A 72,089-nucleotide genomic window follows, 5' to 3' on the forward strand; every position below is an offset into this window, starting at 1 on the left:
GAGATCTGATAGAGAGTGAAAGCAGAGTATTAAAACTAGCATCGCGCAGCATAGCGAATGCGAGGTGGAGAGGAGGAGTGAGGCAGGTGGTAGCAACACCACCTAGACTAGACAAGGCCACTCCAGGGAGAGCGTGATGTCACGCTAGTTTCCCAGCTGCACCCCGGCCACTCCTTTCCGTCGCCACTCGTTCGCGTTATACCTGCTATGGGCACTTAGTGAAAACCAGGTGGGCGTTTTTTTTTTTTTTTTTTTTTTTTTTTTTTTTGCTACGCTGTCTGCGTTAGGCACTTAGGCGACCTGAACAAGCACACCTGTGTATCATATAGTTTTCTGCAGTGTCAAGGCAGGTCCTTAAATATCTACGTCTGCCTTTACACTTTAGACATCATCAAACTGAAACAAGGATCAGAAATGCATTTGTAAAAATGGTTTTGTTAGGAAGAAAGGCTAAAACCAACCCATCTGATTTCTTGCTCAGCGTTTTGATCTTTCTGTCTGCAGCGTTGTTTTTGTGCAGTCCTTTGGATGATGCTATGTTATTTCACAGTCTGCAAAAGTTGTTCAAAGTGACATTTGTTGCAGCACGCACTACATGCCGCACGAGAGTCTCTGACATATGTTCATTTTCGCAAATCTCTAGCTCAACATCTCCCAGCAGTGATGTGGCAATGGAGCTGACAATGCCGCGCTGGTTGTTTGGAGCGAGGAACGGCTTTGCATTTTCTCCCTTGGTAAGTTTTTTGACAACAAGCGTCGTGACGAGCCCCATGTGCACAGTACGTGGCTGCGAAAAGTTTAAGCCTCCTCTTGACAGGTTGGCAATTATTGTGTTAGATTCCACTTCTATATTCCTGTTTTCCAGGACGAGTATGCTGCTGCAAAATATGCACGACAGCTTCAATTCTTCCTTAGAGATGTGAACCGAGAAGTTCTGTTGTGAAACTTCTGTGTCATTCTCTCTGTTGCTGTGTGGCTGCGGAAGCATCAGCAGTTATTGCAGCCAAATTTTCTTTTCAGATTCTAGAAGCTGCCGCACGGAGAGATGATACTGTGCGACAGCAAGCTGACGGTAGCGACCGAAGCGATCTTCAAGAGTGTCTATTTGAAATTTTCCTAGCAAAGCTCTTCTAAGCAGTACCACAACTACTCAACAAGAGAGTAGCAAGTTAGTCTCTACCTATAATGGGTTTCCCTTGTCAAGCAGCCACTGTTCATGCTGACGCTGTCCGAAGCATCCAACCAGTCTACCATACCATTAAGGAAAACCAGCTGTTGATCCAGCGTGCAATTCACTGGAGTTTGCAAGGTGTCGTTCAGTAGGCGACTTTTGGAAGGGGTCTTTACGCTCACGCTTTTCCACCACGTTGTTATAATGTTGATGAAGAGGGCTGTTGTTTTGAGGGCTTCGCCACGCATCTCAAGATCAGTTTGAGACAAACGGATTCATGAAGTTTAACACCAGTTTTACATTCTGTATCTCTATAGGTGTTGGAATGATGGCTTTAGAATTTAGCTAAGCGATGTCTGCTCCAATGAATATAGCTGCCTGCCGTACGGCTTCAAATGATGCAGCTTTCATTCTGGGCGCCCATTGGGCAGTATTCCAGACAGGCTCATTTCAAGAAAGTAGAAGCAGAATCCTTGGTTATTCTGATTCATCCAGTTGTTCCCAATGCATTTCAGTATGTGCACAGGGGTCAGCGACATAAAGGAAGTGGCCGAACTTTTGTCGACTGGATGAGAATAAACAATGCTTACTTCATGGTTCTCTGCGAAAAACGACATCATTTTCCGGTTGAGTGAATTGTTGTCAGTAACAACGCCAATGACCTTAAGGCCCATACATTCGACTTCTAAAATTATCATCTTGCAGAACTCATGTAGGATTTCGGGCGGTCATTTTAGATACGGGAAGAATGTGAAGCACATCTTTGTTGGATAACAGGAGCGACTGAACCATTAAAACATGAGCTGTTGTAGCTGCCTCTCGAGAATTAGCTGCAGATCCTACTATGTTGCCCCCTTTATCATTGAAGTGTGGCTTGATATGGATTTCATCAACCATTAGCGTGACCGTCTTCTCATGTGGCTGCATGCACGTCACCCTATCTCGAACGTAGGAAAGAAAGTTGGCTTCGTTTTTCTCTTTTAGTGGATCGCCTCCATACTTGGAACAAACGCGGCGCAGAGTTGCAGGATGGGGTGACGTCAACGTCGACGCTTATCTAGCAAAGTTATAGGCGTGAGACGAAATGGAGTTCAGGACGCTAGAAAACACCAATGTTTCAGCACTGTAGCGACGAATGAGGGCAGCGAGTACGAGAGCAATTTGCTCATTTAGCAGACGAAACAACGCACAGTGCATGTTCTTCTGTCGTGTCACTGTCTTGAGACAGTTCATTCAGCAAGGAGCCAATATGCGGCAACACTGTGGCTGTTTTCGACGCACTTGCAACTCCTGGCGTCTCTGTCATGGGGTTTTCTAGCTGTCGGAGCAGTAAGGACAACGTCCGGATGGCACGCACTGCGTCTGGAACTGCGCCTCCGCAAGATAATGAAACCAGCTTCACCATACCCGCGGAGACTGCAAGTGCGAGATAAGCGAACACCGTGACAGAAAACCTCACATGCGGTGAAGGATTATCCTCGATGCTGAGAAACATTATCCAATGATAGTTGGCCTTGATGGTCCAGAAACCACTACTGCAGACAGCAGGAAGCTTGCCTCTAAAGTCTGCGAATGAAGAGACAACATTTATCTCCTCTTCGCTTCTTTTTGTGCACATAGTGGCTTTGCTCAAGGCCTCCTCGCCCATTCGAGCTCGTTTCGAGACTGGAGATTCTCGACGAGTGCGATTCGTGCTCAGGTACGAGAGACAGTTCGGAAAAATCGGCGGTATCGCGTCGGGCACCAGGCGCACCCTCTCGCTTCTCACACTCTTCGGAAGTACTATGCGTTTGTTTGTTCTATCTTTTCGTGTATTCATCGGCACGTAATGCTACAAAGCGCAGCCAGGGCCCGTATTCTGTAACGCTTCGGTTTTCGAAGAATTCGGTTTGTCGGTGGCGTCACACTGGGGCGGTCCGTTGACGTAATGAAAATGAGTGGAAAGACAAAGGCCAATCGGCGCGCAGGTTTTTTTTTTTTTTTTTGTGCAAGTGAACGTCACAAACCGAGTTACAAACCGAGTAGTAATTTACGAGCGCTTCTTGGTAAATAAAAAAGTTGTCGCAGTTTCACCTCAAAGGCGAAGCATCAATTGCGATAGCAAATTTGAAGAGAGCTATACGGAGTAATGATAGCAGCGTTATCAGCTGTATAAACTTGGACATGCAGCAGCACCGGCAACACGCAGAACTGTTGTCGACGCCGCCGGCGTTTTGCCCGCGTTCGCTCAAAATGCGTGCGGCGTTGGTGACTGTTGCCGGAGCCTCTGATATAAATAGGTACTTGATGCCGCAGCTAAACGTCCCCTCCCATCCCTCCCTTCCCCCCCCCCCCCCCACGGCCTTTCGTGCGGCAGAAGAAGGCGCGTTTGCTCTACATATATGGTGATTGTAAAGGAGGAAAGAGACGCCTACTTCTGCAGCCCTTAAGGGAGCACGGCACAGAACGCGCGTTTGTTCTCCGCCGTGCGTTCACTACCCGTGAAAGCGCGCGTCCCTCGCGCCCTTTCACTCGCACATACAGCGTTCGGCGGCGCGCGGCGATGATTTCATCTCCATTGACGTGATACGGAACCTCACGGCGACCATGGAGGAACAACCATGCACCATGGTGGAACAAGAAGCTTTCTTTCTCCATTTACTCCATCCATGAGCTGCGCTCACGACCAATCGTGGCTGCGCTTCAGCTAGAGTGTACTAGAATACGGTTAAGTGGGACGAGTGGTTGGGGCGGCGCATGCTTTGCAGTGAGGCGCCCAACGTGAAAAAAAAACACCGCATATCCACGGGGTGAATGATGATGAGTGGGCGAAGCTCCGGAGGGAATCATGGTAAACCGTGAATCTGCCGTGTAATTCGCCCAGTCTCGCCGCACTAAATCGAACGATTGACTTCCACCAATGACACGCGCCATATGTGACGTCATGCCTATTTTATAACAGCGCCCTTCATTATAATTGCACCCTCTCCCGCTTAAGGGGAGCTAGCACAAACGCGTTAGAAACGTGCAGTACTCTCTAGTAAGGGGGAGAGGCCACAGCTTCTTACGCAGCCGTTTACACATGCCGGAACGTGCACCGCGTTTGCCGACGCCATCACATGACTGCTGAGAGAGTATAACCCCCGTATTCATAAACGCTCCTCGACTTGAACTTGACTTGCCACCGCCTTCAACGCGTTTCGAACGCGCTGCCCAAGGCGGTGGCAAGTCAAGTTTAAGTCGAGGAGCGTTTATGAATACGGGGGGTATACTCTCTCAGCAGTCATGTGATGGCGTCGGCAAACGCGGTGCACGTTCCGGCATGTGTAAATGGCTGCGTAAGACGCTGTGGCCGCTCCCCCTTACTAGAGAGTACTGCACGTTTCTAACGCGTTTGTGCTAGCGTCCCCTTAAGCGGGAGATCCGATGATTCCCTCCGGAGCTTCGCCCACTCATCATCATTCACCCCGTGGATATGCTGTGATTTTATTGCGATAGCAATTATATGGACACTCAAAAGCAGATTTCTGCCGTCGGCGTCGCCGTCGCCGTCGCCGTGAGGTTCCGTATGACGTCAATGGAGATGAAATCGTCGCCGCGCGCCGCCGAACGCTGTATGTGCGAGTGAAAGGGCGCGAGGGACGCGCTATTTCACGGGGAGTGAACGCACGGCGGAGAACAAACGCGCGTTCTGCGCCGTGCTTCCTTAAGGGTGCAGAAGTAGGCGTCTTTTTCCTCCTTTACAATCACCATATATGTAGAACAAACGCGCCTTCTTCCGACGCGCGAAAGGCCGTGGGGGGAGGGAAGGGAGGCGACGTTTAGCTGCGGCACCAAGTGCCTATTTATATCAGAGGCTCCGGCAACAGCCACCAACGCCGCACGCATTTTGTGCGAACGCGGGCAAAACGCCGACGGCGTCGACAACAGTTCTGCGCGTTGCCGGTGCTGCTGCATGTCCAAGTTTATACAGCTGATAAAGCTAATATCATTACTCCGTATAGCTCTCTACAAATTTGCTATCGCAATTGATGCTTCGCCTTTCAGGTGAAACTGCGACAACTTTTTTTTTTTTGCATAAAAGTAGACGTGGCTACCTACTACTACTACATACTACAGTGGAGCTTCGCCCCTAAAAAATGCGACCGCGCCCTGAGGTGACGGAATCACCCAGGCGGCGACCAATCGCTGCATGCAAAGCACATTTGCAGACGGAAGCGTTACAGAATACGGCCGCAGATTTTACCGCCGCAGTCCTACTAACTCCTAGCTGGCCTCCAAAGTAGCCACGGTAAAATGAAATGTCAGAAGCAACAATTATGGATTATCTGCTAAAAAAAATCACGCAGTGCAGTTGTTGCATGTGCTAGGGAATTATGCACACGAACCTTTATTTAATAATCATTAATAATTACGTTGTAAACAAATTCTTAGTGACGGTCCCCATGCAGGCTGCGTTGCAGCATCACGGCGTCAACCCCTTTCACAGCAGCAGCCGTACCAACTCGCAGCTGGCCTCCAATGTGGAGCTGGTACTGGCAACTCCAGAATCCACTACTTGTGCTGGAAACACCGTACAAATAAACAAAGATGGCTGCGACATCCAAGTTCACGGCGGCTCTTTCGCTTGGTGCTGTGGTCAAATTTCTGTTTTGCGGTGTCGAATCGATGTGTTCCGTGGAAGTCGAATGTTTCCTTGCTGCCGATCTTCTTATTATTACGACAGCTATATCTGGACACTCTAGGCGAATTTCTGTCCTCGCCTTCGTCGTCGCCGGGAGGTTGCGTATAAAGTCCAAGGGCGGTAACATCATCGCCGCGCGCTCTACGCTATATGTGCGAGTGAAAGCGTTCGAGGGGAGCCGACGATCGTGGATCAACTCGTCCGCGCAAAAGGGAGAAACGCAGACAGGAAGTGCGACGTCTTTCGCCGTGCTCGAGGCACCTAAACCTGCGAGGCATCCGGGGAGGTTAGGCGGCATTTTACTCCGGCTGCAACTGTGTATGTGGCGGTTGCGCGCGGTCGCGCGGCCGTATCTTGAGAGCGATCTGCTTTGGGGGCACAGTCTAGGTGCGTCGGAGACTCGTAGCTCTGTGCGTGTTGTGCGTTCTCAGCGCTCAGTTTGCGTTGAAGCGATGGACAACAGCATGAAGGTCACTTCGATAGCTGCTGCTGCTGCTGCGTTTCCTCACGCCAGCGTTTTGGCAGCGACTATCCGTGGTCATCGAGTGTGATTTGCTCATGTTTGACGTGCGCGCTGACACTATGCTTGTTAATTTAGTTAGCAAGCGAATGTTTACAAGTCGATACGGCCGATACGGCGAAGCATCGATAGCAATGGATGCTTCGCCTTTCGGACAAAACTACGCTTTTTTTTTTTTTTTTACAGCGAGAGCCGTATATGGCTAGGCAACACGAAAAACCGTTCGTCCCATGTTTCGATAAACGTCTCCATTGGCTGCGCCGTCAGTTACGTCGTTTTCGACGTCGCAACCGAGCGCGCGCGCCATTGACAGCGCCGTTAGTGACGCCGTTCTCTGCGTCGTATCTGCTCTGCCCGCAACGCTGGCTACTCGGCTCGCCGTTGTCGCATGTGTTAAATATCTCGGATTAGCTCGGCGTCGTGGTTAGCAGCATCCGCCCGCCATTGGCGCTTGCGTTCCACTAGAAACATAAACATGTAAGCAATAATTGATAAACGCTTCAATAAAGGGTTTAACCCACTGCTAAACACCGGGGCCGCACGTTTCAGCTTCGCTGGTTAACCATCTGTATGGAGTGCTTGGGCGGTGTTTTAGATGCGAAGCATCTTATGATCGGGGCTATGTCCCTCCCTCCCTCCCTCCCTCCCTCCATCCATCCATCCATCCATCCGCCGTGCGCATGCGCACGGCGGATGGATGGCAAAACAATATATAAAGAAGTCAAAGCGCGCGCTATCATCGTCCAATCGGAGATAAAGGAGAGAGCGAAGCGGCGTTGATCAAAGGATGGCGGTACTTTTCTTATATAGGGACTTTAATGAAACCGAAACTAGCTTTACTTTGCGAGGGCTGGTTACAGCACCGGCTCGCTAGTTTATATCACGTATAGTGTGATGTCGCCAATACTGCCGGCGGGGAGGTGACAGCACATGGGTGACGAAGTTGACGTTATTATCATCATCCTATTTTGTGTGCACCGCAGGATGAATGCTTCTGCTTTGTATCTCCAATTACCCATTTTCTTGCGCCAGCTCGCTCTTAATTGCTTACACCAGCTATAGTTCTCTGCTCTTCTCGTCTAAGCTTCCCCTCTCTTCGCACCTATATTGCAGCTCTAATATACTATCAGTGCGCAATACATCACCTGTTGAACTCCTTTTCTTCCCTTTAATCTCAACTAAATACCGGCTACCCAATAGGCTCTCTACTCTAATCCACTCCGTTGTGTTCCTGTCTATTAATGTTACGTCAATAATTTTTTGTTCAATTGCTCGTTGCGCGGTCCTTATCTGCTCATTTGGCTTATTTGTTAGCCTCCAAGTTCCTGTCTCATATTTAACAACGAGCAGAAGGCAATGATTGTACAGTTTTCTTTTCGGGGATAGCCGTAAGCTGCCGGTCATGACTTGGTAGTGATTGCCGCATGCGCTCCAAGGTACCGCGTCCCTACGACTACGCCTAATGCTATACGGCGTCTACATGTACGGCTACAGGCAAGCAATATTAAGGAACAGCCCACCAGCCCTCGAGAGAAAGGCAAGATGGTGATTCAATACAAAGCCAGCATGGCGGCCAGTCGCCCTGCCAAGCCAGCGTGCAGGTCCGCTGTATTGGTACTGTATTGGTACAGGTGCAGCTCAAACCTGCATTTTGCATTGTTTCCTCGTTATCCAGCTCGGAACCGTGAATGTTCCGCTTGCGCAAAATATGCCATTTTCAAGCTTTTGTTCCCATAACTACTAAAGTAATGGTTCTCTAGTATCAACGCGCAACGCCAATGTCCGTAATGCTGGCGCGAGTAATACAGTCACTGTACTGAACGTGGATGGCCCCATAGTCGGCCTACAGTAATGAGAGTACCTATGAGCATCGGAAATGCCAAAATGCATCTCCTTGTTTACACTGCTGTTACCATGTCGCTCATAAGCTTCGCAGAACATTTAAAAAAAGCTTTTGCGCAGTTCCGACTCATCCAGTCTCACATCATGTTTACTACAAAAATATTCCTAGGAGCCAAATGGCGAATTTTGTCAATTTTATGGCATCATGCATATATATCCGACAAATGTCCGGTTACTGCGTACCCGTTCTCCAGTTATATTTTATGTCCCAGCGATGAACTTTCGCTTCTTGTCTTGGGCACCATTAAGACTCTTCAGATAAGCACCTGCGGTGCTTGCCTCCGCGCCACACGACAAGCAGTGGTCTTTCTTTGGCCTCCGTTAGGTCTCCACGCGGGCTTCGTCGGCGCGACCACCGTTAGTATTATCGGCAAATATCCCAATAAGTCTGTAGCCCGAGTGAACGTACCTTTACGAAAGTGTAAGGGGTAATGGCCACCGGTAAGATGTGTTCACCTCTCACCATTTTCATGCGGTATTTAACCTTCACGTTTATTTATGCCTCTCGCAAAATGCAAGCAATGACGTACCGTTAAGGTCCGTACCATAAAAAATAGGGCACGTGGAGTCTGATTTTCATGGTACTGAATGCAAAGTGCTCAAACACGGAGACAAGTATAACGAAAGAGACAAGGTACGCTTTATTTTCCGTGCTTTTCGATATACTTGTGGCCGCGTTTGCACGCCTGCTAAATTTACGGTAACATGAATTTTTTCCAGCTTGCTCAACTTTCACTTGTTCGTTTTATTGCTATAGCAACTATATCGACACTTCAACCGGATTTCTGCCGTCGGCGTCGCCGTCGCCGTGAGGTTCCGTATAAAGTCCAAAGGCGATAAAATTGTCGCCGCGCGCCGTATGCACGAGCGAAAGCGCGCGAGGGACGCGCGCTATCACGGAGAGCGAACGCACGGCGGAAAGCAAACGCGACCGTCGCGCGAGAGGCCGTAGGGGTATGGGAGGGAGGGAAGCAGGGCGACGCTGTGCTCCGGCACCAAAGGCGTATCTTGCAACCGGGCGTAAGGGGAACTTGCCACTCAATCTCCCACGCGAAAGCAAGAAAGCGGGAAGGCCGCGCGGTAGGGAGGGGGGGTGCACAGCTTCTACTCTGCCACCAACTGCGCTCGTGCTTTGCCCGCGGCTGTGGCGGTCGCCCGCACCGTCTGTTATCTCCACACAGCTCTGACCTTTGTATGCGCTGTGCATTCGCCGCTCAGTTTCCGTTAAAGCGATAGACCGCAAGAACCTTCGCTCGCTGCGGCGGCTGCGCGTTTTGAAAGTCGTTGTCTGCGGTCATTTAGTGTGATCTATTCATGTTAGCTTGTGCGCGCTGACACCACGCTTGTTAATTCAGTTAGTAAGCGAATGTGTCCAAGTTTATGCAGCCGATAAAACTACTATCCCTACTCCGACTAGCTCTCTACTAATTTGCTATCGCAATTGATACTTCGCGTTTCGGGCGAAACAGCGAATTTTTTTTCTGTCAATTTCTTTCTCATGATCAAGGTCCCCTTTGAGTAATTGACCTTGGTAAACGTACTCCGTTACAGACTCTAGAGGCTGACTGGCGATTCTGAATGCGAGAATCTTATGTTTTGTGCATTGACGTGACAGTTTATTTCATAAATAAGTATTCAGAGTGATGGTAATAGGGCACGTTTGCAACAGCTTTCAATAAACTAGAAAACACACAGTCAGGATGATCCAAATGTCAGGCTGGCGAAAAAAGAAAACTGCGTAAAAGAACAAACACAGCGGTAAAGATTTTGCAAAGAATTGAATATAATATTCACAGTTTTTTTTTATTCTGTCGGTAGTTCATTACAGAAATTATAAGGCCTTGTGAAGCTCCACTTTAAAGAAGCGGGTTAACTTTAGGCACTTTATTTTTACGCTCTCTTTTGGCATAAGTACTATACGTTGTGTGGGATTTTACACAAAAAATCGAAGCGTTCATCATGGCAATTCCTGTTTTCCTTGAGGAGTTCTACATTCTTGCAGCAGAAAATGTTAAATGAATCATATTTTCTTGCTTCTTTTAAATGTTACCATTCCTTCATATATATGGCCGGACTTGTCAATTCCATACACTATTGTTTTTTGTTGTTGTTTTTTTTCAGCTTACCTTTCCCAGCTCTTCACTCACTCCTGCAGCGATATGTGCCGACAACCACCCAACTCTAGACCCATGCACTATTGCTGGTACATGCCCCCCCCCCCCCCCCCTGCTTGGTTTGAATGATTATCATCAGCATCATCAATATCATCAAAGGTCTCCAAGGGGGCGCCATCACATAGAATTTAATTGCTATATCGGGTATCAGGATTAGGACTCGATATGAAAAGCCCTAGTTACTTGTTTTAAGAATTGGATGGCATTCAGTGACGCCTCACGGAAAGATCGCTAACCGGGCGCGTCTCCCTATGTTCTGCTTGCAAACTGATGCCGTTGCCAACAGCACGCGTCTGTTGCTCCATGCAATCTTCATGCTCCTTACTGCGCTGGTCCTCTTGCAGTCGTTCAGAAGTTTTGAGGAATTCAGGTGCCTCTTGATTTCGCCCAACGTAATCCAGAGAACCGGAGGGTTGTACGATTTTATGAAAAATACTTTCAAGCATTCTCGTCACTCGAAACGCAACAGCTTTGGTTATTAACTCTTCTCCATAGCCAATCAAAGCACGCAAGTGACTGAATGCAATCGTTTATTGCCGCGCAGCTACATATAGTATAGCTGGGAGTGCACGGCTGTGTACCCCTTGGTCGTGGTGCAACTGGCAGCGCGAACTGTCGGCCACACATGCGCGCAGTCGTGACAACTAGCGGCGGCCTCCATGTGGTCGCACACTGCCAGGTAGCCGCATCACCGAAGACTGTTTCGACTCCGATTACGTGCATTAAACTGCACCATTTCTAGACGTTGGTAGTGCTCTTGAATGGCGCAGCCCTGAGCGCTGTCACGGTGTGCCTCGAATAACGCCCAGCCGTCGGAAATTGTTTCGATGTATAAATTCATCTGCAATAGCATTGGGCGAATGATTAGGCAGGGGAAGCAAACAAAATATCGCACAGTTATATTTGCCATTGCACGGCGCACCGTCAGAAGCCATTTAAGAGCACCATTTTCTTATGGCTAAGGCTCTTTGAAACGAATACTATCAATTATGCTTATAAACCTTTTACGGCAGTCAGTTTGAGGAGGTGCGAGAGGCGGTGCTACCGGTTCCGACGCCATACGACGCCTTCTGAGTGCAGCCGAATGCCTTAATTGCAGAAAAAAGGGAATGGGCTTGTGCTAAATCTGTTGAGTGGATATGATAACATATGGCATATAAGAAGCACAATGTGGCTTGGTACATCTGAATAAGTATCCTCCGACACTATGCGATACCAGGGGAAACGCGAGTTTGCATGTTGTGCGGACAGTGCGTTTCAGCAAATGAATGGTTGTGTGTCATATATGAGTGAGTACGTTTACAAATTAGGCTATAGTAAGCTCTGAAAAATAAAATAAATAAAAAAGGTGTTGAGCACCGATATCCATGCCATATGCATAGTTACAAACGGGAGTGAGCTATGAGCAATGTAGTGTGGTTTCGTGGATGCCCTATTGATCTCGCCGCACTGTCGTGCTCCTTAACGAAGATTTTGCGTCCGCTAATGAGCACTTCATTAACAAAAGGGAATGGCCAGTCAGAGCGGGTATGTAAGTGAAATTGCAGTGGATTGCGAATCTCGTCATGAGAAACCGAAAGCGTCTCCCATGTAAACACATTTTTATGCGTTGTGGCAAGTACATGTATTAAAAAGGTATTCTCTCACCAACATCAGGCTCAAATAACGCCGTGTGTAAGTTATCAGCGCTAACGTTCTATTCGCGCTGCCGGTTGAAAGCGTTGCATCAGTGGTGAATAATAATTCACTCAGAAGGCGAAAACGGCGCTTTTCTGCATCTACTCGGCAAGTTGTCCGCTAAGAGAAGGGGAAGCCAGAACGCGCGCAATGATGACGTCGTCCCGTGTTCAAAGAGGGCAGCGCCCACACAGCGGCGTTGTGAAAGGTATATAAAGATAGAGCAAAAAAAAAAAAACCTGCCATTAGTCTGATAATCGATGAATACCTTTACCGTTGCGCTAGTATATTACTCCTATCTCACCTCTTAAAGTAAGGAATATAATTTCGTAGCATTACCCTTTTGTCAGTAACTTCCATATAGCTATCTGACGTTTTGCTTGAATAGCCTTTCCCCTTGTTTTCACTTGCAGAATAGGTTTGACACCGATGTTTCATGTGTTTTCCCCAATGTGCGTGTTTAGGTAATAAGTCTAAGCGTGGAGTGAGTCCCAATGCTCACAAATGTTAACTTGCCGCCCATTCCCTGGAAGTAAATGTACACCTCTGATGTGGTAAATGTTACAAAATGCTCCGATGATGTTTTGAAGCATGCAGATGCCTTTCTTTCAGCACATACAAATTTTTATAAAGCATACTTTCTAATTGTGATTCAGGGTGATAAAGTAACAAGACATAGGGACAAATGTGCGTGACAAGCATTTCATTCAGCTAGGCGAAACCAACGGAATTTCAAGATAATCTACGATGATATTTGTATTCATGATGGACAGGACAACTGTTTTATGGCATGGGGTGCCGTGTCAAACGATACATTATTCTCGGCGCGCTGCGTATCATACCATAAAATTTGTATCGCACCATCTCTGCTTGACGTCAATTTGGCTCATTAACTGTTCACTCAAGCTAAATATATAACCACCCAATGAACACGAAGCGTTAGCCGTTGTCGGCACAGTTGCGAACGAGCTTGCATGAAGACTGCGAAAACGGGCCAAACAGCTTTTCATCCATTGCAAGGCCCGGCCAGTTACACACGCTCACACCAAACCTAACGATAGGGTTATGTGAGCGTTAGGTTGCTGCTGCAGCCATCCTGCGCAGAGGAGCTTCGATAATTTCGTTTTAAGAGAACTTACATTTGGTCGAGTTGGTGTCCCCGCATCTTAACTAACACAGAGCAAGGCACACACAGATTGGAATGAAAGAAACAACGAGAACCCTGCGCTTGCCCCGCTGCTTCTTTCGTTGTAGTCGGTCTCTGTATCTCCTCTCTGTTACCTAAAATGGGCAAGTCCGATACGCTTCGCATGGTATGTATACTTAAACGAGTACACTTTGCATCGGTGGTTCACTGCAAGCAACAAAGAACTGGATAGCCGTGTTTGCGTTCGTTTTGTTCTCTATTTTCTTGCATGAATGTGAACTGCAACTATGTAATTCGAAAGAATTTCATGCAAATGCTGTCGGGTTCTGTGTCAGCCCGTTCTGTGTCACTCGGCCTGCTCGGGCACGGTTCAATTGAGCGAGCGTCTAGTGAACAGACATTTTTCCCCACTGACACACGCTAATATAATTTCTGCTATAAGCGAGTGAACAAGGGTTTCCGTTATATACTTTGTCGTGTTCATGCAATAAAGGAACACTAAAGAGAAACAACAAATAGGTTTTGACTGATGTAGTATTGTGTATCAGAACTGTATTTTCGTTAACTTCACGGTGACAGGTTTAGTTGATTACGATAAAAGAAAAAATGAATGCCAAACCTCCGGTCTTCAATTTTGCGCCGGAAACAAAGTGACAAAAGGTCAGTGTGACGTCATAGGTTTCACAGTACTTTCTTGCATTTGGGCCGTTGTGGCGCATTAAACGTTATATACACTTGCTTAGTGTAATTTATCTTTACCTACCGAAACATTAACTAGGCCGGCGCAGATGCCGTCAAAATTCATGACATCACGGCTGGCTGTGCGGGAACGTCAAGGTGGCGTCACCACTCTTCTGTAGTTTTGCGTATTTCCCGGGTTCCCATACTTCTTCTCACGGTAAGAGTGGCTTTTTTGTGTGCACGTGTGTTCAAGAAAGGCAATTTACCAATGCAGTTTGACTCATCCTTTTTTTCTTTAATGTCGCTTTAAGCATTTCTAGTTATACGGCACACCGAAGTATATTTTAACGTTAGTACTTCACCCTGTACTTCGTATCGCGAGTGCTATCCGCAGTATAAGCTATGCAAGCCAAGAGTATGGCAGGCAGTTTATGCTCACCTTGTCTAGCAAGGAATTCGTCGTCTCGTAGGTGACAAAGTGCTGGTTGGAGCCATCTTGATAGATAACGTAGGTGTACATTTCGTCCTTGTCGTACATCTCTAATCCCAAGGACGTGGTGCCTCCGCTACACAGGAAGTCCCTGCCAGCCATGTAGGAGCTGTCGCAGGCATCGTAAGGGCCTGATGGCTGCTTTCTAAAGGCCTGGCCAACGTAGACCATGACGCCGAGCGTGGACGAGAATACGATGCGGAACTTGTCGCCTCGTGACCGCAAGAAAGACTCGGCTTGTTGGGCGACCTCCTGCGATTTACGCATGTAAGCAGTTACCGGCTCATCTCGTAAACTCGCAATGTACTTTAGTGGGGGTCCTTCGCCGTTATCATCAATCGCATCACAATAGAAAACGACCATGCAAAGTTATGTGCACACTAGCTTCCTATTGGTATTCATAGTAGGTCTCGAACAAAAAACAATCAGCCACCCGCCTTATGGGAGGCGGATTGCATCATTTTGATTTGTTTTTTTTTTAATTGAAACTATTCAACCAATCCAGACGTATTCGAACGCCAAGATTGGCTAGGGCATGGGTGATATGTCATCACAAGCTTCAGCCAAGTAAGTCACAATGGACCCTTATGGTTATCAAAAGGTCATCGCCGCGTGGGCGGTATGCAAGAAACAGGCAGGCGAGGACAAGATGAAAAAAGTGTGCCACGTACACACTAAGGGAAATGACACCCTCGAAAGTGGATTGGATGTCGAAGCACTCTTCTTGCAGCCTTACTATTTCTGAAGATTTCCACCATGGGTAGATTCGTTAGCAAAACACCCTTAATGCACCTTCTCATTATTTTAGGGTGCTAAAAGTGCATATATATCTTGTGTGAAAGACACACGTTGCAGAATATAAGAGTGCTCAAGAACTTCATTATTTCGAGCAAATAGAATGTCGTGTGTGTTTTCCCACCGGTTTGCGTCAAGTCATTCTTCGAGCACGTAATATGGTCACAATAGGCTTTGCATGTCAACCTGCTACTTCATCTACATAGCGTCCCCGGTGGTGAAGTGGCGGTGAAGACATGGTCTTTTCTTTTATTTCTTTCCATGCATTTCGCCTTTTACTGTTCGCTTCGTTTAAGTTGTTTGAGCTCCGTGTTCTTTCATAGATCAGCTGCCAATCGTCAGCGAATCATAGCGCGTCAGCCAATCATAGTTCTTGAGGCGCATGTTCTTTCTGGTGTAGCATCGGGGTCGGAGCAAGATTATGAGCAGCAATTACTGCACTGTTTCATTCAGTAACGGTTGGAACAAACGTTCGCAGGTGCATGCGGAGCAATCTACTACCGATAAAAACAGCATTTATTGTGAATATGATGCCCCCCGGTCGTTAAGTGGAAAGAGACGACTGCTAGCTTCGCTAGAATTGTTTCACTTGGTGCTAATTTATAGATAAACTGAAGCACTGAAGAGCGTGGCGTTCACCTATGATAGCAGCTACAGGCACTGCTGCACTCTTCAAATGTTTTATTATTCCCTGTGGTTGCGACGGCGGAGTCGTCAAGAGTAAACACTTCTGTCTCGCAATACGTATAGGTCCACAGTTTAAATCCAGATTGCATGGCTTTCCTTTTTTGGGTTGTTTTTTTAAAACGTCTCGAAAAACACTTTTTGATTACTTAGGCGGACGTTCGAAAGACTAGGGTTGTGATAGAATAAACGATAACGTTGTAAATAAAAAAACCTTGTGTGCATTTCGGCAGAAAACACAGCGGGGAAAAGCGTACAACTCCAAATGATCCCCCTTTTGTATTAGTCGCTTGAACACCTTTTTTATGGGTGTAATGAGGTGAGGTATGTACATGAAAAAACATCCTTAAGGTCCAAATGTGGTGTTTTTTAGGAGCCAGCTATTCTACTTAAACGCAGCCAGTACCTTTAAATATACGTGACAATAATATGCAATGCCTTCTTGGCTGCTATATTTATTCTAATAGTATGACTAATAAATTTCCAGTGTAACCAATCAAAGTACTCACAAAGCTGGGGCGTAAATCGCTGGCAGCCATCGCGCATATAGGGCGAGATATACACGTGTGTCCCGCGCGGAACGGCACCGATATATGGGTCTGAATGATGATCGTGTTGATGTGCCTGCAGAATGAAAATAATAAAGTGAGATCATGCGTTAAGCAGCCTTCTCAATGGCGGCTTCGTAGCAGAAAAAGTATTCCAACCAAACATCTGACTACTACAACGAAGCCATTTATGCCGGCAAGATTCTATGTGTGATGAAGACGCCGATCTAAATACTCCTTTCTGTAGAGAAGTAATTAGGTCATTTGTGCCCGCAGTTTTCTATTGGTGGTCGAAGGCGCAGACATTTCTCCGACGGGTTTGAACCTGGAAAAAGCGAAAAAGCCGAGCAGCAGCCCGGGAACACAATTTCCTACTTACGAACTCCCGCAGTGCAGGTTGGAATTGATCCATGACATGAGTCATTAATTGTTCCACCATTTTCTGAAATACGATTCACTACAAGGCAAAGGGCGTCTTAGTCGTGTGAGGACTCATTCTTTCACATTTCCTGTAAGATGTCTTCCATGTATGCCACTTACAGGTCAAATTCAGAACAAGATGCCCATTTCTAAGTTATATTTGAAATATTCATTATACTGTCTCTGAATGGGCAAAGCACACCATGATGTCCATGTTCGATTTGATTAGCACTTGGGCGAGTGACATTTAGTACTCGTAAACCACCCCACGGAAGAGTCGCGCACTGGTGCAGCGGTAGGTTATTGATGCAGCCGGCTATAGGCATGGCGTTACATCGAACCGGAGCTCCAGTGTTGAAGCGGCCGCTCGGATCTGATGCCCAAGAGTGTTCTAGCACAAGCGGTCGTAACGGCACAACGATCTTCGTTTTCGGCCGCTGCTGTGACCGGGTGATAAGCTGCCGGCAGCTCTGGCGCCAAGCGATAGACCTCGGTGCACCGGCACAACAATATTGCGCGCCTCCATCGCATGTTCGTCAAGTCACACGATAAATGCGTTAGAGAGAAGTTGCAAAACGAAGTGACCGTGACATACGAGAGGCTTCGAATGTTCATTAAAAGAGAATGCGCCAAATTCAATGCCGAAAGATAATAATTCAATTCTTTGTTATTTAGATAATTCGCCATTGGGATCTGGCATTCAAATATGGGTTGATCGCCTTGTAACTTAACTGAAAATAAGGACAGGAAGAATAGAAGGGAGATTTAAACGAAATGTTCACATTAAAAAAATGTCCCAGTTTCACCCGAAAGGCGAAGCATAAATTGCGATAGCAACTTAGTAGTGAGCTATACGGAGTAAGGATAGTAGTTTTATTAGCTGTATGAACTTGGACATGCATCAGCACCAGCAACGCGCGGAACTGTTGTCGACGCAGTCGCCGTTTTTCCCGCGTTCGCAACGAACGCGCGCGGCGTTGGTGACTGTTGCCAGGGCCTCTGGGGGCGGCTCGGAGGTTTTCGACTTGACCAGAAGGGGAAACTCGTCGAGCAGCGTCGGAAGTCGTTACCACCTTCTCGCCTCGCAACGTTTTTATATAAATACGCATTTGGTGCCGCCGCTAAACGTCGCATCCCCTCCCTCCCTCCCTCCTTCCAGTCCCCCCACGGCCTTTCGCGCGACGGAAGGAGTCGCGTTTGCTCTCTCTCTCTCTCTCTCTCTCTCTCTCTATATATATATATATATATATATATATATATATATATATATATGGTGACTGTAAAGGGGGAAAGAGACGCTTAATTCTGCAGCCCTTCAGGGAGCAAGCACGGCGCAGAACGCGCGTTTGTTCTCCACCATGCGTTCGCTCCCCGTGAAAGCACGCGTTCCTCGCGCCCTTTCACTCGCACATACAGCGTCCGGTGCGCGGCTACGATTTCATCACCGTTGACGTCATACGAAACCTCACGGTGACGGTGACGCCGACGGCATAAATCCTATTTGAGTGTCCATATAATTGCTATCGCAATAAAAAAGAAGTATTAGGTCCAGAAGTACTGTATTGCAAACTCAAGCTCGACAAACAGGTACAATAACCGATCATTGTGTCTTCTTGAGGCAAAGGGCAGGTTCCCGATGATCGTACTATTCGTATGATCAGCAATTTATCTTGCGGCGCGACTGAATGAGGTCACGTTTCATCAGTGTCTTTATTGGCGGATTAGATATTTGCATATATGTTCCATAATCACAGTGATAGTGAGATCTCGCAGTATATGCACGTCTCTTTTTATGGATGTTCACTTCTAATGGCTGAGGACGTAATTAAACGTCAGAAGAATGAGCGGTTAAACAATGCTCATGCTAACACTTACACATAATCTTCTACAAGCCTTCCGAAAATGGAGGTAATTTTCCACCTAACCTTTGTCTTGAATTACAAGAGGAACACATAGCTTTGTTTACTATATTTTGGAACAAGGCGTTTGTTAAGGATTATTAGCAATTCAAAAGAATGTTTACAAAGTATATTTTATTACCAAGTTGATTACCCATAAAACTACAGGGAGAACTATCTCCCGATATTGACGCATACTTTCAACGCCGTTAGTAAAGCTTTGCCAATATCCCTGAAATGCCTGCACTGCAATTTGTCTTTACAGTGCACACTTTCTGCAATTTCTTGCTCTTTCCATCTGGAGTACACAATGACAGGTAAGCCCATCTTTTACAAGTGTCAAGCAGCCAGCTAGTTCACATCGGATGGATGCTGCAGTTTCTGGGTTCTTACGAGAGTGCTGTCGATACACTGAGGAAATCGGTAAATGAGAGGAGGAGCCAACACCATCTTTCGCATGCTAGCTGCCGCAAGCATCACGTTGTCAAACTCGCCACATAGGTAAATTCGCTCAGCTCAACCGTTGTGTGTTCATTTTAAAGAGCCCGCCCGTATTTCTCAGAGCGTGGCTGCTGGGCGCTGCTTCTCTCTTAACGAACAGCTCATACAAAAGAAATGAAACTCTATTACGTGCCCGATGGTGTGATTGAACTTTGGTCCCCCAGCACAGCCGTCCGATGGTCTAACCATTAGGCCGTAATCGAACGTATACTTCTATTGCGCCAACGCCAACTAACTTATTGAGACGATCGTCGCGTGTGTCACATTCCGTAGCACAGCTGCGCGAGAGCATGTGCGCGCACGTGCCATTTTTCTTTACGGCAGAAACGAAGGAATTAAATGGCCAGCTTAATACCAAATAATTAAGCACTTCACCAAAGCATCGCTTCACATAAGATTCCAAGATGCGCGTTGGATATGCATATATTTCAGTGATTGGCATAGCCGCACATCTCTCTCCACAATTACGGAATGCCTTTGTTCAAAGGTTACGTTGCGACGGCTTAAGACGAACGTATTAGTGATGGGTACACTTCGGATGGGTACTACATTGTTTACTGGCGTATCGCCGCCACATTTGTTTCACGTTTAGGAATCGGCTCCATCAATATTTTCATTTGAATACTAAAGATTTTAAAAATGCGAGTGGCGTTTCTGTCACCCTCGTACTTTTTTTTATTATGCATCGTATTTTTCAATCCAGAGAAGCACTGACTAGACGAAGTCTTGCTCACGTCATGGTGGCCACTTCAGACGCAAACTCCCGAGCCGTAGCTTCCTTGTACAGCCATACGCCCAAGAATGTCATGGGCTCCGTGTGACGCTGCTGTGACACAGCGTTGGCAAAAGCCTGCAATAAAAAAAACAGTCGGCGACCCTGATCTTTGACTTGGGTGTCTCGTAGTGGCACTCGAACCTCGGCGTTGGTGTTCTGTGCTTTGGTGGGCGGTAATCAGTGATTTCTAATTAATTCTAGTTATCCCAGACACTTCAGTGACTCGTAACTAAACTTATTCTCTGATACCATATCTACAATGAAACTCATTTATATTGTACTGTACTACTTTTTAAATATTTTTTCTAATTTATTTTGAATTTCGTCCCCGGTCGTCTGGGCTAATTAATTCTAATTATTCCGGACACTTCAGTAACTCAAGTTGTAACTAAACATATACTATGATATCATATCTATAATGAAACGCATGAATTTTGTACTGTAGAATTTTTTCAATTTTTCTGAATTATTTTAAATTTCGTCCCTGGTCTTCTCAGCTAATTATTTCTAATTATTTCAGGCACTTTAGCAATTCAACTTGAAACTAAACTTATGTTCTGATACCATATCTATAAGGAAACCCGTGAATTTCGTACTGCACTATTTTTTTCTATTTTTTTCTGACTTTCGTCCCCGGTCGTCTCAGGAGGTGAACCGGAAGTGCTGCGCAAGAAACAAGAGTGTCACTTGATGATCGTGCCACTAAATAATCACGCACCTCGCCACGCTACCACCATAGCGCTGCCTTACACGCGCACATTTTCACTGCACATAGATTGTCTATACAGGCGGAACCTGTTTTATCTACATGCTACATCTTTGCCTGTGACCTTGAACCTTCAGACGTCATATATGAAACACAACTCACTGAACATGTAGTACATAGGTCCTTATGTTGTCTATACACAGCATATAAAATAAATATTAGGGGTGGGCGAATACTTGCAAGTGTCAAATATGAATTGAATACTACACACTACCTATTAGTATTCGTATTCTAAAATGAACTGGTCGTTTATCTTCGAATAACTAAACTAACCATATATCTGGCAACAACACACTGTTAAAGTTGCTGCTAAATAAGGTATTGCAGCTTATCAAAAATGAATCAACGACACGAGGTTTCGTAGCATTGCAGAAAGAAAATGACTGATGGAAGCTTTGTTTTCGGTTTCGCGGTGGAAGCTTACATGACAACCTGATTATTGCTTGTAGTCTATCATTTATTGTTTCTTGCAGTCTATTCATTTAGCAGTTTTATCTTTTACGCTGTGGTTTCCCTTGCAGTGGGTTCTTTAACATATGTCTACAGTAGGGCTACACATATCCTTCAGCTTTTTTTCTTTTCTTTTTTCTCAACTTCTGATCTTGTTAAAAAATCAATTTATTCAGCGTTTTTGAAAAGCTAGTCATACAGGAATCAATCACTCTTAGAAAGTTTGCAACAATTAGGCTCAAAAGACGTTTAGATACTATTCGTGCAGTTTTTTTTTTAATAATAGTTACTGATCCTTTGTTTAAATTGATAATAATTGGCCCTGATAATTAGTTGTCCCTTTTTTCACTGGTCAGTACGAGCATGGTACATTCAAAAGAAATATTCTTCCTCTAAATATATGCGTCTACGTTTACCTGTTTGATATTCGATTCCATATCCGATACTTACTATTCGTATTCGATTCATATTCGATTGGTATTTGAAAACGTTGACAATTGCCCACCTCTACAAATTATAACCACATACGAATTGCTTATTCAAAACCTGGTGAAATCCTGCAAACGAAGTGCTGAGCGACATAAGTTCGTCTTTTTTTTTCTTTCCTTTCTCATTTGTTTTCCTAATCGTTTGCTCGTCTTTCAACATCCCAGCAGTGATTTGCGCGACAATGTAATGCATTATGCAACTCGTTCAGCGACTGCGATTGGAACCATCTTTTTTCCACCTTGTCGATACTCTGTTGAAAAGCTTTTATCTCCTTTAGGACTCTGTTATAAGAGTTGTGACACAAATTGCGAAAGCTAGTGACGCTTACGTCGAGCCAAAATTAGATCCTTGAAGCTGAAACAGCACATTGTAACATGACACGCGCGCAGCAGCATTCACAATGCATTCGCCGCAAGCCATCACCACGGGAACTCATATCCGCTCCAAGATAGCGCCTACTAAAGCCTGCTACGATACTCGTCAAGTACGTTTTTCGTTCATAAACACGCTCCCTGTATACGCTGCCAACATCCGACAGCGTCGGATGCCGCTTGTCGCGTTGGCTGCGTTGCCCGAACCGACTTGGTGTCTCACGATCACCCACGCAGCTTCGCTATGAAAGTCCACGAGTGCGAGGTTGTGCTGCGTCACAGCAGTTCTCACCGAACGTATCAAAAGCGATTTTTCTGTTGCTAACCCCCAAATCCCCCCCCCCCCCCCCCTAGGAAGCGTAAGAATACTGGACCAATTGCTTAAAAAGAAAATAAACAGGAACATTAATTCACTCTATACCGATAAAGTATCCTTTGAAATCTCCACTTTTGTTCATTTCATTGTGCTATGTTGACTATCAGAATAGAAAATGAAGGTCCAAATTGAATTTATTGAATTTCACTCCTAAACCCTAGCCGAGGCACGACATTGTGACGGCACGGATTTCAAGCTATTGTCTTCTTTTTTTTAAGCATTTGCGCGGTTATAGCACCCCAAATGTTCTTGAATCGCCCCAAAGTTAGTCTCATGGCTATTCTAGGTTATAATGCAATCGATCTTTCAATATATAAAGTTGACTATGCTCGAGGAGACGCCGTCAGAATTAATGACGTCACAGGGAGGGGGTGCGGGAATTTCTAAGCGGCATCATCACCCGTCTTTCGTTATGCGTCTTTTCTGGCTTACCCAGTCGCTTGAGTGGCATTGTAGAAGGGTTTTTTTTACTAGCACAGCGCAAAGTATTTTTCTCTTTAGTGCCCTTTAAAAAAATGCTGCAGAAGGCAGCAAAGCAGCAAGAAGCCGCAGATGAGAGCATAGCTCTGTTCTAAATTGGCAATAGTAAACGAAGCTGCTTTTAATCATTTAATGACGGCACGTATAGATACCCTAAGAAAATTTTATTTTCGAACTGGGTAAACCGCATCGAGAAAAAGCATAATCAATGAAAATTTTAAAATATATATTGTGGAAACTTTTTGCAGCCGTAGGGAGAAACTCCAGGCAAGAATCTGGAAGTTGGCTTCAACGCAAACCACCTGTGGGTTCTTTTGGAATTTGTACAGGCAGCTTTCATTGTGTGTTAACCATAGGTGTACATTTATCACGGTTACCGGCTTACGAGACATGAATCCGGACAAAGACACGCAAAACACATATTTAATGTACCACATCGATAAGTCCACGTCAAATCTGTATACGACCGCAAAAATCGTTACACTGAGTTTGATCTCTCCCCTTCTCCCTAATATCTTTCCGAAGTTCTTAAATCATTTCATCATCATCATCATCATCAGCAGCATCAGCAGCAGCATCAGCAGCAGCAGCAGCAGCAGCAGCAGCAGCAGCAGCAGCAGCAGCCTATTTTATGTCCACTGCAGGACGAAGGCCTCTCCCTGCGATCTCCAATTACCCCTGTCTTGCGCTAGCGTATTCCAACTTGCGCCCGCAAGTTTCCTAACTTCATCATCCCATCTGGTTTCCTGCCGACCTCGACTGCACTTCCGTTCTCTTGGCATCCATTCTCTAACCCTAATGGTCCACCGGTTATCCATCCTACGTATTACATGGCCTGCCCAGCTCCATTTCTTCCGCTTAATGTCAACTAGAATATCGGCTATCCCCGTTTGTTCTCAGATCCACACCGCTTGCGTCCTGTTTCTTAACCTTAGTCCTAAGATTTTTCGTTCCATCGCTCTTTGTGCGGTTCTTAACTTGTTCTCGAGCTTCTTTATTAACCTCCAAGTTTCTGCCCCATGTGTTAGCACCGGTAATGCAATGATTGTACACTTTTCTTTTCAACGACAGTGGTAAGCTCGCAGTTAGGATTTGGCCATGCCTGCCGTATGCACTCCAACCCAATTTTATTCTTCTGTAAATTTCTTTCTCGTGATCAGGGTCCCCTGTGAGTAATTGACCTAGATAAACGTGGCGTGGAGCAGAGGTAGAACATCCGACTACAAATCAATTCGCAAGTTTTTAAACGTCCGAATAAGTCCCATGCGATGTGGCGCTCACATGTCTCAGTGTAGTTCTTTCGCATTGCCCGGCAGAATACTGGCATCTGTGCTGAGGATTGCCTCCGTAGAATAGGCCTGGTTTGTCGAGCGGTGTCGTCGGTGAGGGCGAGGTTGTCCCCGTAGCATAGGATGGGGCCGTTGTGCTCGGACCAAGCCTTTGATGGCGATCACGGTGCACAGCCACGGGGCGTGGAGGATCAAGCCCAACTGGTGCAGAGCCACTGGTGTCCTCCTCCTACTCAACTCTTCGACCTCGACGCCATTCGTTCACCGCCTTCTTCGCCCAGTCTTCTATCAGACTCCTTCCTTCTTCTGTTCTAGCGGTGTTCTGCCATTTCCCACCACGATCGTTCCTTCCAGGCCACGTCAGCCTTCTTCCTCTTGCTTCTTCTCTTTCTTCTTTTTCTTCTTCCGCTTCAGCTCGTGACAACATTTAATTTGCTTTAAATCACGCGTGCGACACCACTGCCACCGGATATGTTGCATCGGTCTGTCTCTTCTGACCGTGCTTAAGAAAGAAAGCGTGTCACGTGCCAAAGTTCTTTTTCCTCGTCCTACAAATCCTGCTATAAACCAACAAACGACGTTTGCTGCCTCATTCAGTGTTGGCCGAAGACATATAGCCACAAACATCGTACTCAACACCAAAACTCAGCAAGAGAAAAAAAAATGTTTTCTGGTAGGTTGCTTGTAGGCAACACTAGTCAATAGAGGATTAGGGCGGAAACTCTATGCGATATGTCCAAACAAAAGAGGCGCGCAAATTTGAGCGTGGTGCAAGGTATAGATACGATCAGTTGCCGTCTAGGAAGACCGCCCGAACACTCATTGTGAATTATATTAAAAAGAAATCAAACCATGTAAACTGCAGCATTGCTCAAATTCGACATCTGTAAACGGTTAACCAACTTGTTCTCACATAAACGAACTAGCTACGATGCTTCAGTGGCTAAGGCATCATGTGGTTATGCACAAGCTCTGATGTTCAATAGATGATCACAGTGGCAGCTGTATTGTGGTTTGCTTAGCCGTCCCAGTTTTCAGATGTCTATACGAGTTCAGTGCGCGTAAAACAAAGGTCCTGTATTGTCGTCGCTGAAAACCTAGCTCTAAGTCGTAGTGTATATGACAGGGGCAATAATAATAAATCGGTAACGGGTAGAACATTCAGTTGCAGTAAACCTGAGATTGATGTGTGCGTGGGTGTTCGCGAATGCTTTCAACGTTTTTAGTGCAACGTTTTTAGCTAGCGGAGCTTCTTAATTTTCCTGCTAAATTGCCCAATCTCACTAACTTTAATAAATGTGTTCATAGCTTGAATAATTATCGACTTATAAATTAGTCTCTGTGAATTCGTTGCGACTTGGGTGTATTGATAAGATATTGCACTGCAGGTGCGCTAACAGCGCAATAAAGTACGGACCGAGAAAGATAAAATACATGCTCTTAAGTGGGTCGATTCGATAACGTTCGAGTGTCTGTTGTGCTTCTTGCATGCGTTCCCTGATGCGACTTATGATGCGACACTGATGCGATCATTAAGTTTTACACAATATACCGCTACGCAACCGCAGTATAAGGGTATAGAAGATGGCGGGCACATCGAAATGAGGAATAGACAAGAAGAAATGCCTGGAACGCAGGTGCCAGGGTATTGGCCTTTGTGCCTAGGTGGCGCGGGAAGTTGAGGACACCCATGGCTGTCACGTTCATCGTCTGCACGAAGCCAGCAAGCTGGGTGGCCATGCTGGGGAGGGAGTCAAGCGTGCTGCCATGTTGCCCGATTCCGACGGCTGAGAAGCTGAGACCCAGCCCTACGTCCCTATTAACCTTGGCGCCCTGCACATATGAGGCAAAATGTCCTCCATTCTTAACCTCTCGAAACCCAGTGTACATTATAATACACAGTTCTTTTAACACTTTCAATTCTGAAGCGATTACGTACAAAATCAGCCCGGATAAAACGCCAGACGCACGCACAACAGTATGGAATTGATTTAAACATGTTCTTGCCGTCAGCTTTACAGAAAAGTGATGTTTTGATCAAGACCACTGGGTCGTCACGGATGACGAAAAGCAACTGCGAGGTGGGTTTCGGATACAGTGAGATGGCATGAAAGTCCAAGGTGCAGCAACAACATGCCAAGTCTCAACACGATATCACATCATCTCTCACTTTTAGGTAACAAAGTCACTTTCTTTACCATAACAAACATCAGGGGACCGTTACCTAATTTGTCCGCGTTGTGGCAAGTATGAGAAGCGGTGACACGACGACAAAAGCAAATATTCAGGCACACTGCACTGACCGCTTGGAAAACGTTCCAGGAGACTTTTCCGAGCAGGGGAACGAATTCTCCTCCTTGTGCCACAAGGTCGGGATAGACGATGTAGTCGCAGAAATTCTTCCTGAAGAGTTCTGCGGACGCAAGACCATCGCCTACGACGCAGAACATCATGCCACTCCGACGGGTAGCCACGGTTGGTGCTGCGTGAGGAGTGGTACTTGTCGGTATAGTTCTGTTTCACTAGCGGTGTTACGCGCTGTGACTAGCAATAGACGTTCTCGTGATGTCAAACATTATAGCGAGTTCGCTTTACTTGTTTTAAAACAATGTCGCCATTCGATTGCCTGAAAAGAGAGCAGTTATGTTTTCATTGCATTAGAGAGCCTTCTTAACAAGAATCCGCTGCAATATGGAGGGCGTGAAAGATGTCCATGAATATAGTGTTCAAGTTTTATGAAAACTAATTGTGTCGTGTGCACAGGTAGTTGCTCGAGATTTAAGCATATAGGTCGTGCGCAATCAACTGAACTCTTCTTGCTCATTCTTGCTACACTAAGTTTACGCACTTACGTACACATTCTAGCACACGTGCTTATGTGCTTAGGCCCACACATGCGGCGACGGACATAACACATAGGCAGGTAGTCCTTCGAAACTAAGTTTTCACCTTCTGTGATGTCAATGGCCGCTGAACTTTCTGTTCATTGAGCGGTTAATTGAAATTCGCTCAACTCAAAAACGAAAGTGAAACGTGTCTTCACAGAAGTAGTGTAATGTTTATTGCACATTGATAAATATTGTCTATTGGTGTTTTGTGGCTAAAGCGCCCTTAGGCGTTGATGCACCCACGCTGACGCCTGGTGGCACGTCTCCTCCATCACGACTACCAACGTCGATGACCATGAGCAACCGTCGTGCATATGGAAGCTGCACTACGCTGCACACGCTAGCACAACGCGAAAGACGAAGCACGTAACTGACACACTAATACAACGCGCAAGACAAAGCACGTAACTGAATCGTCACCGAGTCAAATCAGCGCGTACAGCGCGTCGTAATTGCAGCCTCCGCGATCAACTTCAGAAACATTTTCAGAGCTAATTGCGGAGGCCACGCTCCGCTGTGCTGAGTACGGTGAACGCCACCTAGTAGTGCTTCTGCGAGAACGCGTTGGTAGTGCTTCTTGATGCCAGCGTCCCTTCGAATGCTGGCATCGAGGCGTCGTAGTGCTGAGACCACCGAAGATTGCTTTCTAGTTTTTTGCGCGAAAAAACGCCGTTACGTCACGTCCGTTAGTTTGCTGGGCAAGGTGGACATTACTCGTATACAAATGTTGCCACATGTAGAGCTGTGACATTAAAGTCGTGATTACAAAAGCCGTCAGAAAAAGCACCAATTTTAAATGCCCACGCGCAATGTTGCCCATGAGATGTATTTTCGTCCCGCGTGTTGATTTCTCCTAATAGCCTTATTAATGTATGATGCGTGGCAAAAAAAAAAAGGAAAGAAGTTTGTAACGCCAATGCGTGTCTGGTGCTTATCGCAGGACTGCGACTGAGCGGACTTCCTTAAGAAACGGATCCATTTTAATTCCGCAATTGCAGCCTATGTCATAACAGATGTAGGGAATGACATAGTGCAATTCGTCGCGCAGGGTACACGAGCATCTTCACGGAATAAACTACCTGGAGTGGCGCAATTGCGAGATCAGCAATGTGACTAACTTAAAAATGTGTTTATAGTATTATAACACCGCAACACGCCATAACTATTTTTTTTTGGGGGGGGGGGGGGCGGTCTGCTGCTAAGGCACCGAAGAGCCGGTGGCCCTTCATCATTATGTTTGGGGAGGTGCGAAGGAATTCAAGCTCAGTAAACCCCGCAGCTAAAGCTTTGAGACTGATAACGGCCAGCCACAGCATAATCGCTACGTTGGCTGACGACATTAATCAGTAGTAATTAGAATGTAATTTACTATCAGATACACTAAATATATTTATGCTGACAATGAACACGCTTTTAATAAACTCTGAATTGGGTGACTAAGTTGCCTCAATTTCTTGGCAGGCTTCTTTGAGATCAGGTAAAGAACGCAAATATTTAGGCCACCGATACATTCATTCAGCACCGCGAGGCGAAGGAAACTGCCTGACACAATCGGTTGAGCTGAACGCGCTAATTGTGCGACCAAAAGAATACCGAATCGCGAAGCAAATCAAATCTGATGCAAATCACAGCCCTAGCCCCGATATGATTATATTGATAACGTCTTCATTACAGAACTGTTTATTCTGTTGCCCCTTGCGTAAAAAGAACCTCTTACTCGGCCAATTTCATAATGTTTTCACGCCATTTAATCAGTTACCGCCCTGAAGTACACTCAACAGGCACGTTTGAATGAAATGATGGCGCAGTGGTTGACTACGGATTAAATTACGCCCTGGGAGGTTCTTTAACGTACACATAAATGTCAGTACGCGAGCCTTGAATTTCGCCCGCACCTAAATGCTGTCGCGGCCACTAGGCATCGATTTCGTGACATCGTGCTCCCCACCAATACGTCATAATTATTGAGCCACCTTGACGGTATCCTAATTATAATTATAGTTCGTTTGTACGTATGTTTTATCCAGGATTTCATTCGCCTGTGAACTGCGCTATTATTCTGGACTATATAAGAAATGCCGCAGTTTCGCCCGAAAAGCGAAGCATCAATTCCGATAGGAAATTAGTAGAGAGTTATGCGGAGTAGGGATTGTAGTTTTATCGGTTCCATAAACTTCGACACATTCGTTTACTAGCCGAAATAACAAGCATGGTGTCAGCGCCAACAAGCAAACATGAATAGATCACACTCGATGACCGCAGACAACCACTGTCACAACGCAGGCGTGAGCAAGCGCGCCCGTAGCAGCGAGCGAAAATTCGTGCTGTCTATCGGTTCAACTTAAAAACTGAGCGGCGAAAGCACAGCGCATACAAAGGTAAGAGCCGTGTGGAGATCGCTTTCAAGATAGGGTGCGCGCGACAGCTCGCAGCGGCGCAAGGTATAAGGATGCAGTTGCTGGAAGAGTAGAAGCCGCAGCTCCTCCCTCCCGCGCTGCCTTCCCGCTTTCCTCCTTTCCGCGTGGGAGATTCAGTCGTCAGTTCCCCTTGCGCCCGGTTGCAAGATACGCATTTGGTGCCGCAGCTAAACGTCGCCTGCCCTCACTCCGTCCCTCCCATCCCCCTACGGGCTTTGGCACGACAGAAGTCGCGTTTGCTCTCCGCCGTGCGTTCGCTCTCCGTGAAAGCGCGCGTCCTTCGCGCGCTTTCACTCGCACATACAACATACGGCGCGCGGCGGCAATTTTAACGCCGTTGGACTTTATAAGGAACCTCACGGCGACGACGACAAAATGCGCTTGGAGTGTCCATATAATTGCTATCACAATAATTTCATCTACCTATTACGTACGCCATGCAAACCACAAATTCTTAGAATGACAAGAAATATGTAAATGTAGCGAACTCACGTGAAATGGGGAGGGCCACAGAAGTCTGTGAATCTTGTGCGGGTACTGGTATCCTGACCTCAGGCGCCATTGGCTCTACATAAGGTTCCTTGACAGTTCTTCCACGGCCCGTCTTGTGGGCTGTGATTTTCGCCCCCAGATCAGTGCCGGGGCGCGCTTCAGCTTCTCCTAGAACTGCCCTCCACAAAGGTTACGAAAAAATAAAAGTTGTAATTACATGCGGGATGTAATGTATATTAGAAAGAGCTATTATTAAGCAATATATTCACAAATGTTCACAAGTGTTCTCTTAACACTTTTGTTTTAGGCCTAAACAGCAAAACTTAATTTTACGTACCAATGGCAGGCCTTTCATATGTGCCTCATAAACTTGAATAGAAGACAGTTTTGAGGTAAAGCGTTCTTTGCCTTTCCGCCCACTTGCGAAAGCTGCTTGTCCTGCCGATCAAACACGAGCCCTTTACTCACAACAACCTACCAGAGACAAGCATTAAAAAAGTCGGCAGCATAGATGCGAAAAAGGAGTCGGCAACAGAAGCAGTCGAGAATGCGATCAATGCGAGCATTGATCGTAAAGTATAGATGGAGGCCCGAAAGAAGCGCGCTGGCTTGGACGACCGAGAAGTTGACCATCTTGTACGCCATGTCTAGTTTGCAGAGCGGTCTGGTAACATTTCTTTTGTTAGCGAAAAAAAACTTTTAGAACAATTGATATTGACAACCAGATACAAGCACCTAACACCGCCAGATAATGTTACAAAATGTTTCGCACGTGACTGAAAGCATTAGATGACGGCGCCGTCATTTAAGTAAATATCAAATATAACGCCTCCTTGTCGTCATCGTGGAATATAGTTGCCGCTATATTGGGGCCCCAGAAATTACGCGTTCAGCGTAATTTCAGGCCGTATTTTGTAACTATTCTTCCCGTTTTCCATTTTTCTTGCCTATCATCATTTGTTCGCATGAAAACACAGTCCCGCTATAGCGAGAATGGCCACTGGGCGGCACGGATTATGAAAAAGTTGTCGCAGTTTCACCCGAAACGCGAAACATCAATTGCGATAGCAAATTTGTAGAGAGCTATACGGAGTAATGATAGTAGCTTTATCAGCTGTATAAACTTGGACATGCAGCAGCACCGGCAACACGCAGAACTGTTGTCGACGCCGTCGGCGTTTTGCCCGCGTTCGCACAAAAAGCGTGCGGCGTTGGTGACTGTTGCCTCTGGAGGCGGCTCAGACGTTTTCGACGACATCAGAACGGGACACTCGTCGAGCAGCGTCGGAAGTCTTTACCACCTTCTTATATAAATAGGCACTTGGTGCCGCAGCTAAACGTCACCTCCCTTCCCTCCCCCCCTCCCCGCGCGTCGGAAGAAGGCGCGTTTGCTCTACATATAGGGTGATTGTAAAGGAGGAAAGAGACGCCTACTTCTGCACCCCTTAAGGGAGCACGGCGCAGAACGCGCGTTTTTTCTCCGCCGTGCGTTCACTCCCCGTGAAAGCGCGCGTCCTTCACGCCCTTTGACTCGCACATACAGCGTTCGGCGCGCGGCGACGATTTCATCTCCATTGACGTCATACGGAAATTCACGGCGACGGCGACGACGACACCGACGCCGACGCCGACGGCAGAAATCTGCTTTGGAGTGTCCATATAATTGCTATCGCAATAGAAATGAATAGAATCGAAAGGAAAGAAATTACGGTAGAAACTCCTCCCTGGTGAATTGTCATATAGTGCGTAGCATTCTTTGTAATCGTTACTTATGAAGCCTACACTATACACTTCAAACCAAGACTGCCGTATTTTATGAGCGAAGCTATCCGAAATAATATCATGCCCACTATGACGATCTTCCCAGTAAACTGGGAAGCACTATATGCCCCATTACCCGAAAATCCGTCAACGGGACCGAAAGATGGTACCAAAAATGGCCGACACCGCAAGGAGTAAAAATGCTCGGATTGACGTCAGATTTCTCAGTGAGGTTCCTGTGAACAAAGTAAATTAATGCCTTTGAAAAGAAAATTTCGTAAATTTCGGTCTATGTGGAAATCGAATACCGGCCTCCGGGGTGCGAGACGCGAACGCTTCCCCGACGCCACGGCGGCTCCACGGTTCTGATTACAGTGGCGAGAATAGTGTACAGTGCGCTGCTGAAAGCTGTCACGCGCACCGTATCTTGAAAGCGATCTCCACACGGCTCTGACCTTTGTATGCGCTGTGCTTGCTCCACTCAGTTTCCGTTGAAGCGATAGACCGCACGAACATTCGGTCGCTGCTCCTGGCGCACTTGCTCACGCCATCGTTTTGACAGTGCCTGTCTGCGGTCATCAAGTGTGATCTATTCATGTTTGTTAGTGCGCGCTGACACCATGCTTGTTGATTCAGTTAGTAAACGAATGTATGAAGCTACTATAATTACTCCGCATACTCTACTGGTAAATTTGCTATTGCAATTGATAGTTTGCTATAAAGGACACAGTTTGCTGTCGCAAACTCTGCCTTCTTTAACACGATAGCGTTGATGGCCTAGTGTTGTTGATTGTTGATTCAGTTACAGTGTTGTTTTGTACTACAGTGTAAGTGGAACAGTGTGTACAGTGTACTTTTGACTGCACAGGTTAAAATGAAACTACCCGCGTCACCAAATTCAGGCAAACGTCGACAAGCAAAACAACACAACATGTGAGGGGGGCGTATTGTAACTGTCTTCTTTAACACGATAGCGTTGATGGCCTAGTGTTGTTGATTGTTGATTCAGTTACAGTGTTGTTGTGTACTACAGTGTAAGTGGAACAGTGTGTACAGTGTACTTTTGACTGCACAGGTTAAAATGAAACTACCCGCGTCACCAAATTCAGGCAAACGTCGACAAGCAAAACAACACAACATGTGAGGGGGGCGTATTGTAACAGGTGAACTTTAGGAGCACGCCTTTCTGCTCACTTCAAAAGCTGCATTACGTTGCAAGTGATGGCGCAGCAACTGCATTACATTGCAACTGACGGCGCAGCCAATGCAGACTTTTATCGAAACATGTGGCGAACGGTTTTACAGCGAAAGCTGTATCTGGCTAGGCGAAACGAAAAACCGTTCGCCACATGTTTCGATAAGAGCTGTATATTCAAATGCCCCGCCATTCGACTTGATCGGCGTTCCGAGCTTTCAGCATGGAAAGTGATGCAGGAAAAGATCAGCCGTACGGGTGTCGAAATGGCATCGCTGCACAGAACATACTTTTTTTGGAGGCCGACAAACGCTTTGGGCATAGATTGCGTAGAGTGATCGTCCTTTCGTCGGATGCCAAGCCCGTCGGCTAGCGCTGTCGCACGGAAACAACTAAAGTAAACAAGTATCTGACTGCCGCAACTCAGTACTTTTGACTGCACAGGTTAAAATGAAACTACCCGCGTCACCAAATTCAGGCAAACGTCGACAAGCAAAACAACACAACATGTGAGGGGGGCGTATTGTAACAGGTGAACTTTAGGAGCACGCCTTTCTGCCCACTTCAAAAGCTGCATTACGTTGCAAGTGATGGTGCAGCAACTGCATTACATTGCAACTGACGGCGCAGCCAATGCAGACTTTTATCGAAACATGTGGCGAACGGTTTTACAGCGAAAGCTGTATCTGGCTAGGCGAAACGAAAAACCGTTCGCCACATGTTTCGATAAAGGTTTCCATTGGCTGCGCCGTCATTACGTCGTTCTCTACGTCGCACTCAAGCGCGCGCGCCATGGCAGCGCCGTTAGTGACGTCGTTCTCAGCGTCATACCCAAGCACGCGCGCCAAGTGCCACTCGAGAAACTCCCGCCAAAAGCGGGCGTTGGGACGGCGAACGCGTTCCCGCCGTTGCCACGTTGACGCTGCTTTGGCTGCAACGCCACCTCCTCGGCTCGCCGTTGTCGCATGCGTTCGGTTTCTCGAGTTAGCTCGGCGTCGTGGTTAGTAGCACCCGCCCGCCATTGGCGCTTGCGTTTCACTAGAAACACAAACATGTAACCAATAATTGAGAAACGCTTCAATACAGCGTCGGGATTAACCCACTGCTAAACACCGGGGCGGCACGTTTCAGCTTTGCTGGTTAACCATCTGTAGGGACTGCTTGGACTGTGTTTTTTTTTTTTTTTCGTTTCGCCTAGCCATATACAGCTTTCGCTGTAAAAATTCGGCTGTGTCACTTAAGGCTGCTTACGTGTGAGAATGTGAAAACAATATAGTTCCTTGGGTGCGATGTTTCTTTCCGCACGTTCCTTGTCCGCGCAAGCTCTCACCTGCGTTCCAAGTGCACCTGGGTAAGGCCAAATGAAAACGCGCCAAGCGTCTCAACGCACTCGCTTGCCCGTGAAGAGTTCATAACTTGAAGTACCGCTCAGCGGCGTTCAATTGTACAATAACGCTTTTATTGCGACAGCAATTATATGGACACTCCAAGCGCATTCCTGCCGTCACCGTCGTCGTCGCCGTCATCTTAGCCGTGAGGTTTGCCTGAATTTGGTGACGCGGGTAGTTTCATTTTAACCTGTGCAGTCAAAAGTACTGAGTTGCGGCAGTCAGATACTTGTTTACTTTAGTGGTTTCCGTGCGACAGCGCTAGCCGACGGGCTTGGCATCCGACGAAAGGACGATCACTCTACGCAATCTATGCCCAAAGCGTTTGTCGGCCTCCAAAATAATACGGAGTAATGATATTAGCTTTATCAGCTGTATAAACTTGGACATGCAGCAGCATCGGCAACACGCAGAACTGGTGTCGACGCCATCGGCGTTTTGCCCGCGTTCGCTCAAAATGCGTGCAGCGTTGGTGACTGTTGCCGGAGCCTCTGATATAAATAGGCACTGCGTGCCGCAGCTAAACGTCGCCTCCCTTCCCTCCCCCTCCCCCACGGCCTCTCGCTCGTCGGAAGAAGGCGCGTTTGCTCTACATACATGGTGATTGTGAAGGAGAACAGAGACGCCTACTTCTGCAGCCCTTAAGCGAGCACGGCGCAGAACGCGCGTTTGTTCTCCGCCGTGCGTTCACTCCGCGTGAAAGACGCGCCCCTCGCGCCCTTTCACTCGCACATGCAGCGTTCGGCGCGCGGCGACGATTTCTTCTCCAAATGACGTCATACGGAACCTCACGGCGACGGCGACGGCGACGCCGACGGCAGAAATCTGCTTTTGAGTGTCCATATAATTGCTATCGCAATAAAAAGTATGTTCTGTGCAGCGATGCCATTTCGACACCCGTACGGCTGATCTTTTCCTGCATCGCTTTCCATGCTGAAAGCTCGGAACGCCGATCAAGTCGAATGGCGGGGCATTTGAATATACAGCTCTTATCGAAACATGTGGCGAACGGTTTTTCGTTTCGCCTAGCCAGATACAGCTTTCGCTGTAAACCCGTACGGCTGATCTTTTCCTGCATCGCTTTCCATGCTGAAAGCTCGGAACGCCGATCAAGTCGAATGGCGGGGCATTTGAATATACAGCTCTTATCGAAACATGTGGCGAACGGTTTTACAGCGAAAGCTGTATCTGGCTAGGCGAAACGAAAAACCGTTCGCCACATGTTTCGATAAGAGCTGTATCGAAACATGCGTTCCAAGTGCACCTGGGTAAGGCCAAATGAAAACGCGCCAAGCGTCTCAACGCACTCGCTTGCCCGTGAAGAGTTCATAACTTGAAGTACCGCTCAGCGGCGTTCAATTGTACAATAACGCTTTTATTGCGACAGCAATTATATGGACACTCCAAGCGCATTCCTGCCGTCACCGTCGTCGTCGCCGTCATCTTAGCCGTGAGGTTCCGTATAAAGTCCAACGGCAATAAAATCGTCGCCATGCGCCGTATGCTGTATTTGCGAGTGAAAGTATTATGCCTAAGGGCAAGCTTTCGAAATAAAAAAAAAGTGCACGAGGGACGCGCGCTTTCATGGAGAGCGCACGCACGGCGGAGCGCAAACGCGATGTCTCCCGTCTTGTGAAACGCCGTGGGGGGATGGGAGGAAGGGAAAGGAGGCGACGTTTAGCTGCGACATTAAATGCGAATTGGCGCTGAGCCGTGCTCCCTCAAGGGCTGCAGAAGATAGCGCCAACCTTTCCCTTTCCCTCAAGAACCACTTATCATCATTAAATGCGTATGTTGCGAGCGGGCGCAAGGGAACTGTCAGAAAGGAGGAGAGCGGGAAGGCAGTTCCGGAAGGAGGGGGCGTAGCTTCTACTCGGCCACCAACTGCGTACTTTGCGCTGCTGAAAGCTGTCACGCGCACCGTATCTTGAAAGCGATCTCCACACGGACACTCCAATGGCGGGGCATTTGAATATACAGCTCTTATCGAAACATGTGGCGAACGGTTTTTCGTTTCGCCTAGCCAGATACAGCTTTCGCTGTATCTGAAACCAGCTTTCACGCCATCGTTTTGACAGTGCCTGTCTGCGGTCATCAAGTGTGATCTATTCATGTTTGTTAGTGCGCGCTGACACCATGCTTGTTGATTCAGTTAGTAAACGAATGTATGAAGCTACTATAATTACTCCGCATACTCTACTGGTAAATTTGCTATTGCAATTGATAGTTTGCTATAAAGGACACAGTTACAGTGTACTAGAATAGCTCTTCTAGTACACTGTAGTTCTGATTGACTAAAGGTGTGCCTATGGCTGACTAATGTGTGGGCTAGTGCGTGCGTTGTTGGGCACGTGATGGTGCAGCCAATGGGAGACGGTGGCGCCGCGTCATGCGTGTGCAAAATGAGTGCATAAAATAAAAATTTGTAGGACGCTTAAGCTTCGCCTTTAAGAGTGGAACGCGATAGCATTCAAAGATCCCTGACTGCTTCGCACGCTTCCCGGCAGCTGCAACCTATGTAAGCCTAATGTTTACCAGGAAATGCTAGCGGGGAACGCTATGCACGAAGGCGCGCTTTCTTGTAGAAACACGGACTTTTGCGAGGGCCGACCTTGTGTTATTGTTTCGCATTTTAATATTTCAGTCTGAGAAGATTTACACATAAAAGGCATGTGCTGTCGGTATTTTGTTCCATGACATTTGTTTGTGGGCTGTCCTTCTCAAAATTCTGAGGAATACCTTTGTCAAGAATGTAATAAAAATATGAGCAACTTCAGTGATAGAATAGTGTGGCAATATAACCCGCATATACGGCATGTCGTATAACAAGGCGTGGCATATACATATACCTAAATATACACGAGAATTGTCGCTCACGGAACGCCGGCGTCGGATACAGACGTCCGAAGATTTTATGCGACACTAGGCCATCAACGCTATCGTGTTAAAGAAGACAGAGTTTGCGACAGCAAACTGTGTCCTTTATAGCAAACTATCAATTGCAATAGCAAATTTACCAGTAGAGTATGCGGAGTAATTATAGTAGCTTCATACATTCGTTTACTAACTGAATCAACAAGCATGGTGTCAGCGCGCACTAACAAACATGAATAGATCACACTTGATGACCGCAGACAGGCACTGTCAAAACGATGGCGTGAGCAAGTGCGCCAGGAGCAGCGACCGAATGTTCGTGCGGTCTATCGCTTCAACGGAAACTGAGTGGAGCAAGCACAGCGCATACAAAGGTCAGAGCCGTGTGGAGATCGCTTTCAAGATACGGTGCGTGTGACAGCTTTCAGCAGCGCAAAGTACGCAGTTGGTGGCCGAGTAGAAGCTACGCCCCCTCCTTCCGGAACTGCCTTCCCGCTCTCCTCCTTTCTGACAGTTCCCTTGCGCCCGCTCGCAACATACGCATTTAATGTCGCAGCTAAACGTCGCCTCCTTTCCCTTCCTCCCATCCCCCCACGGCGTTTCACAAGACGGGAGACATCGCGTTTGCGCTCCGCCGTGCGTGCGCTCTCCATGAAAGCGCGCGTCCCTCGTGCACTTTCACTCGCAAATACAGCATACGGCGCATGGCGACGATTTTATTGCCGTTGGACTTTATACGGAACCTCACGGCTAAGATGACGGCGACGACGACGGTGACGGCAGGAATGCGCTTGGAGTGTCCATATAATTGCTGTCGCAATAAAAGCGTTATTGTACAATTGAACGCCGCTGAGCGGTACTTCAAGTTATGAACTCTTCACGGGCAAGCGAGTGCGTTGAGACGCTTGGCGCGTTTTCATTTGGCCTTACCCAGGTGCACTTGGAACGCAGGTGAGAGCTTGCGCGGACAAGGAACGTGCGGAAAGAAACATCGCACCCAAGGAACTATATTGTTTTCACATTCTCACACGTAAGCAGCCTTAAGTGACACAGCCGAATTTTTACAGCGAAAGCTGTATATGGCTAGGCGAAACGAAAAAAAAAAACACAGTCCAAGCAGTCCCTACAGATGGTTAACCAGCAAAGCTGAAACGTGCCGCCCCGGTGTTTAGCAGTGGGTTAATCCCGACGCTGTATTGAAGCGTTTCTCAATTATTGGTTACATGTTTGTGTTTCTAGTGAAACGCAAGCGCCAATGGCGGGCGGGTGCTACTAACCACGACGCCGAGCTAACTCGAGAAACCGAACGCATGCGACAACGGCGAGCCGAGGAGGTGGCGTTGCAGCCAAAGCAGCGTCAACGTGGCAACGGCGGGAACGCGTTCGCCGTCCCAACGCCCGCTTTTGGCGGGAGTTTCTCGAGTGGCACTTGGCGCGCGTGCTTGGGTACGACGCTGAGAACGACGTCACTAACGGCGCTGCCATGGCGCGCGCGCTTGAGTGCGACGTAGAGAACGACGTAATGACGGCGCAGCCAATGGAAACCTTTATCGAAACATGTGGCGAACGGTTTTTCGTTTCGCCTAGCCAGATACAGCTTTCGCTGTAAAACCGTTCGCCACATGTTTCGATAAAAGTCTGCATTGGCTGCGCCGTCAGTTGCAATGTAATGCAGTTGCTGCGCCATCACTTGCAACGTAATGCAGCTTTTGAAGTGGGCAGAAAGGCGTGCTCCTAAAGTTCACCTGTTACAATACGCCCCCCTCACATGTTGTGTTGTTTTGCTTGTCGACGTTTGCCTGAATTTGGTGACGCGGGTAGTTTCATTTTAACCTGTGCAGTCAAAAGTACTGAGTTGCGGCAGTCAGATACTTGTTTACTTTAGTTGTTTCCGTGCGACAGCGCTAGCCGACGGGCTTGGCATCCGACGAAAGGACGATCACTCTACGCAATCTATGCCCAAAGCGTTTGTCGGCCTCCAAAAAAAGTATGTTCTGTGCAGCGATGCGATTTCGACACCCGTACGGCTGATCTTTTCCTGCATCGCTTTCCACGCTGAAAGCTCGGAACGCCGATCAAGTCGAATGGCGGGGCATTTGAATATACAGCTCTAATGGCAGGCCTCCAATAACAAAATTTCGCGCCTATGATAGCAAAATGACGTCACTTCAGTTTTTAACGAATATACTTCACATTATTTTTTCTTCATCCCTCCTCACACAGATGGCGCTAAGCCCCATGAACCAGGGATGAGCCGCCATGTTTTGAACGTATGGGCTTCTATGGAAGCTTCGCTACCAGGTATATTTACCTTGTATATCTTTTTTACTACCAATCTTGTGTTTGGTAAATGAAATAAATGTTGCTGTAGTGCTTTTATCCAACGCGTCCTCTTCAGAAGCTTCTTCCTGTTGTTGCAGACGCACTTGTGTGGCTGCTTGCGTTATCTGCGCCTCTATTCAAGCCTCCATGTACCTGTGTACCTTTTGTCTTGTTTAGATTTACCATAGAATGCATTATTTGAGATCAAGAAGCTAAGCGAAGTATACCAAAAGCTGCAATTGGATTTTAACTCTTTCAAAGCAAGATCAGTGAGCAATTTTGCCTGTAATATTGTGGCATGTCATGACAGGTCACCAACAAATTACGCGTTCGAACGACATTATAAGTCGTTATTGAATCCGAATTGCAGAAACTGAGCTGTTTGGCCCTCGATCTTTAAGTTAAAAGGTTTAACGAACTCTTCTGTATCTTCCTTTTCGTTTTCACTTCATAAATTAATTAATGGTGTCGGTCATACGCGTACACGTTTTTACGAAATGTCTGATCTTGCCTAGTGGTATATAGGTGGCAACTTTCCCATTAACCCTACTTGCATGCCACAAACCTTTCATAATATGTCACCGTTCTTGACATCTACATCACTTGATGCACACGTTTTTTTTTTCTTTATTTCTGTCCTCAGTTATTTTTCCAAATCCTGTAAGTTCAGACGCCTGTTTTGTAAACCACCTTATTAAGAGTCTCTGGGGAGGCGAGGAAATATACTTAAGCGTGCAAATAACCAAGCACCATCACTTGTACATTTCCCACCAAAGAGAGCAGTGGCGCCACACCAACTCTCATTCGTCGCTAAAGGCCCCCTGCTAGAATTCATTAAGTTAAATATCTTAATCGCGTTGAAAGAAATTTAGACTCGGGAACATTGGCACATTACACCCAATCTCGTTCTCGCATCTACATGTGTTGCAAGAAGAACTAATAATTTTAGGCTCACCTTCCGTAGTGCTAGAGGGCTCCCCTGAAAAAGAGATTTAGAAAAAAAACGCATGTGGGAGAGACATTATTCCACTTATTTCTTCTTGGTTGGTAACGGAACTTTGACTTTGGCGAATTGCCACAATGTAATAATTATGTTTTTAGTATACCTCGAATGATAAGAAAAGCCATGCGTGGGACACAACGTAAAAGACGTGAACAAGGACTGGAAAGACATCCTTTAAAAGTGCTACGGCATTAGGAAAGCATACGCATAAACGGCAATTCGAGGGTGGCTGTGAACAAGTTTCTAAGTTTACGCACCTAGATAGAAGGCCAGCACGACTCCGACGGAAATGACCAACAAGAGGATGAAGAACGTGACCAGCAGCCCTAAACTTATGATGGTGCGATCGCTGTGAGAACAAAGTAATAGAGTAAGCCATCCACGAATCTGACTTATTTGCAACGTGGAAGATTTCAAAGTTCTAAAAGGGGCATTCACAAATAAAGCATTTTTGAAGTATTTTTAGCCTGCCGTCCCACGGCACCTGCGCATTCGTTTTGTGCAAATGTGTTTTAAGTTGGTGCTCACCGAAAACACCGTTCCTTTATGACAGTCATACGCTTGGTTATCGCGCTACGTTTGCACACGGTCCAACTTCGCACACTTTGATTCGTTCTCAACCACGGCATCTGTCCTTGTGGGGCACTACTAGAAAACATTAATTCAAGTCGTTAATGAAGCATCCAGGTTAAGCTCATTGAGTTAACAAGTTTGGAAGGCTAACTTTTCTTACGCACGAAAGAACAAACGCAACTTATGGTGGCGTGGGCTACGCTTTAGGAGCACCCATCTGTACGGCTTCCAATGAATGACGATGCAAAATGGCGTCGCATACATTGCAGTGTACTGTGGTTTCCATTCTATTGTGGAGATATCGAATGCATAAGCGCACTAAACGCGCAGAGATAGTGGATATTGCGCTCGGAATTGTCTGGCTTTTAATAATTCATGAAAAGTGTTTTACTTTTAAAGCGAATGTTGTTTATGTCTGTATAGGAACAAGCATTTGCAATGGCGCTCTAATTTATCTCTTTATAGAGTGCAAAGATGTATTAAATCAAGAAACATCAGTGCCGTTTGAACTGTGGTAATTAGGGGGAACGATTAGACATTCGTTTTCGCGTACTCCATGCAAACTTGAGAGGGATCACTGAAAACTGGCAACATCCTGAGCAACTTCATACTATTTTGAAGCCTTAGAAACATAAAACTTACGATTCTTGTTCTCCTGAAAGAAAAAAAGGCATGGTGCAAGGTTACCTAGGTGTATCAACAGGCATGCCTGTTTACCAGGTCTGAATCATTACCTGCTCGAAATAACCTAGCCTTCGCTGGAACGTTCGCATTAACTAGAAGCGACATTCACCTCTCGTCGCATTATCAAACTGATACGAGTCCCTGTAGTAATTCGATTGCTGTTCCAAAACTTAGATTATTCGAGACAGAGTGCTCCTAACTCTCACGAGCTTTTGAACTGCAAATGTGTTAAGGGAGCTCCCAGCAGCACCCGGCGACATAACTATTCTGTAGAATGCGGCTCCCAATCCTTTGACAAAGATTTGACAAAGCTAATTGCCAAACAAAATCATGGACCACAAAAGTCCCCATTCATCGTTTTAACGTGGAATGAAAACAATTGTTTACTTGAAATGTTTAATTATATCATCTCGAATGTGCATAGATACGTCATGCAAGTAGTTTTAATGCGTAAGCATTCTTTGGCGAGTACCCCAGCTTTGTCACGTGGAAATGCACGTGAAAAGTGTACTGCAAGGGCTCCATAGAAAATGCACAGGGAAACTTATACTAGGGGGGGGGGGGGGGGGGGGGGGCAACTTGAAATTTAGGAATTGGGTTGGACAATTTAAATTTGGGGGTGGGCCCACTTGTAGTTCGGGGGTGGGCCAACTTTATTTGGGGTGAGCCAACTTGAAATTTGGTGGTGGGCCAACTTGAATTTTGGGGTGGGCCAACCTAAATTAGGTGGTGGGTCAATTAAAATTTGGGGGTGGGTCAACCTAAACTTGGGGGTGGGTCAACCTCAATTGGGGATGGGTCAGCTTAAATTTAGGAGCAGCCAACTTGAATTTGGGGTTGGGCCAACATAAATTTGGGGGTGGGTCAGCTTATATTTGGAGGCGGGCAAACTTGAAATCTGGTGGTGGGCCAACATGAAATTTGGGGTGAGACAACTGAAATTTGGGAGTGGATCAACTTGAAAATTTTCTCTTTTATTGGGGGGGGGGGGGGGGTGTATGTGTTAACTTAAATCTGGGGGTAGGTATGCTTACATATACGTAGGCAACTCCAGTGGAGTTCTTGCATTATTTTTGAAATACAGCTGTGAACTTCGGTACCCAATATATCGTGCATATATTTAGTAGTATTCGGTGACATGCCATATTTGTTGTTTCATTGTGAAACTTACCTTGTTCAGTATTAGTGCCCTTTAGTTTCTTGTTGATAGCATCTTTTACTCATTCTTTTGCGAACTGCTTTTTAGAACTGTCAGTGCTGTTGTCAACAAAGTTGATGTTACCCAGAATAAGCTCAAAGTATGCAAGAAAAAATAGAGCATTAAGGTTTAAAACATGAAAACCCCATTATTCTCTATGTGGTATACATTTAACAAGGTAATTTTATAGCAGCATACTCTTATAGTCTTCAATGTAACCGGCTGTCTCGACCCTAATAATTTTAAAAGCCATGAGGGTTTTGGTGTTCTTGATATTTTTCGGAAGGACCCAAGCTATCATCGATAATATTAGTATTCACTGGAGAAATGTAAACCTATTTTAATACCATGAATAATATTACGTAATCAAAGACACGACACCTGCAGCATTGCAATTATATCTCCTGTATATTTTACTTCGATAAATGACAGCTTCGCGCAGTGCAAAAATGTTCCAAGCATTCAAACTCTCGTGGATATTGTCGCTCTTTAAGTAAAAAGCTCCAGTTAAGCTTACTTTAAAATGTTAACATGCAAAGCTTTGTAAAACATGTGTTAACAGCGTAGTTTTGAATTACCTCAAACGTCACGCGTGGGCGCTGGTATATATAGAAGCGAGAACAGCACTTACGACCGGCTTCGGAAGAAGTGGAGTATTGGTTGCCTTCTTGGGAAAAGAAAATAAAGCCAGAAAAAATATAGCAAGTCGAAGTACAGAATCAACTTTTTAAATTTTCTCTAAATTGTTGCACAATTCAATAAAAGTCCATTACCTGAGATATGCATACTGTGCAAACAGAACACCGGGCGGCAGGTCTCCACCGCTACTAATCTGGACCATTGAACGGCATGCTTCATTTGTGTTGATTTTGCCTATGTAACCATCTTGTTTTTAAATTCTGAGACCCTAATTTGTAAAAGAGCCAGTCAGTAGACTTGGGCTTGTTTCTTTTTGAAACACAACAAATTTCATTCAAATCTGTTCAGCTATTAAGTACATAAATAATTTCGGCATTTCAAGTCTATTTTCATTGGAAGCGTAACGTTAAAGCTGCGTCTTAACGTGTCTAGACCTCAAGTAGGCATGTGGAAAGTGTGGCAGATCAATTTTTTGCCAGAGTGTCCCATTTGATGGGAGGTACTTAAGGAGCATATTTATCGGCATGAAAAGACTCATTTACCTTAAAGGATTGGCTGGAGGAGGGGAGCGGGAACAAAGCTCTTCACTTCAGCTATGTTGAGGTATACAAAAATTATATGAAGTCGACGCTAAAGCGATAGCTGTCTAAATTGCCTCAAACTGGGTAGCAGGGAAGTGGAGCCCAGATTTTTCTATTTCAATCATGCGTATTTCAGTCTGCGTATTTACTGGTTTTCATGAATTCCTCTAGCAACTCTGCAGCTTCATTCAGCATCCACTTCCGAATTTGTCCTTGGCAGAACGCAGAAGGGCTCCCCTTTGATCCCTTCTGAAGGTATCAAGTTACATAAGCGTCGGTGACAACAGAAAACGGATAGAAGTCTCGTTAACGTTCGAGAAACTTCCGATACATATGCCGAGCGATAAGGTTTAACATTTGTTAGCCGGTGAAAAGCGGTCACCGGTGAAAGATAAACAAGTACACGTGTAAATATGAAAGAAACAATTTAGATTGCCCTTTTACTAGAGGTGAGGTGCGTGTAAGACTGCCCTGGAATCGCGCAAGAAATAAGAAGCCTGTACGCATTCTATTTTATAAAAAAATCATTTTGTTTTCGCTTGTTTTTTTTTCTGTAGGGGCTCTGTCAGTGTACTGACAGCGTTCTAATGTTTAATATTTCTCATACTTGCCGTGGCTCTATTGCGATGAAAAAGAAGGAAGCTAATGGTACAACTAAAGTTAAGACCACTAAACAAATGAGAGTAGTTGAAACTCCTGTTGCCCGCAAAGTTCTGTTCTCTCGCATCTACAGCCAACAATAAATGTTCACGAGCACATCATAATTCGCGACAAAACAAATTCTGTACTCAATCTGCAATTCAGGTAAGCGATGTGGTCGTCACCGAGTTTCATTTCGAGGAAGTCGTCATAAACTATCGGCTGGGAGCATTTTCATTTTTCTATTTGACATTTCTCTGGTACACTTTCTGAGTTAAGCCGCCACTCATCCTCAGAACTGGTACACGACTATTTCGCATGCTTGCACTACGGATGACACTATTCCCACCTTCTATGCAAACCACCTCGAAGTAACCATACATGTTTGTAAGACAATCAGAAAGGACGGTGTATAGCTTACCCGTGGCGAAAAATGACCCCGACTGTCCGTACGCTCCATAACCTAGAAAATCAAGCAAACGTGGAATATAATGGAAGTAGCCTTGCGTTCCTGCGAGCCAAATAACGAATGGTAGTGCAACTTGCCCGTGGAGAAGTCGGTTTGCGACTCTCCATACGCTCCATAGCCTGCAATATCAAACTGGCATTCAATTCAATTCATTTTCAACACCCACACGTACAAAACAATTGTCTCGTGGACATTTAACGAAAAGCCTCCTAAATTGTACGAAATTTGTGCCAGAATGTTTTTTTCTACAAGTTAGTAAAATATATCGTTTTCAACATTAAAATCCACCGGAGAAATCCCCCTTCTCGTATGGTATATACAAAGTCATCCTGCACCGTTATCATATAATTCAGTGATTGCACCTCACTAGCATGTGGGTATGCCGCTGGTTGCTCGTGCTGTTGGTAACCTACAGCAAGAAGCAGTTCATAGAACATAGCAGCTACAAAACACTTTATAGTTTCTGAATCATTCATCATGCATGATCGTGGGATTCAGCAAAGACCTCGAAGGCTTAAGCGTTTTCCGCAGCAGGCTTTCAACATCGCAAATCCAGAAATTATTCGAAAAACATCTCGTCCGTTACATAAGGCATGTCTGACTTACCGTAAGCTGGAGACAAATAAAAACATAAGAAACGGCAGTTAGAATGTATCCTGTTTCCTAACCAAAAGGTGTCAAGTTGCAACACGACTCAAAAGTACTGCGCTAACTGTTTCATCGAAAGAGACAAATTTCCATAGAAAAATAGCTGCGCTAGGGCCGGCCCACTTGTTGGTCAACACTGCGTAAGGAATATTCAGGGACTCAATCTCAAATTTGTAGTTAACAAAGATGGTCACATTATTCATCATAACTGCGGCACTCTGTGTCAGATTTTAAGGCTGGCTAATTTCTTTAAATCGGTGTATCGCGTTTATACTCTGAGCAAGGCCTATTTCCAATTAGCGTTGCTCGCAACACAAGTTTGAACTGCCCAACGTCTACCGGTATATTGTTAACATAAATCTGACAGATCAGAACCTGATCATTTACAACACCAACGAACGCAAACGTCACGAATGGAAGCTTGGCGACAGCAAATAACAAAATATACTTTCGAATGTAAATTTCACACTTTCTTTGTAAATGAACGCATCATGCTCGCTCGGTACAATACGCACAAATATTATGTTCAGCACAGAAAACAACAGTGAGAACACAAACAACTGGGAAAAAATTCATCGTTACTGAGGTCAAAATAAAGGCAGTGGCTATTCTCCCGGCAGCCGGGAGAACTTCTGCAACGAATTTCTGCCGGCACTCACCTCCTATTGGCTCTTGGAAGGTTAGGGTATGTTATGTTCGGTTATGTTATGTTAGGTTAGGTTAGATTCTGTGAAATTAGGTTTGTGATGTTAGGTTAGGGCGGACCTGCAGGCCGTTTTTCCACGGCAGTTTGTCATGGGACTTCCGAGCGCCAACAGGAGGATAGCGTCGGGAGAATAGACTCACCCCAAAATAAACGCTAGCCAAGCATGGAAAGCCGGCGCGTTTCTCGTGCAATTCAACTGAAATCGCAAATTTGTTGGCAGGGGGAGTGTGAGCACCGTCACAACGGATGAGAAGTAAAGGTAACTCACCGTAAGCCATCGTCTTCAAGAGTCCGCAGTGTCGTGGGAAATACGCTGGAAAAGCGAAGGGTGGTTGCGGCGGTTTCGCGCAGTCCGGCGGTGAACCAGCAAGAACGCGCTCTATATACACGTGGCGCGAGGGGAACTTCGTTCTTCTTGTTGCGCATTAAAGCATTGCGCTCACCCTGTATAGCTTCGGTACGTGCATGTCAAAATAAACAGGTTTATAGCAAACGAACAAAAGTCGCAAACACGGAAATCCTCATTAGGCATAAAGTTGTCCATTAGAACGCAACTAAATCACGAAGAAACGAAGCCAGACTGAAGGTAACAAAGAATCCGACCGGCGCAAGAACGGCTTCAAATGGAGAGCGAGAAATGTAGAACTTAGTTCAGATAATGTAGACAGGTATTTTAAAAGGCCGTCTGTTGGGCTAGTTATTCTTGCATTTTAACTATGGTTACTTAGCCCAAAGCGGGGGGCACAACAAACACGAAACAGACAAGAACGAGGCAGGGAAAGATGGCCCAGGTTACCTCCTCTAGCCCGCTACTTTGTACCGAGGTAAAAAGAAGGGGTCATGAAGATGGGGATGGGGAGAGAATAGGGGTTATGAGCAAGGAGGAGGAGGAAACAACTTTATTCGAGAGAAATTTCAGGGCTTTGTCGATGGCCGCTTGTCTGCGGCGACCTCTCCCGCCCAGGCAATGATTGCCTTGTGTAGTTGCTCTTCGGGGGACCGTATTAGGGTATCATATGTCGTTTCTGAGGGAGCTGGCAGAAGCTCTCTCGGTGGCGGAAGGCCCTCGCATACCCAAAGGATGTAGCTTTGGTTTTCTATGGCATTTGTACCGCAGCTTTTGCATATTGGGTCAAAATCGCTAAGCTATGAGGAATGGTAAGGCTGTCAGCTTGAATTCAGCAGAGGATAGTAGCCTGCGCTCTCGTGAGGTTGCTGTGCGGTATAGGGTATATTCTCCTGTCCTCTTTATATAGGTTAGTAAATTCGTTGTAGGTAGGTAGGTAGGTAGGGGTCCGGTTCCAAGGAGAAGAAAAACGTTGGGTTTTTTTTTCATTCTGGTCATGAGTGCTGGCGATGTGTATAGAAAGCACGATAAAAATTCCGGCAGCAGCCATCTCAGGTTTACTGTCGAAGTTAATGCGATTAGCAATAAAGCATTGCAGCAACACGCCGTATTGCAAACGCCGAAATACTTCATTAGGCGTGTACTGCAGCCGAGTTCCTCTTTCACGCTTCCCTATGAACGCTCTGCGCCATCTACCGGCCCCTCCACAACGTCCTCGCATGGCGCATGTGTGAACATATCGTCGGACAAAATTGGCTGAATACATATGACGTGGGTTCGTTTCCGTCAAGCCCCAGATGAATTTTGAAGTATTTTGTTTGTCATTCAGGAGCGACACATACCCTGTACGACATACCCAGGGAGGCAAATTAGCATCAAACAGGTTCATTGAATATAGCACAAACCTAGTGGCACCATACCTAGTGGCAAATACCAGACTGTCATAGTTTCATTGTAGACGGTGCATACTCAGTGGCAAAAACTTACTGACCCAAGTTGGCGTCATCGAGATTAATTGAAGAGCGATACATGCCTTGTGGCACATACACAGTGGCACAAGTCAGCATAGTCGGTTCATTGAAGACGGCACATATAGAGTGACCCAAGTTTGTCTGACGGTTGGCTTGGAACTCGCTTCCCTCAGCACAGCAACCCGATGGTCTATACCAAATGACCAGGAAGTAACCAAAAATTAATAAGATTAAATTGTGAAGTTTAGCGTGCCAAAACCACGATATGATTATGAGGCACGCCGTAGTGGGGGACTCCGGAAATTTTGACCACCTGGGGATCTTTAACGTGCACCTAATGCACAGAACATAGGCCTTCTTGCATTTCGCCGGCATAGAACTGCGGCCGCCGTGGCCGAGGCTGAATCCCTGGACTACCCAGGGACGGGTAGTCCCTGGTGGTTGGTGGGAGGAAAAATGGTTAGAAACACAGAAAGACAGAAACCGGGAAGACCGGAAAGTACCCTAAGAATGATAATCGCATTAATAAATCTGTCGGATGAGTCTTTCCCAGTTATTTACTCACAGTTAAATACATTCGTTCGTGCACAACATGGAACTTGGTTCTTTGCTGTGAGGCTTATATTCTTGATGCTTCCAATGACGAAGCTCCAAGATAGCACTGTATATAATCTGATTTTCCGTCCCCCTTACTGTGTAGAGAGCGAGAAAAGGAATGAAATGCAGGGAAGTTAACTAAACTTTGTCGAGTTTACTACCCTGCAAGTGGGTGGTATTGAGGAATGAAAGAAAAAGAGGGCCGGAGTTTAAACCAATAGCACGCACTATAGACAAGTCGCAGTGTATGTAAAGTCGGTCTCCTTCAGGTGCTGTAGTAGAGCTCGTGTGTCGTTTTGTGCTCATTCGCACTGAAGAAAATTTTACTAACTGCCAGACACTTCGCATGTTTTTCCCTCTGTAGATGTTTTTTTTTTTTTTTTTGTGTACAGCGGTAGGGGGTAGTTGTGGGCTTGCTCTCCTAGTTGGTTCGACATGTCTGTTTTGATAAACAAACACCCAGTAAAATGTTCAAACCACGCCAGTGGTCAGAAACTAAACGGATATTATGTTAGAAAGGAGGCCGAACAAAGATTCGCGTGTCTCAACTTCGCCCCCATGGAGCGTCACTTCCGCAAATGAAGACTACTCAGAGAGTCGATGGGTTAGTTAGCGTACTCCTGTGTATGACTCATACCCACTATGTGTGAATGACAAAGATTATATTTTCATTCCGGTAATTTGCCATAAGCCATATGTCGTAGAAAGTAAAAAAATAGGGACATGAAATGTATGCATACAACCCTGTGTGATGCATACTACAGCAATGTGTTTAACCATTTGTTGTCTGTTATCCAACGGGTCTAGTCCCTTAGGAACTATAAGCTATATATGTATAGGCCAAGAACAGATGGAAGTAGGCTGAGTCGTCAATGGATAAAGTTTTCCCTCTTATCGAAACATACTGTAGAGCACATTCGCGAATGTTTACTTCAAGGGAATCTTTAATTCAAGCAAATGGTGCCCGATCTACTGCGAATAATATTGCGCCCGCTATAGTCCTAAGTGCTTCGCCTTATTAGCTATCTTTGTGCATCGCACTACGACGGGCGACTTCAGCTCCGCAGTAATGGTGCCGGTCAATGTTTGCCAATTGAGCTACCGCATAGGCTCCCGCAGGGTGGCATATACCATAGCTCTATTTGCCAGATCTGTCGCAAGCTCTGAAGTGGAGAGTTTTACAGCGTAGTTGTTTTACGCTACTTTCCAGCGGATCGCTGCGTGCGTAGACATAGCGCGTCCAGCAATAACTATCATCATCAGTAATTGCTCGAGTGTCGTCGACTTCTTCCACAGCTGGCTCATTGGCGCCCCTCAGCGCAAGGCGAACGTGCTCGTGCCATTGCTCGCGCGTTCGCTGTCGTCATTTTTTTCCACAGTTGGCTCCGTTGTGCAAAAAAAAAATTAAAATAGGCTATGTTTGTATCTCTTTGGCTGGTGACGTCACGCACTGCATAGGCACGTTATCTCAGTTGCGTTCCGGCCGTGTGATGGGTAGGCCGCGTATTGTGCGGATCGAGGAAGTACAGCATGCCTACGAATTAAGAACGACGGCGCGAGCACAAGCGGGAATGGGCGCGAAGGCGGCGGGAGGCTGCTAACGGAGAGTCCATGTTGGTCGACTGTTATGGTCCGTCGCGTATTCTCACACCGGAGGAAGAACAGCGTGCCCGTGTAGACTGACGTTGACAACAGAAACAAGTATTTATCATAGACGCCTTTGGTTGGATCACCCCTACAGACTCCACACCCATTCGTAATTGTGGGCGATTTCAAGTTGACCTGTCTTGGCCAGACGCAAAGTGGTCCTTGGCGTTTCTGCGTCTTAATCTAAATTAATATAGTTTATTGCGATATATACAGAGAGTGGAATGGCACTGAATTTTTTAAGTGGACCGACTTCAGTGACCAACTGTAGTTTCTATATGCAACTCAGGAAGAAGCACCGTTAGTGTTTTCTTTATCTTTTTCTCTCTCAGCCCTCTTCCCAGTACGTAGGGTAGCACACCGAACGTGCGCATCGTTTAACTCCCTGCCTTTCTTTTTAAACCGAAGCTTTATATGTGTATAGGCGAAATCGTTTATGGCTAGGTGAAATTGTCTGTGTGCAGAAAACTATCATCGTCAGGATTGGCTCGAGCGTCATCGTCTTCTTCCGCCGCTGGGTCGTTGGCTCACCTAGGGTTGCGCTCGTGTGAGCAATCGCTTAAGGGGCGAATGCTGCTAACCACGCCACCGAGCAAACCCGAGACATCGAACGCAAGCGACAACGGTGGACTGGGGGCATACAGTCAGTAAGGTCGTTCTCGCCGTCGCAGCTGAACGTGTGCGTAACGTCATCATTTAGAAATACCTTAATGAGCCCTCGGGATTAAACCAGTGATAAACACCGGGGCCTCACTTTTCCACTTCGCTGGTTAACTATCTACACGGAGTGGAAGGGAAGACGAACTTTTTTCTTCTTTCTCTCCCTAACCTGCCTGCACCCTAACTGCCAGCACCCTGCTGTGATGTGAATGCTGGCGCCACGGAATGTCTATCAACGATCAGCTTCGTTGTTCACGCGACGTAAACGCTTCGGGCCCGCTTTTAAACAAATGTCGCCGCTTCCCCCCCCCCCCACCCCCTTCTTAAGTACAGTGGGGAGGGGGGAGTTAAAACGAGCACTTTAAATAAAATGCCCGGCGCAGTGTTTTTTAGCTGCACAATTAAGACAGGCACAATCAAGCACATTGTGTATTTGTGCATCACTATGTCTAGCATGTTCTCTAAAGTAGTGATCCATAGTGTCGTAGGCATTCAAGGTTACTAATCCTAAGTACAATAATTCAGCGCACGCACCTGCGCATGCATGGATGTTCAAGATGGCGGAACTTCACCATGCAAAATCCCTTTATCCTGTGCGCATTCGTTATCCGCAGTTACACTCAGCGAACATTAAACCTACGAATTCAAACTGCAGAACAAAGCAGTGGTATTGTGGTAGACGTCTAAGTTGTATGAACACACAATGATCTTAAAATCCTGAAAATAAAGTTAACATGAAAATAAGAATAAAAACAGACGCCGAAAGTGGTGTCGCGTTTGCATGATTAACAAATGATATCATAGAAGGTGCTGCAATAAGATTTCACCAAGCACAAATGTCCATAATTATTTTACGCGAGTATGTTGATTATCAGCACATACTATTCTAGCAAAACATAAATGAGTACGATGCAAACAAAAACAAAAGTTGTTTCCGCGAAATATAAAAACACTTTGTAATGACTCGTCTGCGTGGCTTTGTTTGAATTGAAGTCACTGCGCAGCGCAGTTCACATTTGGCAACGCGCGCAACGTCATCAGCTAAAGATCGTGCGCGAAAGGTTGTTCGCCAGCGCGCACATTTCTTCGCCCCATTCCATGACGATGCTTGACGAGCTGGTCACCACCAGAACGCTGGAATGTTCAGAAAAAGGCCGCCAGCTGACGACTTTCCTGCAAGAATAAGTTGGATAAATTTCAATAAGACTTCTTGTCAACAAGCACTGAAGTAGTCTCACTGAAACCAATCTCCAAGATATAAATTTATCCAGACAAGCATCAGCGCGCATTGAGTGTGTTAGGAGTTGCTCCGGAGAGTACGAGGTCGCGTGTTCAGTCCCGGCCATGACGCTTGCATTCTGAGGGGATGTAATGTAAAAAGGCACCCTAACTGTGCACTGGCTGCTCGTTAAAGAACCCCAAGTCGTCAAAATATTCCGGAGACCAACACTAAAGCGCGCCTCGTAATCATCAACTGGTTTTGGTGCGCAAAACCCCAGAATTGTTTATTTGGCGAACTTGTGCCCAGATAAACAGATTCCAACGACTGCTACGTGCACGCTAGTCGGTCGTCGAACCTGAATATTGCCGCAAAGAACTCGCCACATGGAAGCCACCAGCATTCTAGCGAGGTGCCCTTCCAAGCGCCTCATCGCGTCGCCATTAGAAGGGCGCCAATAACGTCTCGAGCTTGGTGAGACAGCATGTGGCTCTCGTGCAAGCGTGCGCGACAGCACCCGATTCGCCGGTTCAATGAGAAGTCACGATGTGGCTCCTGATCATCTGGGCATGAGATAAATGTATTCGGGTAAGAGACGTGTTCGTCTGTTGAAAAGGTTCCAGTTAACTCTACTTGAAAATTGTGTGAAAGTGTTTCAGCCTTTGGTTTCCAGCCACAAGTTCACCCACAATAAACCAGTTTGTTTACAGTACTTCGTTGAAGAGTGCCACAATATACATAAAGCCCATCCTCTATTTATGCATGCATCACTGTGCATTAAAGAGTAATAAATGCCTGTCTCGTAGGATCGAGAATCTATTGACCCTTTTCGCGGAGCACTTCATTCTAGATAAATGAGATAGCGCTCTCGACGGCACGCAGCCTGTCGCCTCAGTGACAGCGCAATGAATACGAAACCATTACAGCTTCTACCTTTCTTCTGTGCGATCAGCTGTAAAAAATTCAAATGAGTTTTTGCTCACGCGCATTGCTCCAATCATGTTGGATTGTATCATGTGGATTGATGACGTGTGCAGTAGTTGGCTACAAAGAGAGTTCCTGGCATATTAAGGAATGTACTTGATATTTGTGGCCAATTTAACGGACTTCTGCTGCAACTGTCCGTACGTGTCAACGGCATTTCGAGGTGTACGGCTTTCCTCGATGACACAGACATTTGCTCATCCGCCAGCGTTGTATGGCTAACCTTCAAAGAAAAGTATTCAGTCCGGAACGTCGGCATGAGTGAGTACCACTCGTTAAACAATGACAACCCGCCGTGGTTGCTTAGTGGCTATGGTGTTGGGCTACTAAGCATGAGGTCGCGGGTTCATATACCGCCCATGGTGGCCGCATTTCGATGGGGGAGGAAAACGAAAACGCCTGTTGACTTAGATTTAGATGCACGGTAAAGATCCCCAGGTGGTGCATATTATTCCAGAGTCCCCCCATACGGCGCGCGTCTAATCAGATCGTGGTTTTGGTACGTAAAACACCATAATGTTTTTAAAACAATGACAAAGGTAGCATAGCACCACTTCCTCTCGTAGTATTTTTCACGCAACGTATCTACACACGTCTACTCCAACTCGTACGAAAACTTACGTCCACTCTATCGCCAACGTGTGAAGAATAAATTAATGGGCGCACACTTGAATATATACGCACTATTTACACACGATAAATGACTGACCACACCGATACTGCACGAATGGTCGAAGCTGAATGTTTCGTGATGGTCCATTACTCACACCACACCATACGCATTATATTAACAGGGACCCAGGCTCCCCTCCCCCACTTGTAAACAGTGCGGGGCCTATCCATCAAATAAACACATCTTGTGGGAGTGCCCTGCAAACGCCATCTTCAAAAAGACAATACTTTCCAATTTGCCACACAACCAGCGTCCAGGCAGCTGGGAGGAGTGGACCACTCCCCCACGAAGGTTTGAAAAACTATGGTGGCCGCTTCTGGTGCAGCACGTCAAGAACGTTCTGAGCCAGGAGGCATGAGCCTACCAGGAGGCCCGGACTTTGGCTCTAGTTCCTTCGAGGCTAATAAATGTTATTTCTCTCTCTCCACAAGAGTAAGCGAGTGTTACCAGCGATAAGACATCTTTGCTACAAAGTATTATAATGTACAAAACAGCTGCGTTTCAAGCCTTGCGCGCAGCAAGAACAAATCTATCGGAACTGAGCCCAACCGTGAGCGTTTAGTCAACTTTACTGAGTCAGAAACGTGACAAGCCGCTGCTTCGAAATATTTGCCGAATAGAGAACGAAGAGTGAAACATATTAATCCTGATTACATTACATTCATGAGCAGAAATTTTGGATAGCTTGGAATACATATTTAGCCCCGCTTTTACAACAAGCACCATATACGGTGCTCGCGCCGTTTGGACATAGCTTAATCAGCTCCTAAAGTGTTTTTGCGTGGAATCTGAAGCTGTGGCCAACGCTTCGTGTCGTGTTGTCAGTCAACGTCTACGCTATCTCCCGAAACAGATATCTACTACGCCGTATCGGCGTCATACACATCCACTGTAAACATGGAGTCAACGGAGGCAATTCAGCCAAGCAATGGACGCGTCACCCCGTGAACAAATATGGGAGCGCCCACAGGATCGCAGCGAAAAAGGTCAATAACACTATTCGCGTCACATGCGTAATCTCGCAACGTTCAAGAAATATTCGATATATGTAGGCGCGACTTGTCCGCGTTCTACTGAGGTGGCCCCGGTGGCCGCGCGCTCCCGCCCGGGCCGCTGTATCTTGAAAGCCATCTGCATCGGGGGCACAGTGCGCCGTGCGCTGTGTTTTTGCGGCTTAGTTCGCGTTGATGCGAGACGCAGCACGAAGCTCAATTCGCTCGCTGCTGCAACCGCGCTTCCTCACTCCAGCGTTTTGACGGCTACCTTCCGCGGTCATCGAGTGAGATATGTCCACGTTTGTTTGTGCGCGCGTGACACTATGCTTCTTCATTCCCTGAGTATGCCCATGTATACAAGTTTATACGGATAATAAAACTATCCTTACTTCGTCCACTTATTTGCTATCGCAATCGATGTTTCGCCTTTCGGGTGAAGCTGCGACATTTTTACAGCGAAGCTGTCTATGGCTAGGATCCGGTATTTTATGGCGTCCACGTGGAAAAACTCTTCCCTAAAAAGGGAGAGTGAAAGAACGAACAACAAAGGCAAACGTATAAAGCCGGAAGCGCATGACGGGATTTCGGCGCGATTGACGCGCGGATGGTGGGACGCGCCCGTCATTCTGACGCGTGCCCAGCAGGATCCATCACGAAACCGCGCCGCCGCGTGCTGCTACTCGGAGTAGAAAAAAAAACGCATCGCGCGGCCGCGTACGCGTCCACCAATCAGAGTGCACAGTGCAGTCACGTGGCATTTTGGTTTTGCCACCAGATGGCCCTACTCTCCGCGCATCTCGGCGGAACCTCTTTGGCGGAACTTTTTTTTTTTTTCGGCAGAATGGGGCGCGCGTCGAAGGAAACACGTGCTACACGTGTTCGTTCGCGCATCGTGTTCGCCCAAAATGGACAGAGCAACCTTCAACGAGGCCCTAAATAGTAGCAATCGCCTCCTCTGCTCGGTAGTAAGCAGCCAACACTCCATTTTCTACATGAAGTTGTAAACAAGCAGCGGCCGCTCAGCATGCGGAAGGTACATAGTCACAGTTTCGCACACAATCTTGCTGTTTGAAATGAAGCTTGATAAATAAACTTTGGAAGAAATGTCGCTGTCTAATTACACGAAGATTAATTTTATTGTAGTGTTCTGTAGTTTTAAGGGCATATTATGTATGCGGTAACAGAGACAATTCATGTCGTTGGGAGTTATGTTGTCTGGCAACCCGAAAAACGCGGCGCGAAAGCGCTGCTCCATTTTTTCGCGCGGGCGCTCGCCACGTCGCGTTCTTCGCTCGCGAAAAATGCACCATGCGGTTCCAGCTTAACGCCGTTCGCGTCGGAACTCGGTTTAACGGCCACCTGCGTCTAAAACTGTCTCTCTGCAAATGTATGACGTATTGCGTGACGTAGTGTGCGCCTGATAAAGTGACCAAGGGGAAAGGATTAGCGTCCCTCGGCGCAACCGCGCTCGTGTAACTGCTCACGCGTTCGTCGTCGTCGTCGTATGATTACAGAGTGGCTCCGTTGCCGCTCATCATTTCACCGTAGAATGTCACCTCTCTTCTGTCGTCGTAATGGGGAAGCCGCGTTTACGGAGGTATGAGCCAATGCATAAGAGGATATGTCCGTCTTACGTGACGGTTAGATTTAATAACAGCGATGATGCGCGAATGTCTGTGCGTACTTATCGTCCCGATGACCACCGATCGGGACAATAAATACATTCGCACCTTTCTTCAAAATTCTGTGTCACCTCTATGTCTCTACTAAAGAGCTTCGCTGGTTATCCACCTTGACAGTGTGGAATTGCTCATTAATTTTACTCTTCATCGCCGAACCGCAAACACGGTGAGCGCCGCGCGTACACTGTGTCCGCCTGTGTTAGTGCGTGCTCTTTTGCCTCTAGCAATATGGCCACAGGCGGCTTCACTCGCTCCCCCATAAGCGGCGCCTGGGAATGCCACTCCAGCGATCTATGGCTGGATGATGTAACCGGATGGAACACCGTCTCTTTGAAACAGGTCGGTTGGTTGTGCCACTAAGCGCTTGTTCTTATTTTGTTTATTGTCCTATCTTTTTATTAAGATTGCAATTATATCGACACTACAGGTGCATTTTGACCGCCGTTGTCGCCACTGCCATGACGTTCCGCGTCAAGTCCAAGGGCGGTAACATCATCGCCGCGCGCCTCATGCTGTAGGTTCAAGTGAAAGCTTGCGAGGGGAGCCGGCGATCGCGGCTCAATCTCGCGCGTGCAAGGGAGGAAAGTGGGGAGGAAACACGCCGTCTTCGATCTAGCGAAAGGCAGCCGGGGGGGAAGGGGGGAGGGAACGGCGTGGCGTTGTAAACCAGCAGCAACTGTGTATTGATCGACAGCGCCCGAGGGGCGCCCACGGTGGTGGCTCATTCTCGCGCGTGCAAGGAGAAAATCGGGGAGGCAACGCGCCGTTTTTCATCGCGCGCACGGCGGGGGGGGGGTCCTTCGCTTCAGCGTTTTAACAGCGAGTGTCCGCGGTCATCGAGTGTGATGTGTACCTGTTCGCCGGTGCGCGCTGACACCCTGTAATGCTTGCTAATTTAGATATTAAGCGAATGTTTGCAAGTTTATATGGCCGATAAAACTACTCTCCTTACTTCATATAGCTGTCTAGGCATTTGCTATCGCAATCGACTGATCGCTTTTCGGGCGAAACTGCGATTTTTCTTTTATCCAGTGGATGTGCTAATATTTAGCATTAGGATTTTGGATATATTAAGCAATACGTATCTCACCCGGTTTTTGCAAAATCTATGATGTCCGCCTTCGTGAGTGCTGGCTCGAAAACAATGTTTGGCCCATCCGATGCGTAGAGGTACACACGTGAGCCTCTGAGAACTGCTGCGCGGGCAAGTCCCAGAAGAGGGCATCGAAGAACCATATCGACGACCAAGTCCCTGAATGCCTGCAGGTCAGATTGGTTGAGTGCCATCTGTGTATCAGGTGACAGGCTACCAAACGTGTGCCTCGGTTGCTGTCGGGTGAAAAATTTCTGCAGCAAGCCAAACACTGTCGAAGGGTCTTTCGAAGTGGGCGGCTCCTGCAGAACAAATTGGTCAAAGAGTTTATAGCCTTCCTCCTTGTCATACCCGCAGAGCATCTCCTTGTGGAGAAATTCAGGTGGAAATTCCGAGAACGAGTCCTGGCAATCCCCAACAGGAGGCTTGCCGCAACTTGGCATGAACGTTAGGGGCGCCTCCTTGGCCGTCTCCGCGTAAATCTTCGCCAGCGGAACGCCCCTAAGACACGAGATGCTCGCGCCGATATCGTTTCCCTTGTGGCACTGGAGCCCCTGCGCAAGCGGACCGAGTGCAGCAGCTCCACCTCGAGGCAGCAGGGACGCCGGTGAGAGGCCGAGAAGAATGAGGCGCTTAAAGAAGCGTCTCCTGCGCAATGTCGCGGCGTACAGGTCCAGAGACGCAATGTAAGAGCCGGAACCATGGCCGAAGCCAACGAGAGAGGTGGGGTCTCCGTTGAATGCTTCGATGTTATCCATGATCCAGTCCAGCGCTAGAAATGCATCTACGATACCTTGGTTTCCAGGGCTGTCCTTGGTTCCCGCGTCCAAGAACCCAAGCACTCCCAGTCGGTGATGGATGAAGACAACGATTAGGCGGCCGGACACTGCCAGTGCCTCCCACATTGCCTCGTTCTGTTTGGCGTGACCTCTCTGAAACCAATCCGAAGACAGCACCACCAGGACAACAAACGAAGTTGCAGTCGGGTTGCACTGTATCGGGGGCCCAAATTGACAGGGTGAGACAGTCCTCGCTAGAATTCTGCAATGTGGCCACGTCCTGCGAGTAAGACATTCATTTTTTGTTAGAGAAAGGAAGCCTAAACTCGTCTTAGAATAGAGGCTGGTGCTGTTTTAGACCTACGAGCTGGGACAATAATACACCACCCATTGTTCATCATGCTGGACTTATTTTTCTTAGATACTCCAAAGACGAAAAGGCTAATTAAAGTTCTGACAAGGTTGCTCCGGACGAAAAAATTTTAGTGCTAGGTAGGGGTCACACCATTCGTGTGCTGATTCAGGGGCACCACAACAACATTACAATGGACAAAATATTCCGAAATCATCAGCTATGGAGTTGCCTCTCAGACAGACACTAGCACAATTGGCTATTTTCCAAAGAACTACCTTGCTCCTTAAGTACTTAGCAACATCAAAGTATTTCAAGTTTTGAAATTTATCGCCACTTTGCCTTTTACATACGCGTAGTATACCGAGTATAGAGTGGAAAGTAGGCTGTTTCTCAGCCTTCCAATGAGGACGTACTTGACCATGCCCCCCCCCCCCCCCCCAGTCGTGTAAATTAACTACTCACTATAAACACTATTCTTTAGTATACCTACAACAAGTGTTCTTCTATATTTGTATGCGACAAGTCCAACTGTTTATTTAGTTTGATCGCATCCCACAAAGTACTTGAAGTGAACTTAGCATCGATGTACAAGGTTACCTTATAAAGCTTACTAAACTTGCAAAAGCGCATTACGGACAGGACACACGCAAATGGAAGTACAGCGAACGCTGCGCAACTTCCATGGGTCATTTATTAAAATATTAGCAGAATACATAACGATAAAAGCTAAGGTAACAATCAGACAACATATTATGCTTTATTCGTGTGGCTAGGACGCCAGAGGAAGTAGTGCCGTGTTTGTTGAACTTCTTTGCTTGTGTCATGTCTGTGGCCTGCTTTTCCTAACTTGACATGAATTGCCAACTTGCACAAGCTCGCACCCTGTTATTCTTTAGCTACAGCTCTTCATAAAGACAATGCAGGCCAGTCGTTTTCGCCAATAAGACACCGTTAAATGATAAAACAATTGCACAAAAATATTCGTGAGTGGAACCAGATATTTATCTTGTACCATCAAAATGGGCACAAGTCTGCATTTCATGTGAAATTTCAGTTCTCTACGTCCGTAGATGTGAGGATTAATATTTTTAATTTCTTACCATCAATGGCAATTTCCCTGCAGTCCTATCTCTCGCTGCCCTTTAAAGCTTTATGGACAATACTCAACCAGTGACGCATACGTGGGAGTAGGATATGCACTTGTTTGGAGGGACCCCGTTAGGTCATTATTTTTTCATAGACCTTGTATAAACGTCTCAAAGTTACACAATCTTATTCCAAGGTGCTGCAGATCCCAGCGAAATCAAATCAAGGTGGTAAGATGATGATTCGTGCATTTTAAGTTGGTCCTCACTTGCAGCGTGAATAAATGTCGACTTATATTACAGTGAGTCATGTCACATATTGTTTTTTTCATTAAAAATTTTGATCTTGAATCATCGGCTCATAGTAGAAGCACAACTTCATTTGCTGCAAGTATTATGAAAAACTTGGAGGAGTAGAACACGATAGCGTTATCGGGACCCGTTCGCATCGCATCGTTCGCATACGGCAACAATGAACGTGGGAAAGTCCGCTTACAAAGACCAAGCGTACACTGATCCCCTTAAAGTCGGCTTCACTTTTAAACTGAAATGCATTGCTGGAAAAATGTTTTTCCAGGGGCAATATAAGTGGTGTTAAATAATTATGTCAAGGCCCTAGCACGTTTTTTTATTAATTGTTTGCTATTGCCCCGACGCGGGCAGGTCTGGTAGAAATGTTTGAGTTTCCTCGATGCAGAATTAGGTTTTCTCGGACATTCAAATTACAATCCGACGCCGATTGGTAAACAATCCGACAGCGAATCCGACGCCGAATGGTGAAGTCGTACTTTACGATTTTTCTGACGGATTTCACTGTGAGAAATTCAATTTTTGTTCACGAAAACCTTGCACCACGTGGAGGGCCTGCGCGGTCTATGCGGTTAGATGATTTTCTCCGCCATCCACGATCACACGCCGCTTGCCCACGCCGGATTTTCTGCGACACGGGGCCCTAAACGCTATCGCGTTAAAATCACCGGCCCTTCCCCTGTCGAGAAAATGGGGATAAGCGAGGCTTGTGGCTAGACGACGCTGTCGCAGGCATTCCGCTTCATCTGCCATAAACTCGGGGTCGGCGGCTCTTCGCTGACGTTTGGCCTCTACATCGCACTCCCGCAACTCGGAGTCCGCGGCTCTTCGCTGACGTTTCGCCTGGGCTACGGAAGGAGGTGTTTATTAAACATAAGGAAGAGACGCTTAATTCTGCAGCCCATAAGGGAGCACGGCGCAGCGTCGTAGGGGATAGGGGGAGTAGGAGGTAAAGAAAAAGAGGAAGCCCTCACGCTAGGATCGGCACTTCGACGATGAGCCCTTTCCCGAGCGACTTCGCGGCGCCATTGCTGAAACGCAGCCTGCTCCTCGGTGGAACGCACCACGCACTGCCTTCCCATCCGGGCGCCGAACCTGATCTGAGGCGAGGGAAGCCCGGCGCAGCGCGCGCCAACCCCCTTTGCTTCCCTTTTCCTCCCCGCGACACACCAAACGACCCTGATTGGTCCGGCGCAGCGTTCCCAGCACCTGCTCTACTCTGGGAGAACCAGGTTTCAGCATGACACCACCGTGGGCTGGCAGAAGGCGACCCGGCCATCCTAATGCACGCCTGTTAAATGATATATTATGCTTTACTTTATGGCAGAATCATGCGCTACCGTGGCTGCGCACATGACCCCGTTTTTTTTTTTGTTTTTTTTTTGCGCGGGCGTTGCGAGCAGCGGCGCTTTTGCAGCGTAAGCTGTTATGGGCCAATTCCAATAGCCGTTTCGGGTGACGATGATGCCGCCGCCGGCGTCCGCCGCGTAACCACTGTCGCCGGAAACGCGAAAAAAGTGCCCGATTGCCACCGCGATCGAGCCCGCGCCCGCTGCGTGCGAGACGGATACTCTACCACTGAGCCACGCAAGCGCTTGCTATCGGGCCGTGGAAAATACCTATAAGGCCAACGCACGGGGAGACGACTCAAGCCTCCGCCAGTATGGTGGCGCCATCTAGGTAAGATGCCTGCAAACGCAGCGTCCGCAGGCGCAGACGACGATATGCGATTCAGACGAGGCGTGCAATCAACGCGCTCCCGAGCTGCCAAGCCTCCGCCAGTATGGTGGCGCCATCTAGTTAAAGTGCCTGCAAACGCGGCGCGCCGGACATGTAAGTTGCAGTTGTAAGGCTTGATCAGGCTCAGCAGACTGCTGTACAGAGAGCATTACAAGCCACAGTTCGCCGTCGACGGCGGGCGGACAGTTCAGATCGTTCTCGTCAAAACGAGGCGAACAGACTGCCGCGAATACCCTGTTGTGCGTGGCTGCACGTATTGGAGTTACTCTTGAGCCGCTCCGCCACCTTAGGCTGTGACTGTGCTGCGCGTGCCGCGCAGGCCTGCTGACTTTTTTTTTAGGTGCCGTTACGTACAGGGTATTTCAGCTAACTCTTGTCATGCCTTAAAGATTTGAAATGTGCGTTACGAGAGTGCAACCCACTTACCATTGTTCACTGTACTCTTAAGCAACTCGGTCGGCGTGCAGCATCGATCATAGCATTTCTGAGGGCACTAATGTTGCTACGCGTAAGCGTCTACCCACATGCTACTTTTTCAAATTTCGAGCGCCTTATTTGCAACCCGGAAAAATAAAACCACAGCAGCTGTTATCACGTGAAGGAATTACTTGAATATAATTGGCTCTAGTGCTTAAATTATGGGGTTTTACGTGCCAAAACCACCATCTGATTATGAGGCACGCCGTAGTGGGGGACTACATATTAATTTGGACCACTTGGGGTTCTATAACGTGCTCCTAAATCTTAGTGCACGTAAGGGGAACAGTTATCATCTTTGCCTATGCTCCGCCCTGTTGTCAGAATGAACGCCGCACGCAACAGCCGCGTCAAATCAGGGAGGAGCTTTGCGCCGATCCTCACTCTCTTGCATGCGTAATCGTGCGAACGACAATTAAAATTTGGAGTCGGATATCTCGGAGCACAGACATGCTAGAAGAATTCTTCCAAGTGAAACTGTGTAGAAACACGACTGCCTCTAACTTTTGAATACAAACATACACACTTACTGCAGTCAATAAAAACTTAGTTATTCAATTTTAGTTAATCCGGCTGCTGACAGGGATACTTATCTCACTTTGTGTTCCCCTGGTCACATAACTTATTTGCACAGGTGGTCTTCGCATGCCTCCCAGTGCATAATTTAAAAAAAAGCCATAAAGCTGAATTTTGAACACCCGGTATCATAGGCCTTAGGTGTCTATGTTGGCGGTGCCCTTGGCAGTGACCTTGGCGAAACTGCGCCGTGACGAAAAGTAACCGACGCCGCAAAAAAACATTGCACTCGGCCGCGCAACGCTTGAAACAGCGAAGCTGGGTGATTGTAGCCCAGCATTTTCCGCAAGTGCGCGCGAACTTTTCATCTTATTACTCATGATGATGATAATTTCTTTTCGCGCGATTTGGACTTACGGCCGTCATTGCGCGTTGCATAGCGCAGCTTGCAACACCGACACCGCGTTCCAATGCTGACACGGTGTTCCAAGAGACCCGCTCCGTGAATGCGTCTCTCTCTCGCTCTCTCTCTCGCTCTCATAGCGCGAAAAACCTCTTCACCTCGCAGAGCACGAGCGTACGAACGCGCCAGCTGTGCACGAAGACGACGACGCTCGAACGCAATCATATGGTTCGCAGAAATGCATACTCTTCAAGCGTGGCTGTATAGCCTAGTGGTTACGACGCTTGCCTTGGGACCGGGGGTATGCGGGCTCGAATCCCGCCTCGGCAAGAAAGTTTATTGACGCTATAGGGTTTAGGGCCCAGTGTCGCAGAAAATCCGGCGTCGGCGACCGGCGTATGATCGCGGGTGGCGGAGAAAATCATCCAACCACATCGACCGCTCAGGCCCTCCACGTGGTGCAAGGTTTTGGTGAACAAAAAATTGAATTTCTCCCAGTGAAATCCGTCAGAGAAATGGTAAAGTACGACTTTGCCATTCGGCGTCGGATTCGCCGTCAGATTGTTCACCAATCAGCGTCGGATTGTACTTATATTGCCCCTAGAAAAACGTCTTTCCAGCGATGCATTTGAGTTTAAAAGTGAAGCCGAATCTAAGGGGATCAGTGTAAGCTGGCTTTCCCACGTTCAGTGTCGCAGTGAATGAAGCCTACTTGCCGTATGCGAACGGGTACCGATAACGCTATCGCGTTCTACTCTTAAAGGCGAAGCTTAACCGTCCTCCAAGTTTTTTTTTTTTTTCTTTCTGGGTAGTCTCTTGCTACGCACCACAAATTACGGCTGGCTTAAACAGCTTCGCTGTCAAAATGCTCGTATTGACACCACACTTTTCACGGAGGTTCCCGTACACAAGGTGAATTAATGGCTTTGAAAAGAAAATTTGGAACCCTTTGGTCAGGGTGGTAATCGAACCCGGGCCTCCGGGGGGCGAGACGAACACGCTTCCCTGAAGCCACGGCTGTACCACGATTCCGGCTTACTAAAGGTGTGCCTAGTCAACGCCACCTAGACTAGGAGACTAGGTGGCGTTGGCCTAGTGCGTGCGTGATTGCACACGTCACGTCGCAGCCATCGTGCTGACTAAGGGTGTGGAACAGTGCGTGCACTAACAAGCTGCACTTTAGAAACTACGTTAAGCACTCACATGTGGCGTTCAGGAGGTCGCCTTAGAGCCACACATGTCGAGTCAATTTATTTCAGCATTTTTATTGCGATAGCAATTATATGGACACTCAAAAGCAGATTTCTGCCGTCGGCGTCGCCGTCGACGTCGCCGTGAGGTTCCGTATGACGTCAATGGAGATGAAATCGTCGCCGCGGGCCGAACGCTGTATGTGCGAGTGAAAGGGCGCGAGGGACGCGCGCTTTCACGGGGAGTGAACGCACGGCGGAGAACAAACGCGCGTTCTGCGCTGTTCTGCACGTTAAGGGCTGCAGAAGTAGGCGTCTCTTTCCTCCTCTACAATCACCATATATGTAGAGCAAACGTGCCTTCTTCCGACGCGTGACAGGCCGTGGGGGAGGGGGGGGAGGGAAGGGAGGCGACGTTTAGCTGCGGCACCCAGTGCTTATTTATATCAGATGCTCCGGCAACAGTCACCAACGCCGCACGCATTTTGAGCGAACGCGGGCAAAACGCCGACGGCGTCGACAACAGTTCTGCTTGTTGCCGGTGCTGCTGCATGTTTTTGCACAAAAGCAGAAGAATGCTAGGACAAGCACAAAAAGCTGCTAAGCTGCAGCTTGACTGGGTGCTTGCCCCATTACTTGGCAGAAACAACAGACAGAAAAATACATTTGAGTGAGAAAAAAAAATATTTACATGTACTTCGCATAGCGGCTCGTTATGTCTTGCAAGAAGTGTAGCCCTGATTATATAACATAATGCAATACCAATATGCCTTACAAAGAAGTCTAACCGCGATTGTACAACTTCATGTATTACCAAATGTGCAGCAAATGTTTCGCCTTCTTGTGTACGTTACAAGAGTCCAACACCTGCTGAACTTTCTATTATTTTCTGTTTGTCGGGGTACCTCTCGGGAGCTTTCTGAAATATGGATTATTTCACTTTGCTACGTCCACGCGCGTGTGTGGCACCTTATTTAACGACACTTTAAATAATTTGTAGGGACATATCGTGACCCGCAACGCCGAAACGATGGCAACGTTATCTCGGTGCGCGTTTTACGGCAGGAACTCACGTGCGTTTATTTAATCTCAAGGCAACCTTAGTGCCGAGGACGACTATATACCGCCTTGAGACGATCGGAAGATAGCATTAGACGTAAGCACCGAAGAAGAAAGCAAGGACGACCCTACAAAGAAAACGGCTCTTGCGGTGGTGACCCTCAATGTTATGTTGGATGGAAACAGTGCGCTGTGCAAAAGCCTCAAAAATTAACGAAGTTTTCCAAACTAAATCACTTGCTACACGTTCGTTCACACGAGTGCTCTTTCTGCGGGGCGTCTGAACAGCTCGAAATAGTTCATTCCTGACAGGAATGACCGTAACCTGAGGCATGAGTGCAAGGAGTAGAATGCAGCTGTCCTTGATTCTTTACAACCGCGTCTTTAACAATCTCCTCGTACAGAGTGAGTCTAAAAAGTGATAATGCATATAGAACCATTACCTTTAGGGGACAAGTGCTTAGATCGCGTTACTTTGTTCGCTAGGAAGAACGTTTACGACCTCCGAAATTTGTCTCGGCGAACCCACCCAGACAAATTAAAACCACATCTTCAGAAAATGTTATTCCGCAGGTCTCCTTAAAGGTCAACTACCGATAAATTTGATTTGCTTATAAATGAGCTATTGTAGCAATCTTGGCAAAGCTGCAAGGCTAAAATAATTGTCTCATTTTCTTAACAACAGCCTTTATGGCACCTAGGCAGACGACGCGTGCATCTAGTGATTAGCGGATATGACGTAGTACATCCTAAGCACGTCGCCTTCGTGACTTTTCAGCGCGCCGCAGGCAGCCACGGGCGGCACCCACTATCGGAGGTCATGACGAGGACCCGAGCGTTCTGGGAAATGTGTCACTTCCGGTGAATGGTAATGGCAGCGGCTTTTTTTTTTCTTTTTTCTTTTATCAAGTTCTCGGCTCAAAAACGTTTACTTTTTGAAGCTTTTCGTGGTAGATGCACGCTTATACCAATGCGCGAAATCTTCCACAGAGGCTGTTCTACATCTTCGCTATCTGAAACTAGGCTTTTGATGAGGTTCAAACATTATTTTGCAGTTGGCGTGTAATGAGCAAAATAAACTGCTTACTTGCGGGCACCATGGTCCATGCTGGTAAGCGTGGAAGACCTGGCCACCACCGAAATTTGTCTTGTTATTGGGCAGCCGGAAGCGGTTGCCGCCGCTTGTGTCGCCACCGTACGGGATGCCGAAGAACGTGTAGACCGCTCCCGTGTAAGTTGAGCGCCCGCGCACCGCCCCGCCAAGAGACTTCAATTGGACGTCCACGTATTCTTCGGCGCATGCGTATTGCGAGGGAAGCGTCGACTTGGCCACCGTCGCCACTGCCTTGTATCTCACCAGGAGGAACAGCGTCAGGCCAGTCACGGCCAGTATGAGGGCAGTCACAATCACAATAAGGCTGGAGAACAACAATGCGATATTTTATCATTTACTTTGTTAAATCTGGGTCTGCTCTGGCAGCGGCATATTTAAGAAATCTGACCGCTGGATGTAGTCGGCGGTAAGTTAACAAATATGCCGCTGATATATAGTCAGAGCACCCGATAGGCACATTCTCGACGTGTGTCCTGCGGTGCGCTACTATAGCCAGGTAGGCATTATTCAAACGCCTCGTACACTACCTACAGATACTCGCGCGACGCATATACTTTGACTCTTGCCCAACACCAACCTCACCCATCCCTCATTTAACAATTCGACCGGCCCTTCCATTAACTCGTTCCGAACCATTCGGACAAGGACATACGTATATCATAGTCTACGTTCCACTATCCTCGTATATACGTATAGCAGAGACTGCAGATATTGCCGTTCCAGGCTTTTTGTACTCTGTATGAAGTTTCTCATTTTTACTATCGTGCACCACGCTGGAGGTTAGGCACCCGTATTGGCGCTCCTACCGCTATCAGCCGCGAGTGCGCCAGATGATAAGAAAGATGAAGTCTGTCTCAAGCTCAGCACACGGCCTGATCGGCAGCTTATATAGGCACCCAAGGAGGTTTAAATTCCTAGGCACTGTTCTCTGTTCAGGGAGTTCTACGACGTTTTCATTTCTCGCCGCAATAGGTCATCATAAACGATATTGGCTTACTTTTTCGTTGCAAGTCTGAGTGCTATGCACTGCGCTTTGACGAGATCAAGCTCAGAATTGTTCGTGGTTCTAATATCAAGCGCAAACGTGTGTAGTCATGTGCAGAGCTTGGACACAACTTGGACAGTCTTGCCTCGTGATAAGCGATCGAAAGTGTCACGTTGAATGCATACATCGTATCTCCCGCTTTTCTTCCACCACTCGTTAGGCTGTGTACTTCGCGCGTAACTCAGTCATTTCGGATTTCCCGCGAACCGCCGGTTGCTATAACAACGGGAGATTAAACCAATAAAAAGTTTTCTGTGTTGAAGTTGCGTCGTACTGCCGATAGGTATCCGCTGCCGTCACCGCGTTGGTCGGCGCGCGCCTTTGCTACTTTATCTGGTCGATCGAGTCTGGCGAGTGTCCTCACCTAAAGAGTATATATCTTACACCGTGGTTCTGGCGCTGCTGGCGACTCGGACAAACATGTGTACATGGCGCAGAAGTCACGCGGAAATCCGCACTGCAGGGGGCCTATAGGGCAAGTGCTGCGTAGGAAAGCTGGAGACCACCACAGTACCAATTGGTTTGAGAGTCGGGTAATGATCTGTTATGAAACGTTCTCCAAGAAGCAATACGTCTGCGTCCTAAATGGAAATTCCTTGAACTCTAATTTATCCAAAATTTAGCTTCCTAGAGCGTGTAGTTGCCGGGCTGTTTACAACAGAAGATTCCGATATCTGGCAATCTTCAAAAGCAAATTATCCAAAAAGCAAAAATTCAACAATAATTTGCTACGTCTAGTAAATAGATAAATATGTGCTACAGCTACAGAGCAAGCCGCAATGCAGTAAATGTGGTAGTTTCTTTTAAATATGGTTAGAACTGAGACAGTTCGCAAGAACCATGTATCTCATGTTTGTTCATTAACATTTATTTCTAAATCACAATTAGTCAATTTCTTTGTATTATATATAGTTAGAATCTACAAGATTTAATCGTTTTTATGGTATATACGACAACTTTATGTCGTAAGTAGAAGAACCGCCACGGTTGCTCCAAAAGTACTGAAAACGGGGGGCTCGTGCCACCGGAGTGGGACCGCCACCTTAAGCCAGCGTTTCGAGACGCCCCGTAGCTGCAGCCAAAACGCTGTTTCTTGCGCCCCGCAGTAATTGGCTTGCGTCCCACGTCTCGCCATGTCACACGTGCGTATAGTTAAAACACCGTACAAGATGGTCATGCGCAACGCTAGACCATCAAGCTGTCTCGGTCAATGCTTCGCCATTCGGGAGTAACTGCCAACGTATTGTTGCATTATCAAAGAAGTGTGAACAACCGACTAGGCTGCGCTTTCGTGTGAGTGAGTTTCACTTCCAGTGCATGAGGCTGCTGTAGCATTCTTTCCTTGGGCCAAGGTATCACTGCCCCTTCTATATATAGGTGTTTACGTATGCCGACCACACTCATTGTGTTTCTGCGTACGTAACGGACCTGTATCTTGCCACGTCACAGTGCAATTAGGCTAATTCAAATCTAAACGTACAAAAGGTGAAATATTTTGCAAGTCACTGCGTGTGGCGATGCTAATGGTATATGTACAGTTGGTTCTCTAGGCAAACTTTTTTTTATAACCGCACGTGATTTCGCCTTGCAGGTTCCAGAAGGCAAGTGGACTGATCTCCCTGCCATCAGCAGCAGAATATCAGGGATCACTTGGCTCAAGCAATGCAGCGCTTTATGCATACTGCCTGAAAAGCTGCCAAGTGGTGGCAATGTTGTCCATCGTGTAGGTAATGCTTACCTCCATTTCCAGGCGCGGTTTCAGCTTCGTGACCCAAACGTTACACTAAGCATGAGGTCGCGGGATCGAATCTCAGCCACGGCGGCCGCATTTCGATGGGGGTGAAATGCAGAAAACACCGGTTTACTCAGATTTAGGTGCACGTTAAAAAAAACAGGTGGTACAATTTAACCTGGAGTCTCTCTATACAACGTGCCTCATATTCAGATAGTGGGCTTGGCACGTAAAACCCCATAATTTATTTTTTACGGTGGTGCTGAAGTCGGTAATTCTTCGCTAAGGAGCAAGAGGCTGTTGTTGACCCGCCTTGTTTTCGAAGAATGGCGTTTTCTGGCTATGATCACGCTGTCGTGGAATGGCTTTCCACTAGATTAGATATAAAGGGGTTAGCGTGAAGGGTAGGGTACCTAGCGTGGTGGCGCATCACTGTTGCTCTAGGAAAGCGAACAGAAATATTTCGCCATTGGCGCGTATTACTTATGATAGCAATACCAGACTGTGCGAAGTTGCTTTAACAAATAAATTATGTTCCCTACTCTCGGGCAACGTTTTACGCTAAAGAATTTTGAGCAAGTGATCCAGTTAGTCGAAAATGTTGCTCGAACTGCCTGTCTCCTCAAGACATTGTTATCTGCTCGATCTAGTCCACCATGAGCCCAGGCGACACTCATGATCGACATTAAAGATTAAAACCATCGTAAGAGCCTTCGCCAACGCCCGAGTATTGCGATTTGGTGGAACAGAAATGCGCTTACAAACAGAGGAGGGCTGTTTGCATCTGCGGTCTGTATTATTCTGGTACATTTCTGGTCTACCAGGTATTCATCATCTGCACATGACAATTATAAGCGTACGGGCTGCTGGAGCTTGCCCCAGGCACAGGGATTTCAAACTAGCTTAAATTTCAAATCGAATGAAATCAATATGCCTGTTGCACATCACCCGGATGCCTAGTAACAAAGACAAATAGCTTATGCGAAGGCTTGACTAGGGCTCTGCACCCCTTACAGTGCGTCGGACCACCATTGTCATCGTCGGTATATTTAGACGCGCTGCTTAACCTTCCATTTAGTCTTTTCCTGCGTCAGCCTTCTACACATAGGTAGACTGATCTCTTAATTTCATCGCTATATATACTGTTGTGCCGCCCTCGATTGCGGGTTTCCTTTTTTGGCAGTTATATTTTTACCGGTCATCGCTTTAACGCATTGGATGATCTGCAAAATTATATCGGTTACATTATTTCAGATACCTGCATTTTCTTTCTAAATTAAACTGCACTCTTCATACATCTTAGTGGTATATAGGTATAACAATTCTCCTTGGGCGGTTTAATTGCTGTTCCTACCTCAACAGTCGACTCCAACAAGGTTGTCATCTTCGGACAACAACCTACGCCAGCGGACTAACAACCGCGACGGATATAGCACATCCCTGTCTTCAAATAAATATTTCGCTACTAAAATGTTTGATGTAAAATATGTGAAGTAAAATATACGATACCTATGAAAGGCGAAAGGTACACGTGGCCCCTAAGGATTGACGAGGACACAGATGACTTTGACAAGACACCAGAAAAAAAAATGTCCGCATACAGACACGACAGTACCATTAAAGAAATTTGCAAAATATGATGCATGCATTTTCCAGACGTTCGCATGTACTCATCAAATAAAGAAATAGCCCGAGCGTTAATTTACATATTTGGTTTATATGTACAAACGTGCGGATATGGTGTGTTCCTTGGCATGGCGTACCTTTCTACTTCTAAATGAAGGCTCCAATTTCACCGCGCTACTAATTGGTTGGTTTCTTAATGTGTAGTGTATACTGCCATAGTCCATTCGGTTTGTGTCGCTGGGTATGTGTCCGCATAGAAAACTGGGGCCACAGGATAGGTACAACTGATGGATACGTGCCACTGAGTTTGCGCCCATTCTCGGCCAATCATGCCGAATGGGTATGCGTCACTGTTACACTAGGGGTACGGAACCCTCAAATGCATTTACATATATGTCGTACTTCTATGTGCATACAGCTGTCATCAATGTTCTTCCCTCAACAAGCATCGTATACATCGCATGTCCGTGGCACAGTGAACATGCAACAGGCGAAGAGGGCATGCACTGGTCTTGTGCTGCTATACCTCACTGCTGTACGTCATTTA

The 72,089-nt window shown here is 46.8% G+C and overlaps 2 protein-coding genes across 2 annotated transcripts; both read right to left on the reverse strand.

Annotated features, from left to right (window-relative positions):
• Positions 1 to 10,987: 10,987 nt before the first annotated feature.
• Positions 10,988 to 45,483, reverse strand: LOC119456930 (uncharacterized). The gene is made up of 12 exons (XM_037718748.2): positions 45,468 to 45,483; positions 45,343 to 45,384; positions 43,694 to 43,726; positions 40,865 to 40,956; positions 40,560 to 40,583; positions 30,065 to 30,238; positions 26,571 to 26,749; positions 25,894 to 26,100; positions 20,006 to 20,121; positions 16,414 to 16,528; positions 14,375 to 14,677; positions 10,988 to 11,271 (listed from the first exon to the last, which is right to left on the reverse strand). The coding sequence occupies exons 6-12, from the start codon at positions 30,132 to 30,134 to the stop codon at positions 11,119 to 11,121; spliced, it is 1,143 nt and encodes a 380-aa protein (XP_037574676.2). The 5' UTR covers positions 30,135 to 30,238; positions 40,560 to 40,583; positions 40,865 to 40,956; positions 43,694 to 43,726; positions 45,343 to 45,384; positions 45,468 to 45,483; the 3' UTR covers positions 10,988 to 11,118.
• Positions 45,484 to 58,105: 12,622 nt separating this feature from the next.
• Positions 58,106 to 67,325, reverse strand: LOC125946349 (acetylcholinesterase-like). The gene is made up of 2 exons (XM_049669145.1): positions 67,113 to 67,325; positions 58,106 to 59,171 (listed from the first exon to the last, which is right to left on the reverse strand). The coding sequence occupies exons 1-2, from the start codon at positions 67,130 to 67,132 to the stop codon at positions 58,106 to 58,108; spliced, it is 1,086 nt and encodes a 361-aa protein (XP_049525102.1). The 5' UTR covers positions 67,133 to 67,325.
• Between the last annotated feature and the right edge of the window lie 4,764 nt (positions 67,326 to 72,089).

This window comes from Dermacentor silvarum, chromosome 6 (genome assembly GCF_013339745.2).
Source record: "Dermacentor silvarum isolate Dsil-2018 chromosome 6, BIME_Dsil_1.4, whole genome shotgun sequence".
Classification (NCBI taxonomy): domain Eukaryota; kingdom Metazoa; phylum Arthropoda; class Arachnida; order Ixodida; family Ixodidae; genus Dermacentor; species Dermacentor silvarum.

Bases quoted from the DNA above. Each gene is read 5' to 3' on its own strand.
- LOC119456930 (XM_037718748.2), bottom strand. From the start codon at position 30,134: ATGGCGCCTGAGGTCAGGATACCAGTACCCGCACAAGATTCACAGACT. The intron at 26,750-30,064 runs GTGAGTTCGCTA...CTCCTCACGCAG, and splicing joins TGTGGCCCTCCCCATTTCAC to CACCAACCGTGGCTACCCGT. The intron at 11,272-14,374 runs GTGAGCATAAAC...ATGCTATTGCAG, and splicing joins CGAATTCCTTGCTAGACAAG to ATGAATTTATACATCGAAAC.
- LOC125946349 (XM_049669145.1), bottom strand. From the start codon at position 67,132: ATGGACCATGGTGCCCGCAA. The intron at 59,172-67,112 runs GTAAGCAGTTTA...TCTTACTCGCAG, and splicing joins ATGGACCATGGTGCCCGCAA to GACGTGGCCACATTGCAGAA.